The sequence below is a fragment of the Apium graveolens genome, chromosome 5 (assembly GCF_009905375.1).
Source record: "Apium graveolens cultivar Ventura chromosome 5, ASM990537v1, whole genome shotgun sequence".
Classification (NCBI taxonomy): Eukaryota; Viridiplantae; Streptophyta; class Magnoliopsida; order Apiales; family Apiaceae; genus Apium; species Apium graveolens.
The window spans coordinates 16,206,506-16,277,423 of NC_133651.1; the positions used below are offsets into that span (position 1 = coordinate 16,206,506).

At 32.9% G+C, this 70,918-nt stretch overlaps 8 protein-coding genes across 12 annotated transcripts; 6 read left to right on the plus strand and 2 right to left on the minus strand.

Moving 5' to 3' along the window:
* The first annotated feature begins 8,984 nt into the window (after positions 1–8,984).
* LOC141723518 (U-box domain-containing protein 5) lies at positions 8,985–14,113 on the plus strand. Its single transcript, XM_074525343.1, has 6 exons — positions 8,985–9,288; positions 9,884–9,978; positions 10,215–10,400; positions 10,733–10,840; positions 11,218–12,374; positions 13,108–14,113. Exons 2-6 carry the CDS (start codon positions 9,913–9,915, stop codon positions 13,862–13,864), a joined length of 2,274 nt encoding a protein of 757 aa, XP_074381444.1. The 5' UTR covers positions 8,985–9,288; positions 9,884–9,912; the 3' UTR covers positions 13,865–14,113.
* Positions 14,114–17,741: 3,628 nt separating this feature from the next.
* LOC141723519 (anaphase-promoting complex subunit 10) lies at positions 17,742–22,151 on the plus strand. 2 transcript variants are annotated; one of them, XM_074525344.1, is made up of 6 exons: positions 17,742–18,092; positions 18,507–18,567; positions 18,670–18,762; positions 18,958–19,028; positions 21,633–21,737; positions 21,804–22,151. In XM_074525344.1, exons 1-6 carry the CDS (start codon positions 17,914–17,916, stop codon positions 21,970–21,972), a joined length of 678 nt encoding a protein of 225 aa, XP_074381445.1. In that variant the 5' UTR covers positions 17,742–17,913; the 3' UTR covers positions 21,973–22,151. The 2 variants fall into 2 exon arrangements, with proteins under 2 accessions (XP_074381445.1, XP_074381446.1); XM_074525345.1 differs by having other exon boundaries at positions 17,745–18,092; positions 21,821–22,151.
* A 2,744-nt stretch (positions 22,152–24,895) lies between these two features.
* LOC141723520 (tubby-like F-box protein 5) lies at positions 24,896–28,213 on the plus strand. Its single transcript, XM_074525347.1, has 5 exons — positions 24,896–25,063; positions 25,330–25,769; positions 25,922–26,009; positions 27,054–27,183; positions 27,261–28,213. The coding sequence occupies exons 2-5, from the start codon at positions 25,422–25,424 to the stop codon at positions 27,916–27,918; spliced, it is 1,224 nt and encodes a 407-aa protein (XP_074381448.1). The 5' UTR covers positions 24,896–25,063; positions 25,330–25,421; the 3' UTR covers positions 27,919–28,213.
* Positions 28,214–28,926: 713 nt separating this feature from the next.
* Positions 28,927–31,031, minus strand: LOC141661446 (syntaxin-112-like). Its single transcript, XM_074468457.1, has 3 exons — positions 30,803–31,031; positions 30,298–30,356; positions 28,927–30,154 (listed from the first exon to the last, which is right to left on the minus strand). Exon 3 carries the CDS (start codon positions 30,065–30,067, stop codon positions 29,222–29,224), a length of 846 nt encoding a protein of 281 aa, XP_074324558.1. The 5' UTR covers positions 30,068–30,154; positions 30,298–30,356; positions 30,803–31,031; the 3' UTR covers positions 28,927–29,221.
* Positions 31,032–31,766: 735 nt separating this feature from the next.
* LOC141723522 (uncharacterized) lies at positions 31,767–35,414 on the minus strand. 4 transcript variants are annotated; one of them, XM_074525349.1, is made up of 5 exons: positions 34,736–35,414; positions 34,301–34,418; positions 33,001–33,209; positions 32,309–32,873; positions 31,767–32,128 (listed from the first exon to the last, which is right to left on the minus strand). In XM_074525349.1, exons 1-4 carry the CDS (start codon positions 35,311–35,313, stop codon positions 32,609–32,611), a joined length of 1,170 nt encoding a protein of 389 aa, XP_074381450.1. In that variant the 5' UTR covers positions 35,314–35,414; the 3' UTR covers positions 31,767–32,128; positions 32,309–32,608. The 4 variants fall into 4 exon arrangements, with proteins under 4 accessions (XP_074381450.1, XP_074381451.1, XP_074381453.1 ...); XM_074525350.1 differs by having other exon boundaries at positions 34,301–34,403; positions 34,736–35,412; XM_074525352.1 differs by having other exon boundaries at positions 34,301–34,403; positions 34,732–34,872.
* A 1,763-nt stretch (positions 35,415–37,177) lies between these two features.
* Positions 37,178–42,158, plus strand: LOC141661466 (uncharacterized). Its single transcript, XM_074468482.1, has 11 exons — positions 37,178–38,727; positions 38,959–39,069; positions 39,165–39,197; positions 39,457–39,634; positions 39,715–39,896; positions 40,528–40,664; positions 40,747–40,842; positions 41,341–41,410; positions 41,500–41,574; positions 41,646–41,691; positions 41,849–42,158. The coding sequence occupies exons 1-11, from the start codon at positions 37,192–37,194 to the stop codon at positions 41,899–41,901; spliced, it is 2,517 nt and encodes an 838-aa protein (XP_074324583.1). The 5' UTR covers positions 37,178–37,191; the 3' UTR covers positions 41,902–42,158.
* A 7,080-nt stretch (positions 42,159–49,238) lies between these two features.
* LOC141723524 (gamma carbonic anhydrase 1, mitochondrial-like) lies at positions 49,239–53,040 on the plus strand. Its single transcript, XM_074525354.1, has 5 exons — positions 49,239–49,530; positions 50,968–51,111; positions 51,355–51,480; positions 51,584–51,735; positions 52,438–53,040. The coding sequence occupies exons 1-5, from the start codon at positions 49,416–49,418 to the stop codon at positions 52,723–52,725; spliced, it is 825 nt and encodes a 274-aa protein (XP_074381455.1). The 5' UTR covers positions 49,239–49,415; the 3' UTR covers positions 52,726–53,040.
* A 1,064-nt stretch (positions 53,041–54,104) lies between these two features.
* On the plus strand, positions 54,105–57,309 carry LOC141723523 (uncharacterized). The gene is made up of 8 exons (XM_074525353.1): positions 54,105–54,418; positions 54,847–55,107; positions 55,203–55,274; positions 55,369–55,407; positions 55,833–55,940; positions 56,064–56,161; positions 56,444–56,555; positions 56,759–57,309. The coding sequence occupies exons 1-8, from the start codon at positions 54,275–54,277 to the stop codon at positions 57,005–57,007; spliced, it is 1,083 nt and encodes a 360-aa protein (XP_074381454.1). The 5' UTR covers positions 54,105–54,274; the 3' UTR covers positions 57,008–57,309.
* Positions 57,310–70,918: the final 13,609 nt, after the last annotated feature.

Below are 70,918 nucleotides of genomic sequence, written 5' to 3' on the forward strand. Positions count from 1 at the left end.
ACAAGTTAGATTACCGATAGTTATTGTTAATACAAGTTTATAACTGGCCCGCAAGGGCTGGCTCAGCTGGTTAAAGAGAGGAAAACTATCTTCTTGGTCACAGGTTCAAATCCCACGGGAGGAGAATTTATGATTATGCCTCCTGAGTCAGAGCCTGTCGCTTAAATGCGGTTTACCTTGGTTCACGTGGTTTGCAGACTATTGCGTGAGCCCGTAGGTTTACCCAGTGCGCACCCGAAGGGTAGCGGCTGCGGGTTACCTACGATAAAAAAAAATAAAAAAAAATACAAGTTTATAACTGCACGATTTTTAAAATATATTTGTCTTATTTTTTTAATTTAATTTTATAAGTTCTAAACGTACATATAGATTGTTATTTTTAATATTATTTTTATTTTTGATGTTTCGCTGCAATATTGTTATAATAAATATGCATATAATTTAACTTTGAACTAAGGTCCAAACTTAAATTACGAGTTATGATGCCCTAAACTTTAAATCGGTATGCCTTTTAAGATATAAAAATATTAAAGTATGATATTGTTAAGATATTTATAAAATTCAAATAGGAACTTGATAAATCCTAAAATATTAAAAATTATAAAAGTAGGGTCCATGTTTAGATTTTAATTTTTTTAAATAAATATTTAAATGTTTTTAAAAAATGAAAAAATAACGTGATAATTGACAAAGGAATATCACGCCTAAGGGATTCATCAAACAACATAAACCGCATAATTCGCTCGCATTGTTTCACGTTGTTTAAATTTTTTGTGGTATGGCCGTGATTTGTCAAACCACGGTGCGGTGCAGTTTGCGATTTGGGATTTTGTTCTCGTAGTTCACACCGCACCGCATACTATTAAAAAATAAATATGTAAATAAACTTATATATATATAATATTTACTTTATAATATTAATATATGGGTAAGTTCTGGGCCAACCAAAATGGCTAGCAGCTCGTCATCAAGCATTTACGCGACAAAATGGATGGCTTCATGCTAATTTTTATTATTTTTTGTCAATAACTAAGATAATTTGAAATTGTATTTAGTGTATGACAAAAAAAAACCGTGTTTAATGGTTCAGACTTACAAAAGTTATATTTTAAAGTATTACTTTCAACTTGAAACTTATTTATAAATTCATCTATTGATATTTTGAAATATGTAAATCACTTGCACTAAATTTATTATATTTTTCAAATTGATTAAACCCCTTAAACTGCATCGCACTACATTACATTTTCATTCTGTAATTTGCGCCATTTAAGATTTACACGGTGCGATTGTGTTTTAGAAATTTGGTTAAACCGTAACCGCGACTTACTTTACAATAGTTTAATCGCATCACACCGCCCCGCAAACACCTCTAATCATGCTTGATAATTTACATGTGAAGTATCATCGAGTCTGGAAGTGAGGTGTCTAGTGAGTATTTAGAGGCGCATATTTTAATGGGTATTTTAGGCCAAAGGATCTCTAAAAAGGGTATTTTTGTAATTTTCTTTTCTTTCTTCTTTCTTTTTTCCCAAATATATTTTGAATTGTAAATTTGTCTCATATTTAATATTTAAATTTGTCAAAGTGTCCATATTTTAATAAAAAAATTCAATGCAAAATAAGTGGTCAAAGTGACAGTATCTGGAAGGGTAATATACCTAACAAAACGGATAGGTCAGGTTATTATTTATGTTTTCTATTATTATAATATATACAAATTGTGCATGAGTCATTTTAAATATATTTTTTTCATATTAAAATTTCAAAATAGTTAAATATATTATAATATATTTCAAATAATAAGCAGTTTAGGATGCTTTAACTTAAATAATAATTCATGAGTAATTGGAATATATTGAAGTTAGCGGGTTTAAAAATCCGGGTACTGAAAAAGTATCTTACCGATTGCGATTGACTAGTCAATCACTAAATTTTTAATATTTTAATTTAAAAATATTAATATAGTATTGATAGGTACATAAATATTTTTTAAAAAAACTGACTGACTTGTTTGGTAAATTCTAAATTAGCAATTTACGTCTATTCTCAATTATTAGAACTGGTATTAAATTATTATTATATAGCATATAATACGTTGTTTAAAAAAAACAGACACATACACGTCATCATTGATATTTGAGATACATAGTGAATATTAAAAACAATAAATCGGATATTTGATGTACATGTTATTACTCATTAGAATTTAATATTAGTGGACCAATTCGAAAAAAATCCAAAATGTGACAGCTATATCAAAAGCATACGATAGGCTGCGCTGGGCTGAAGATGCTAAAGTAGTACTCACTCTCTCGTTCAATTCTCTACATCACTTTTGACACGCTTTTCAATGTTCGTTTAAAATATAATTCTATTAATTTTTTAAAAAAAAAAAATTGTATAAAAATTTTATATTTAAACTTTTATTAAAAAAAAACATTACAAAACTATATTTTATATAAGTTTCGAAATACATGCAAAAAGCAAACATAGTTAAACCACGGAGGGAGTATCTCTCTAGTCGGCAGTCGCATGGCATCCATAACCAAAGTGGGCTCCACATGTTGTTTGTTGGGCCAGTCTCGCCTGTCTTGCTCTTAGTAATTGTTTTTTTGAGTTGGCATTAATGAATTTTGTGTTTTTTTTCCATTAACATTACTTACACTATTTTTATAAATGAAATGTACAAATAATTGAACAGATAATTAAAGGATTTTGGAACCTATACAAAAGCTAAAGTCATTTAATTTAATAAATTTAAATTTTGAAGAAATAACGTGCTGGAATAATTGGTTGGTCTAATACTCTAATTTAACATGTGAGATGTTTGTGTAACAATTAACTCAAAATTATACAAACTAATGGTAAATTGTTTAAATTAGCTTTATTCATATACCATCCACATATATAAAGGTTTTTCTTATAATAATTAAAAACCTTTTATGTGCAAGATTTAAAAATCGTTTGGAGCAGTTGAAAATAAAAATCACAGTTGCAATCGGGATAAAGATTGATTACTGTATATAAAAAATAAGAGGAAGATTATAATTTATCCCCACATTCAATGTAGTTCAAGTGCTGATAAAGAATTAAGGTTCAAAATTTTGGTTAAACCAAATTTATTAATCATGTTAGAAATATCACATTAAACAATAAATCAAACTCAAATAAGGTAGTGGCGGATCCAAAACCGAATTTTTACGAGACACTATTTATTTAAATAATTATATTACGCGTAAGTGGTCCAAATTATATATATATATCATTTTTACTAGATTTATCAATTTTTTTAATATTAAAATACTAAAAGTTAGTATTTTAATAATTTAATTTTCAATTTATGATTATATAATTATAAATAAAATTAGATATGACTCAAATTATGAAAAAATCACTAATATTATAGGGCACTTAAACTTTTTTTAATGGAAACGCTGTATAATATATATATATATATATATATTAATAAAAAACAGTTTATTTTTTAATAAATTCACCCAAAAAACGAGGCCTAGTGTAAAGGTCTGATGCCAATAGGTGAGCTAACCAAGAACCAATCAAAACAATTTTCCAATAAGAAAAATAGAATATACACGCACTCAAACCCAACGATAAAGGTCTTTTGACGAGTTTCTATATTTGATTGTCCACTTAATCCTTCACTAAATTATGTCTTTGCCTCTTTGTTGCATTCGAAGTCAATGCCATATACACTACTACGCGGTTTCTCTATATTACCCGGAACGTTACTAAGCTCAAATGTATATAATACTAATTTTTATTTTTAAATTTGATGTCACGTCAAAAATTATTGCATTGCCACCAATATCTTATTCTAGAATAAGAATAACATTTTAATAATGAATTAACAATGATGTAATTTATTAAAACTAATAATAAGATAAAGACACTCTTAGCTTATACTCCTTTTATCCTACTGAATTCTTTACATATATTTTATTCATATTAGACACGCATTTTAAGGGTATTATATAATATTATTTTATAATTTACTTTTGGAATATTCATTTTCTGTATTAAAGTTTAAACATTATATTTTTATTTAAAAAAAATATTTAAAATTATTTTTGAAACCATACTTTACGAGAGGCTTAAAAGTTACTCCCTCCGTCCCCCTCAATTCTTTACATTGGGGAACGGGGACTCGGCACGCATTTAATACTCTTATTAAATGTAGTTGCATATTTTTTTTAAAAAGAAAAAAAAATCTTTTAAATAAAAATATAATGTTTAAATTTTTATTCAAAAAAAGAATTTTTTTTAAAAAATTACCGAATATATTTATAGTTGCCTTAAAATACGTGTCAAGCATGTGAAAACTATTAAAAAATGAGAGGGACGGAGTGAGTATGAAATTATATACAAATCAATTATTTATTTATTGAAATTAATATATTTTGATTTTAACCCTGTACCAAATTACCAATATACTTCACATGTTCTCTTCTACACACATTTCAAGATGTATTATTGTGTTATAAAAAATATTTGTTTTAATTTTTTTTATTATTAAAAATCAAATTATAAAACTTGATAAAAAAAAATTAAAATATTTATTAATTACGACTGCTAACAAGAAAACGAGGGAGTACAATAATTCGATGTTAGTTTTGGGGGATAGGATTACGGGATGACCGGATCCCCTGATATTAGTTTATATTATATGGTGTTGGTTGAGCTTTGGGATTATAACATCTGACTACTTATCTTTTCTGGTATTGGTGTCTTGTGATTTGGTGCGTTGCTTCCTATTTTGACTCCAAAATTATGACCAAAATTTTTGGTACTTATCTATTTTAATCGTGAATGAAAATTTATATTAGAAAGATACGGAGATTATTTTTGCAATTACACCACTTAATCAATTTATCTATAATTCAATCATTAAAATTAAAATAAATTATACGGTCCTTAATTATGTATTTAAATGCAGATAGCTTTGGGAATAAGTAATGCTCTGATTTCATGTAAAAACCAATATTAATGTTAGGATAATATGTAATGATGTATATAAAAAATCAATAATGTTATATTTATTATATATATAATAGAGCAAATAGGGGGTTGGTTGAGACAATTTATTCAATTAAAATTATTGAGTTATCCCTCATAAATATATATATATATGTAAATATCAAATTTAATATCAAATATTAATTATTATTAATTTTATATTTATTATTGCTTCATTATTGACTTAATAGCTTAAATTATTAATGACTTCACAATACATACTTATGCGAGATTAACTATAGTATAACTCATTGTCACACATTTAACATTTAAATATATTATACACTCACACATATACATATATTTACAAAGAATAAAACCTTTTTCATATCTGAAGTACGGTCGTTATACAAGAATCAAAAACATAATTTTAAAGTAGTGTTCAAACAATATTTGTTTTTTATAATTTGATGAATTGATATACCCTTTTGTTTCGAAACAAACAGCTAGAGTTTTGAAAATTTCAATTAGCTAAAACATGATAATCGTGAGTAATACAAACCCAACCTAAGAAGTTAACACAATTAACACAAATAAACATAAATTTCTATTAATCGATCAACGTGATCTTAGCCGTTATCATGGATACTGCAAACCGAACATAAGAAATAAGGTAACTAACACGCAACTAGAACATGCCCGTGCATTGCACGGGTTATAGAGTTAGTTAATTGCAGTTGTGCATTGTGTGTTGGTCTCTAAAACTCGTATCTTTCATGTGTTGGTATCTAAAACTCACATCTTTCAAATGAATGTATTTTAATTATTATTTTTTTAAACCAACACCAAATATGTGGTAGAAATAAATGAAATTGAAATGTTTGGCCGGTAAAGTTAGTGCACAACCTTTTAATATATATATATATATATATATATATAGTAAAGTTCTATGGAATCCACCTTTTAATTGGAGTCCTCGGAGTCATCTATGTTCTGCAAATAAAATATCTTCTAAAACGTGTTATCTTGCAAAACATGTTTCACAAATATCATTACTTCAATAAAATCATGCAAATATCATATATTTGCAAGTATAATTTGTATGTTCTGCAACATGAACATTTATATTCTCCAAACTAAGCATGTTTTGTAGAATAATATGTTTTGCAACGTTCGACTTGTAAAATCTATGCAATCTGCAAGATTTTCAATAAAATTATGATATTTGTAGAATATCATTCCAAAAATAATACATTTTGCAACAATTTAAGCTATATTTTACTTGCAGAACATATATGGACTCCAAGGACTCCAATGAATAGGGAACTCCATCGAACCTAACCCATATATATATATGTAAACACTTTTACTTTGGTGGATGTGGGTCTTATTTTAGGGTTAGATCTAACAAATCTAAAGACAAAATTAATGGTATAGAGCCCGCGCGAGCTGTCTCAGTTGATTAAAGAGGGGATAACTATCCTCTTAGTCACATGTTCAAATCCCACGGGAGGAGAATTTATGATTATGGTTCACGTGATTTGCAAACTATTGCGTGAGCCCGTAGAGTTTACTCAGTGCGCACCCCAAGGGTAGCGGCCGTTGGTTAACTACAATAAAAAAATAAAAAAATAAATAATGATATACAAAATATAAGTGTAACTATTCTTATAATCAACATTATATTTTTGTGCTAAAATAGTACCATATCTCCAATATATTTTTTCAAATTTACACATAACTAATTCATATATTTGAACATATATTTAACTAACTTTTAAATAGCCCACATTTTCAAAAAATATGTATCAAAAATACATATTTTTTTGACTTTAGCTGTCCAAGATATTTATAAACAAAAACATGTGTACAAAATATCCACAGACCAACATCTAGGGCATGCGTATACGTTTTTAAAAATATAAAGGACACATATGTTATGCATCCACGTTCTTGATAAGCCAAAACCATATTTTGATGTTTAACCCAATTGTATATCAGGTGGGCTTTCGGTGTCCATGCGTAGTAGAACACCCAAAATCCAATTAATCCACAATTTATAATAATTATCCATAAATTCATATAATTTTTCTGTGAATTTAAATGACTATCATACTTAGAATGATACATTTTCATTTAGAAGTGATTCCTTGAATATAAAATCCCTTTACAGGAATATGCGTGTAGAACATGTGTATCTATTAAAAATTAAATGTTGATACGCATGTACAATATGTATGTCATTTATTTTTTTTATTTTAAATGAATACACATGTTTCAGAGGCGTATTCGGTAGGTATTTTAGACGTAACATCATACTTATAGATATTTCGAAAAATTAACTTTCAAAAGTTGGTATTTTGGTACAACACCTATTTTCAATCTCCTTATTTATCTATTTATATCTCCCTTTTTACTTTTTGACAAGATAAGAAATAAGTAAAATGACATATTTTGTTTTAATATATAGCACAAAATATTATATTGTGTAATTTTAACACATTTTTTTAACCCTCCACAATTTTAATTTTTGATATTATATTAGCATGAAATTTAGCACATCTTTGAACATACTTTAACAATTTTTACAAAATATTTCTAATTTATCAATAATTAATCTTATATATGATTGGTATGATGGGGTTAGTCAGGATAATTTTTTTTGGCATTATCGTGTATAGTGAAAGTTTTGCCTACATATACAGGGATTTTAAAAATCTGTACTCGGTTCAAATTGTTGTAGGTACGGAGAAATTGATATTTGGAGTACTCGAATAAAAATTCGGTTAACGTAATATATTAGCTTTTTAATTTTAATAATTTAACTTCAAACATTTTATTATGATATACGACATAATTATTGACGTTTACAATTATCTCGAAAAAGTACCCGATGTAAAAGTAGAAAATATTAAGCCACTTACTTTAAATTCTAAAATGTATTTAACTTTTATTTTTTTACAAATGACATAAAACATTAATTTTTTAATTTTGGCTAGGATTATACTATCATTTCAATAATAAAAAAAATTAAAAGTTGTATGTTTTATTCTGAAGAATAGGTACTTATTTTCGGGTTTTTTTAAACCGCTATCCATCTTTTCCCAAATTTTTTATTCTAACTAATTTTTTCCCAAGGTAATTTGAATTTTGCTCAAATTTGACATAATCAAGTAAAAAATAAAGTTATGACAATAAAACTCAGTCGAAAATAAGGCTGAGCCTGTGTAATTTTTCGAGTACTCAGCCGAGTAATCCTAATCTTAAAAAGCTATAAAAACCTATTTTTTAAGTATCGCCAGATTTTTATTGGCAATAGAGTACATCGATTATAAACCAAACCAAATTAAATATATTCAATATAATCCGCTTTAAGCGGAGTCTTAGCAGGTAAGATGTATGCACTACTTTCCACTATTGTTATTTTCGTGAAGACCCCTGACTTAATATAAGACAAGATAAATGTGTATATTTGCGATACATGAGTTTGTGATATACTTTACACGAGACTTACCTATGAATAATCCACTCCGGTGTCTCTAAAAATATGAACTTCTACACTTCTCAAATAAAATCATTTATTAATATAGGTGTGCATGAAACTTTCGCTCGAATCCGATTTAAGTCACATGATCCAGCTCAACTACTATAATGCGCCATCTCCGATCAGCCTTATTTAACGTCATATCACCGAAAAATTTAAAACTGTCATATCTATATTCAGTTCATCATGCCACGTGTTACGCGGTCTAGGTCATATATGTTTTCTGTTTTGAAATTTCTAATTTATTAGAAATATGGAAATAATTAAATTTAAATCGTATATACTATATTATATAAGATTATTGCGTACGTATACACACACTAGCAGGAGTGGTTAGCATCCTCTCTCTCACACGCGCGCGCACACAAAAGTTGAGGACCCCAAACACACTAATCAACTTTCGTTAGCTTTTTTGTATTTGTCTCCCCCCTGACAAAAGATATATATAAAGCAAAACCATCATTTTCAGTATACTTAGCTTCAAGTTTACCTTTCAATCTTCTTGTTCATCCTCTAGTTCATTCTTCTTTTTGCATCTCTAAAGTCCAAGACTTGGGTTGCGCCTACCCGCTTTCCTTCTGCTTCTAAAAAAATAAAAATCTTTAAGTTCTTTTTATTAGTAAACGTGCCTGAAGAAAATTTCAAAGCTTGGACAATTCTAATGGTGGTTGATGATTGTTTAGTTGTGCTGTTTTATCTTTGACAAGTGGGTTCTGCTCAGTTTTCAATATTGTTCCAAAGGTTTTATTTTTTTTGTTCTGTTCAAGGTATTTGATTTTTAAACATCTCTTTGTTTTGCTAAGTATATTTTTTAAACATCTTCTTGATATTTGAACTACATGTTTGTTGATATTATGCATTAGTTTGGTGATTTGGTTGTAAATATATCTGTTTTTAACCTTAATTATGTTATGTGTGTGATCATATGTCACCTCATAGTATGTCAGTCTTGTCAGAATTAGTTTTGATATTTTAAAGAGTTGTGAATTCTTGACTATAAATTAAATGAGATTTTTATAGTAATTTGAGATTTTTTTGGGTAAATATGAGGGGTTTGCTTGACAGATTATAATTAAATGCTCACTTACAAAACTTAAATGATGTATACACATGTTGATTGCTGAACAGAGAACACCTGTTCTTGGTACTTTCTGTTTTGTTTAGATAAGTATTTTTTAAGCATAGACTGTGGCATGAACTTAGATTTTTTTTACTGAAGATCTGTTGTATGGCCAAAAAATTGTGTTTTTACTTGAAAGCGGCATTTACTATTAGCTGAAATTAGCCAAGATTTTGCTGTTGATAAATTGGTACAAGAAGAATATATTAATTGAAGTGTTCAATCATTTTCTTCAATTGCAGAGTTGGGACTTAAGACTACTTCATTTCGGATGGTGAGGGATGGAGCTTACTTTGCTGACTCGGCGCCTGATCCTCCTTCTACTCGTTCTGTAAAGGTAACATCCGCTCTAAAATCAAAAGCTAATTAAATTTTTATACCATAGAATCATAGATGGTCTAAGCTTGTAACCTACATATAAATGGTTGAAAAAAGTACTGTAATTTAGCCTTAAAAAAGTATTTCAAGTTGCCTTGCCGCAACTATCATTTTTATCATTATTGTTTCCACATTTCGCATGTTTTATAGGGTGAATGTAGCAGATAATTAAAAGAACTCTTATGTAAATTGTAGGTCCATTCTCGAATGTGCACTGAGCTGATGAAATTGGTTGCTAGTGGCACAAATTTACTTCCACACATAGAAGCAGCCCGACCTGGAGGTACATCAGGAATACAGGCACTTTGCTTGTTAAATAATGCAATCGAGAAATCAAAGTTAATAATTGAAGACTGCTGCCACTCCAGTAAACTCTATTTGGTACGCATCTTATGTTGATCCACTAACTTGACAGTGAAATACTTAGAGTTATACAGTCTATACTGTTATATTAACAGTTTGACTGTATAAAGCTGCAAACATTTGTTCTATAATTTTTTATTTTAATTTTCTGACTGTAAACAAAGCTAGAAGGTGAGGATGCTTCACTGAATTAAGAAGTTTGATGTATTATGTCAGACTATTATTGACAGATACTGGTTACTCTTATCTTAATATTTTTGTTTGTTGGGGTATATCTTCTAGCTTCAGATTTTACCCTCATACAAGTTGTACTGTCATCAACTTTAATGCTGCTTATCATGATTTTTCAGGCCATTACAGGGGATGTTATACTATCTAGATGTGAAAAAGCAAGGAAGTCATTTTTTCAAAGCTTGAGTCAAATACAATACGTGGTTCCGACCATGCTGGCCTCAGAGGTTAGCCAAAACAATTAGAATTCCAGATCACCTTTTCTGTTGTCAAAAGGGACTTGTTGATACTTATTATGTGATACAATAAAGTGAATTCTATGCATTGTTGAGGTCTGTCCAGTTCGAAACTAGACTAAGAAAATTACTGTTGAAATGGTCAGATTGTTAATATACAGATTTGGAAACCATGTAACGAAAAAACAATGTTACTATTTCACTCTTTTTTTTCTTAAGTGGGAAAAAATTACGTGTAGGTTTAAACTTAAAAAAATTCCTTTAAAGGACATTTATTATAATTCCTTATTCTTGGCGTGTAGTACTTTTTTATACCGTACAAGTCAACGGAGGTTAAGTGATAGTTGCTGACTATTTTTCATCTGCAGATTTCGCGAATAATTTCTGATCTTAGTGGCACAATGCTTGTTTTGGACCCTTCAGAAGAAGAGGCGGGGAAAGTAATGAAAAATTTACTCCAGCAATACTCATCTGCAACATATTCAATAGAAGAATCTGCAATTCAGTCTGTTAAAATGGCTGCTTCAAGGCTTCATATTACATCACCAAAGTCTATCTTAATAGAGAAAAGATCCATTAAGAGGTTGCTTGATAAAGTTGGTGATAGTGCTCCTGCAAAGAAGAAAATCTTATTATTCCTTCTGAATTATTTGAAGAAATATGAAAAATCTATTGCAAGGGGAAACTTGGATAATGCTTATGTAGAGCATGAAAATTCAAATGTGTTTGCTAGCTCTCATGAACAGTATAATGAGATGGAATCTCGCAGAACCTATACTCCTTCTGAGGCTCAAATGGATATGTTTAGTAGAGCGATACCACCCGAAGAGTTTAGGTGTCCGTTATCATCTAGAATGATGTATGATCCTGTTGTCATCGATTCCGGGGAAACTTTTGAAAGGATGTTTATACAAAAGTGGTTTAATGAAGGCCACGATACATGCCCAAAGACTAAAAAGAAGCTGGCCCATCTTTCTGCAACACCAAATGTCATGATGAAAAATATGATCTCAAGGTGGTGTACTGCATATGGAGTGACCATTCTTGACCCTTTTATGCAGTCCGAAGCAATTCTCTTGCAGGAAAATTCTCTAAATTCAATTGCTAGCCTGAGCAATTCCATGTGTAATCTTAGTCTTCCGACTGACTTTAGTAGTGTTTCAATTGGATATTCAGATACCAGTCTGAATTCAGAATCTCCATTCGATAATATGCCAGATAGAGGCGACTATGTATATCTGGAGAGAAGTGGTGATTTTAAAACATCGTCAAGAAATGCCAATAATCATACCAGAGACAGTGATCATTTACAAAAACTTGATTTACTTCCTTGGGAATCCCAATGCAAGATGGTTGATGCCTATAAGATTCATCTCAATAATGACATTGAAACCATCCAATTTGCATCAGAGGAGAATTTTGTAGAGCCACTTATCAAATTTTTAGAGAAGGCACTTGATCTTAAAGACGTGAAATCTCAGAGAGCTGGATGTTTATTGTTGTTGGCTTTTGTAACTAAATCCAGGTAAACATCTATTTTTTAATATTTTGTGTTGCTTTCTCATATCTTAGACACAGTCTGTTGCCTACGACATAGGTGTTGGATGCTCATGTGGTACTATTGCTACATGATTACAACTTGACAGTTTCCTGTTTTCATGTTCCTTCTGAGTTTCTTTGGTTTTGAAAATGTTTTGGCCTGAATAGCTTGAATTGTGCATGGTTAGACCATATTTAAAAATATAAAGCTTGAACCGGCTCAGTAGCAAAATAGATATAGTACCCTTCTATGCAATGTGCTGTCTTCTTCTGCTGGGCTTTCAATATACATTTTAAGACTTTTACAATTTTTCCACACATATTCGGAGGGAGGGAGTTCTAAAAATCCAGTGGATGAGCTCAGTCAAGTTTAACATTGATTACTTCGTACCTTCTTGGAACTATAAACTTTAGATATAGTAATGCAGTGAAATTTGTAAAATGCATCTATACTCATTTTTTCACACCATTGCGTTATGTAATAGTTTGATACCGTATTGGTACCAGATATTCTTTTGAAATGTTGGTATAGTTTTGATTTCACTTTGCTCCATACACTATTTTTCATTACTTTGTGTTCAGGATAAAGTAGCTATATACTTCCCTTTGGTGTTTGTCCTGTTACTCATGTTCATCAATCTTAAATTCCTAATTGAATTGTGTGTAAACTGTTCTAGTATTTCAGTTGAATTTAATTTGACATGAATTTTTTTTCACAGGGGTGAAGGTCAGTACTTAAATGAAGGAGTGTATGTTCTGTTAGCTTCATTTTTCTATTCAGAAGTAGCTACAGAAGTTGTCTGCATAATTGAGGTTCTGTCTCACTACCAATACTGCAGAACTAAAATTGCAACATCTGGTGTTATTTCTTCAATCATTCAGGTCCTTGAAGTCCCGATTAGAGAATTGCATGAACCAGCCATTAGGATACTGTACAACTTGTCCTTGGACAATGAAATTCAAGCCTACATTGTGGCAACAGATTTTGTTTGTAAACTGGTTCCTTATTTCGAAGACAGCTCCCTTGCAAGGTATTGTATAACTATTCTGAAGAGTTTGTGCAACCATGAGTCTGTTAGGGGATCGGTGGCTGAAACTGAAGGATGTATAGCTTCCATTGCTAGAATGCTTGAGACGGATAGTAGTGAAAACCAAGAACATGCAGTCTGTATTCTCCTATCACTATGCTCTCAACGTGATAGATATTGTCAGTTGGTCATGGATGAGGGTGTTATTCCTTCTTTGGTCAGCATATCCATCAATGGAAACGAAAAAGGAAAGGCAAGTGCAATGGAACTCCTCCGTCTATTCCGAGATGTGACAGATAATGATGATAGGCAAGAAAGTCCAGAATCTGATCAGAATATATCGAGTGACTCTAGTGGCGATATTGAACAGCACAAAACATCTTCCAAGCCTGGTGGATTTTTCAAGAAGATGACAATCTTCTCCAAGTCGGCCCCAAAAAAGAGATGACAGAATTAGATATCTTTTCTTTGAGGCCTTTAAATAGGCTTCCTAGATATTGTCAACGTGGACATAACATTGAGTGATAGAAATTAGAATATGCGAGGCAAGGCTTTATACCTCGGATCTGGCTGGAGCCTGAAAAGCATAATAGTTGTGTTGTGAGTGTATATTTGTGGTGATATTAACTTCTGCTATTATGCAGTTATTGTAGTTGTGTATGCATGTTCATATTAACTTGTTTGCTTGTTTCTTTTATTTGGGAGTGGATATCTCCGGACTTGGTATTGAACATAAATTTGTAGCTCTACACCATTGTGTGGATTTGTATAGTTAACAGAGATGTAGAAGTTCTGGTCTGTATAAGCAGTTGTAACTTGTAAGAACCTTAATTACTAGTTTTGCTAACCTTGTATAAATGTTGTATGGTTAGGGTGTAACCATTTTTTCCTCAATTCAACTATTTTAGTAATCAATTTGATCTGTTTTGGACTGTGCATTGCTGGTGATGTATGTACCATGTACATCTGATTTCATGTTTTATTTAGGAACAATTTTAGAATTAGGATCCCTTTTAAACTCCCAGCTTCTACAAACACTGTAACATTCAAAGATTTATACTAAAAACAATTAACAATCAGTACAGAGCTCTATAAACATCTTTCTTTAACAAAAAAAAAACTAAATTATAATAACTCAGCTATTTCAGGTCACTAAACGGGAAAGATCAATCAAGCTACCGATTTAGGATTAATTGAAAATCGGGGATTAGTGGAAGGCAGGAGTAAAAATCCCATGTATTATAATATTAAAATATATTTAATATATTACTAAGAATATATTAGTTATTTATTAACAAATATATATTTATTATATAATAATTTCTATAATGATTCATATCTAAATTAATATAGTATTTTGATTTTCATAAATAATTATATATAATCCAATAATGAAAAATTCATAAGGATTAATCAGATTTCAAAAATCGAATCGGTCGGACACTTTGTAGAAAATTAATTGGTTGAATGGTAGATTTATAGGTAATTTTTAGAATACTGATTAATACTTTTAATTTATACAGTTTATAATTCAAAATATATAAAATACAATAAAAAGTATCATAAGTGATTATTTTGAAACAAATAAAATAAATACCGTAACTTGGTACTTCTCTACTATTTAAGACTTCAATTATTGTTAACGGATTCTTAAATTTATATTATGTGCTGCCAAGTTACAAATACTATTATCATCAACGAATGATTCATCTAATGAGTTACTCTTATGTCAAACCTTACTATTTCCTTCGTCAAAGACATATATGACTTCTTTTCTTTTCTTCCTAAAAAACTTGGGGTCACAATTCATGATCATCATTTTAGGAGAAGTTTTATTTGTTAATTTTAATAAGATAGTGTCGACATTTATTACTTATATTTCGAGAATATATATTTCGAGAATACATTTTGGATCTCTTATTAGCTTTTCATGTATGTATATTTTCGTCTAACATCATTTGCATTCCTTAATTATTAAAAGGTAATATTACAAGCCGCGATAATTTTCCGATAATAAATTTAGAGATAATTTATATCATTCAAAAACAAAATAATCCCTAATTTTGAAAATATCAACTTACATCCCTTAACTTAAACTTTAACATTTATTATGTAGCCCCATCGAAATTTTATTAAATTGAATAAGGGAAAAATCAGAATTTCATCATGTTAATATAAATTTTATATTTCCCAAATAAAATTTAAAATTAAAGTTTTAATATAGCGGCTATAAAACAATTAATTTCAAATTTTCAAATCATACTACAAATTTATGTTTCAATTATATATATATAATATTAGTTCAAAATTTTATAATTCTATTAAAAATAAATTTAAGTATATAATCAAAATTAATTTTATAAAATTAATTTTAATAGAATAATAAATATTGCCATTATATAAAAGGAAAATAAAAATTAAAATTCAGCAAGATTTGAAAATTCAAAATTTACAATTTTATAGCTTGTAAACTTAAAAATATTATTTTTAATATTTAGGAACTACAAATTTGACTTTAACTATTTTTTGGTTGAAATTCTGTTTTTACTCTTGTCGAAAATAAAGGAGTGTATAATAAAAGTTAAATTTAAAATTAAGGGATGCAACTTAATTTTCTCAAAATTTGGCTTTATTTTATTTTTTAAATAATACTTAAGGGTGCAATATATAATTACCTGGTAAATTTATACTAATCCATTTCACTTTTGGGTTTGCAATTCAATTTTAGGGTATTTTTTAAAAATAATTGCTAAATGCAGTGACATGTTGCTCTGTAAAGTAACTGGAAATTACACTGATATCCATATAACCATATATGGTCAGATGCAACTCATGCACCTAGTTTTGTGCACATTCCTGTCCATTTATTGCTCGGCACGAAAAACAGTGAATGCGCTTTTATAGACTCTTAATTGATTTTTAATTGTATAATTACATGTTTTATGTTAAATTTATTTTAGTTTTTTTTATTAATTCTTTTACTTGTTTTTTCTTTTGTTTGAGCTCTTTATTCATGTTAATTTATTTAATTATTTTCAATACAATAATGAAATTTTATTTTGTATAAAAATTAAATTATTTAATCATTTCATCATTAATATGGATTACCACTTTAATATGCAAGGTAACTAGTGATAATAAAGATTAAATCTCGAATTTATTTCTGAAATCACGTCAAGTTTCGATTCTAAATTCAAAATATTTAAAGGTGATTTTTTTAAAAAATAATAATAATAGGAGTATAAAAAAATATTTAAAGGTGATTTTTTTACAAAAAATAAGAAAAACAGTCTTTAATTTTACTTAACAAAGTAAACGGATTAAACAAATTACAAACTTATATACAATAAAAACACAAATTTAATTATTTAATTACAATTAGTTGATTTTGGTTAAACTGTATTTTTACATATAATTTCAGAAAATAGTAAAATAATAATCGTTTACAGAAATATAAGTAATTTTGATAATTTCCTTACAATAATTAATTTAAAAATAAAAACATTTCCGCTTTTTAGAACTAAATTAAAACTAGAACACTCCCCGGTCCTCACAAATGGGTCTGGATCCGAAAAACCGAACCGAAATTCATGAAACCGAGATCCGATCCGAGATCCGAATCATACAATCCGATAATTATCCGAAAACCGAATTAAACCAATTCGAAAAATACCTGAACCGAAAATTTAACCGAAAATGATCCGAAATACAAGATCCGATTATAACTTGGAACCGATTAAAACCAAATAATATATTACCCGAACCGAATATAACCCGAAATAAGCAAAATTTATACTTTAAACAATTATATGTTTATGATAACATACTTATTTAATCATATTCTTTTATAAAAGTACATTATATTACATTAAAAATACTAAATTAAGTAAAAAAAATATATTTTTGAATCTTAAAAAATTGAAAAAATAAAAAGTTATGATTTGAAAATATCCGAACCGAATTTGATTCGAACAAAATTTTGTGTGATCTTAATCCGAATTTTATCCGATTTTAATCTGAATTAGACCTGAACCGAATCAAATCCGATCCGATCCGAATGGTCTTCAAATATATCATAATCCGAAAGTAGATCCGATCCGAAATTGATATGATCGAACCGGTTATCCGAATTGTGAGGTCTGGTCCTCGCTGAGTCATGGCAGCGTCAGGTTGTACAACTGTACACTTCCATCCCACGTAATCAGCCAATCGCGACTATTCAAACCTGCATTTAATATATGAAGAGGGTAATACAGTAATTTCAACCTTCTGCGTGAAGTAAAAATTTACTGCAGTCAGCAGCACCCTTCTCTAATTTTTTTTTCAAAAGAAACACGGCAGTAACGAATGAGCCAAATGCGATACCTCGTCAATTTACTACACATCATCATTTATCACTGAAAATCGATTATTGACGCGGCAAAAACATTGGATTCAATTAAAAACTCGAGAACACATTATCCATTACTACTTTAGGTTTAGCAGGATTGATTAAAAATGGCGACGGAATCATCAGAAGCAGACGAAGAATCGAAACTAGTAGGTGGAAATCAACAGCTAGTAGTGGATGATAGTTTAAGAGAGATGGCTAAGCAAGCTGCTTGGAGTGTTAGCTCTTGTAAGCCTGGCAATGGTGTTCTCTCTCTCCGTGACGACAATCTCGATTCCTTCTGGCAGTATGTCTATTCTCAATTCTCAATTGCCATATTCCCTTTCTATACAATATATATGTTTACGAAAGCGTGAGAACCGGTGATTTCTCTAGTTGAAACTCGCGATTTACATACGAATTAATATTCGTGTTCCGGATCCAAATTATCGCATTAGTAATTTTAATTACGAGTTTTGGCTAATTTAGTTACATTTTAATTACAAGTTTCGCTAAAATTATTAGAATTCATGAACCGGTGATTTGTGTAGTTGAAACTCGTGATTGTTTCTGAATACAAGTTATAGCTTATAATTGAGTAAATTATTAGTGATTTGTATCTGAATTACGAGTTTCCGCTATACAGATCACCGGTTCTCAGTTATTTAATTACTGTTTGGTTACTTATATGTGCTGTTTGTTTTACTGTTTCCATTTTCAGATCAGATGGTGCTCAGCCTCATTTAGTTAATATTCAGTTTCAGAAGAAAGTTAAGCTCCAGGTTTGTTAACACTAATATATCTTTTTCTGTTTAATTGTTTATGTTTATATTCTTCATTAAAAAAATTTATATGAATTTCAGAGTTTGTTTTTTGCTTTTCAGTTAGTTGTACTGTATGTTGATTACAAGCTTGATGAGAGCTATACTCCGAGTAAGATCGCTATCCGTGCTGGTGATGGCTTTCATAACTTGAAGGTTCACTTCCTTTTCGGTTCTTAATTAATAATTAGTCATGGATTGATTTCAATTATTTTTCCGCTTTATGACTTTTTGCATTTGTATTAGAAAATTAATGTGATTTAAGCCTTTAAAGTTGCTACAACAATTCTATTTTATTGAACATAACACATTATATTTTATGATTTTAATTTCATTTATTATTTATTTCAGGAGATAAAAACTGTGGAACTTGTTAAGCCAACAGGTTGGGTGTACATTTCCTTGTCTGGAAATGATCCAAGGTCTGTGTTGTCCCTTGCTCTGTATCTGCACTGTGCATTAAAATGTATTAAGTTTGATATCTTCTTTGTTATGTATATCATTTTTGCCACTACTCAGTAATCCGTTGTCTCTATCCCATATAAATATATCGCGACTATAATAGTAAGGTAGAAAATATATGCGCTTTGCATCATAACTAGGCATACCAAGAAAACCAATGAAGTTGTACAGTTTCATTTAAAAATCACATCTGAAATACCAGAGCATAAAAAGTCTTCAGTTGGTTTTGAAACTATTACATTTCTCTTCAACATAACAATGATATAATCTATCCGATTTAAGGCCCTTTTTGTCATTAATTGTAGTATCAATAAATTTTTTTCTGTGAGGATCCTGGGGGTTGAGTTAGGAAGGCACAAAGCAACTGTACACCTTCTATCTAATAGATGTGTTCCTGTTGTTAAAATATAATTAGTTTAAAAATTATTTTTGATACGTATTGCATCGTTACCAACTTACCATCAATAATTAGTCAATGCTACAATGTGTGTATGCCAAGTATTGAGCAGTTTTATATTGTTGGAACACTAATTGAATTTAGTAAAATTATATATTTTGATACGTAGGTGGTAACTAATTTTGGGTAAGACTGGCACTAGTAAACAATAAAGATTTTTGGTGAACAACAGAATGCACGGTTCTAGATCAGGACTTAAAATGTTTTTTCATTTTAGTAGCTTTGGAGTTTCTTGGAGTTCTCAAGTTTAAAAGGTGATTCCAACGTTATAATCCATACTTCTGGTAAATATGATTTTCTGTGCACATCTGATTCCGATCTCTTCTATTTCATCACCATTTAATTTTTGATCAGTCATCTCTTTGTTCCTTGCGGTCCCCATTAAGTCTTTGCAGTCCAGGAAATAAATTTATCATTTTTGGGCACATATATTAAGAATAAGAACAGAAGCCAAAATTGATTAAACCCTTAATTTCTTCACCCTTAAGTTCCCCCCAGGTCTTGCAGCTCATGCTTACACCTCATGACTGAACCAGTTTATCTCTTGCTCCTTATAAGTCTTGATGGATTTGATGTTGGGTGAGAACAAGCCTTAGTTATATTAATCTTGAGGATCGAATTTGCTTTAGTACATATGTTTTGTTTTTAAATCTTAAACTGTAAGTATATAGGTGATAACCAAATTTTGGTGCTACTTCGTGTTCCTCTGAAAAGAGATTTTAGCTTCTACTAATGAGTATAGATTGATAGCTAGAATCTTTAGAGTAGACTAGCACTAGTAAACAATAAAGATTGTTGGTGAACAGAATGCGCGGTTCTACCTCATGACTTGAAATGTTTTTTCATATCAGTACCTTTGGAGTTTCTTGGAGTTCTCAAGTTTAAAAGGTGAATCCAGCATTCGTTTACGCCATGCTTCTGATAAATATGGCTTCCTGTACACATCTGATTCTGATCTCTTCTCAATTTCATCACCAGCTAATTCTTGATCAATCATCTCTTTGTCCATTGCGGTCCTCATTAAGTCTTTACAGTCCGGGAAATAAATTCATCATTTTTGGGCACATATTAAGAATAAGAATGGAAACCAACCTCCATCAAGCCCTTAATTTCTTCACCCTTATGTTTTCCCCAGGTCTTGCAGCTCATGGTTTTCTGTAACCTCATGACCGAACCAGTATTTCTCTTGCTCCTTAAAAGTCTTGATGGATTTAATGGATGAGAACAAGTATTAGTTATATTAATCTCGAGGGTCGAGTTTGCTTTAGTACTTATGCAGTTATCTTCTCCCTTTCTTTTAACTCTGAACTAATACTCTACAACAAGCAAGTAACTTCTAGTATATAATCGATTTTAATTACTTACATGTAGATAATTGGTACACAGTTTTTAATGTTGTGGCAATTTTTTTATTAAATCTTTTGCCAGGTCATGTCTTTTTCTCACAACATTGTACATTAAATTTTAAAAAGCACTTTCATTTTTGCTGAACAAGAAAAGTGTTTTCCAATTTCCCATAGTGGTCTATTTAAATTTATATCATGTGCAAGAAAACGGAAATTTGAAATATTTGTACCTGCTGAGGAGCGAGCAGAGATTGATCTGGTAATGCATAGTTTTGTTCAGTAATGGACTTGCAGCTTCTGATGATTGACAATGATGAAATGAATCATTCTGAAGAATGTATTCGGGACTGAAATCTGACCCAGTAGGTGGTGAAAAATCAATCAATGAAACCAAAGACTATCAATAGCTCCTAGGAAACTGGTAGTATATATGGGACAGTTGAATGCCATTGAGCTCAAAAATATGAAGAGAATTCAGGTTACTGTAGTTGCAAGTATAGTGTTTATGTAGAGGTTGGTAGGTAAAGAGAGAATGAGGGTATTTCAGGAAGCATACAGATTACAGAATTAAACTAAGTTGCTTTATAGGCTGCTCAATATATAATGATCACTTTTTTTTTGAACTGATATATGATTAAATTTTATTACTATATAATATAACTTGCAGTTCCTTTTCAGTTTGTGAATTCCTGTGATTGCATGTATCAGGAAAGTGGTCACCCACAGTTAACATGTAATTTGTATATGGTTTTCTTTGTTAGGGAAGCATTTGTGAACACTTTCATGCTGCAAATTGCAGTTTTGTCAAATCATCTTAATGGGAGAGACACACATGTGCGCCAGATAAAAGTTTATGGACCTCGACCGTATGTCTTCAAGTCCTTTCATTAACATGTCCTCATTAGTAGTATACTATTTACATGAAACTTCAGTTTATGCTATGTTTCAGGAATCCTATTCCACATCAACCATTTCAATTCACGTCCAGGGAGTTCATCACATACTCAACTGTACGCTAAAGAAATCCTTGAATTGTGTAAGGAGACGAGTTATACTAGAACTTGTTTTGAATGCATCAAACTGGATACGCATGTCTGTTAGTCTTCTTGTTCTGGTTCATTATCTGTTTGAATTGTACCTGTCATGTAAATTTATTTATGATTGGAATGAGTTATGAATACTGTCTTTTGTCTCTCTCAGCTGATAAAAGTTTGTACTATGGGCCTTATGGCATATATTCATGATCAGATCAAATGGGCTTTTGGTAACGTTTGAGAATTTATTATGTGCATAATATAGTACTAAGCAGTATGATTTTAGATATTATCATTTGTAAATTTTGGGAACAATTTGTGGTTTTGCAGAAACGCCTCTACTCATACGTGTAGAAGTAAAGTACATATATGATATAACCCTCCACAGGTCTTGCTCTATTAGTCGGCAAAGTCTGGTTCAGGAATTACTATGGGCAATCTCACTCCGATTGCAGTATGTTTATAATCTGGCATTGTTTTAAAATTTTACTGTCATCTTACAAAATGATATTTAACATGATGCCGCTTTTTGTATATGGATAGCCAGACTTTTGGTTGGACTGGAATGAGATTGAACCATACTCCTTACTAGATTAGAGATTCTCATTTAGATACAGATTACTTGAGTGAGCTCAACCAACTGGATCCAATACATGGGGGGTTTGGTTTAGTTTGGTGCCATGGCTTGTCAATATGAAGAGCCTAATAGCTGTCAAACAGACATCATGTTTTATTTTTCTGGTAGTGAATGGCCAACCTTATCCCTGTTCAATAAGTTTTACAATAATTCTCGCACAAACATTGGGGGAACCAATATTATCCAATATCCAGGCATATGGGTTTTGTGTTTTATATTCTAATAATGCCCATTCGGAATTTTTCGTGGTAAGATTATATTCTGTTGTCTTATATGATTTTTATTCTTTATAAAACTGATTATTTTAATGCGTAAACCATATTGTAATAGTAATGCTGTTATAATCAAGCTCGACACTATTGTGATTTGTAAGGATACTAAAGGAGCTTGGACAATGCATTTCACTTGGTAATAAACGTTCAGATGTGTTGGCCGTTTCCTTCTGTCTTAAAAATTCAGATAGTTATGTTACTGATGCCCAATCAGCTACATATCCGATTTCTATTGTTTATTGGAAACACAAATTAATATTTTATTATTAAAAAATAAAATTAAAAGAGAAATATGTACAGAATAGAGTTGTTTTATACCCCTCTCGGCGAAGGAATGTCTAGCCTGATCTCTACAAATCAATATCCAAAATTACGAAGTTAAATTGATAAAAAAAAATACATTATGCCAACATAGACAACATTCTGTAATTATATTTCTACACTTTTTTTTTTTGCTAATTTATTTCTACACTTTTTTTTTTGCTAAATTTATTTCTACACTTTCTAATGTGATAAGATAACATTTGAGCTGAAAATTTGTTATACGGCACAATAAAAACGACACGATACAAATGGATATGTATTCGGTTTTTTGGTACACGAACGCGAAAGTACACGACACGGTGAAACACGAATATTAATCGGATAAAGATATATGTTTACTTTTGGTTAAACGACATGACACGAAAGTACACCAAATAAATAAATTTATTAATAAATATTTAAATATATATAAGATATTTAAATATTCATTAATAAATTTATTGTAATATCATATGTATATATACATATAATTCGTATATATTTAAAAAATATATTAAAAAATATACCATTATATGTAAATATATATATATAATTTATATATGAAAAATTATATCCAAAAATATAATATTTTTATATATTTATCATTTATTTATTTATTTATTTATTTTTATTCACAAAATGTACATGAAACGGATATGTGTTTAATTTTCAATATATGATGCTAAACGTGTCGCCTTCAATATACGAAACACAAAATTACAGAACAATGAAAATTTACGAAGGACATGATCACAGATATATTCCAAAAAAGTAAAAAATGTTTTAACGATTTTTATTCAGCACACCATGCTCCGGTTTGAGAACAAACAACAGAATCACTAGGATCAAGGGTGCCAGTGCATATTGAAGAAGAAATGTTTAGACCAGGATTCGATTTCGACTTGGACATGCATAAACAAAATGCAATAGAAACCAACTGGTCTCTCTTTTTCATTTTATAAAAATGATGGTATCTCGTACATTTTCCCAATATTTTTCCAAATATTGATGTGTTAGTAGTATATACCTATTAAAATTTTCATTAATGATAAGAGATCTCGCGTTTATATATATACATTTATAAATTAAATTTGATCACTTATTATGCAAGAGAAATTATTTTGGAACTTTTTTAAATACATAATATTAATAGTTATTTTATCATTTTAAAAACGAGTCCCAATCAGAAAAAATATTAAAAATAACATTTTTTTGGTGCAAATGGCTGAAAATACCCATTCTGGAAGTGGATGACTGAAAATACCGTTTTGGATATGCATTTGCCATTTGGGTATCCTGTTTTGTAAGAGATACGCATTTGTCAAATGGGTATCCAATTTATTATTTTTTATTTTTTTGTAAGATACGCATTTGGCAAATGCGTATCCCAATGGTAATACCCAAACTACAAATGCGTATCTTTAGTAATTTTCTTGGATACCCAATTCTCAAATGCGTATTACACTTACCCAATTACAAAATACGTTACCAAAACGGTATTTTCAACCATGAGTTTTAAAAATGGGTATTTTCAGTCATTACATCCAAAAAATGGGTATTTTTAAATATCACCCTCCCAATCACTAACCCTGTCATCACAATAAATTTAATATTAAAAATTGATATGAATTTAGTAGGCCAGCATATAAATATTTTTATCCGTAAAAATTTTCCGCGAATAGCAAAATAACAAAATAAAATAAAAAAGGGCATAAAATCTAGCAACTACAAGGGTGAGTACATTAAACTATAAAAGACGTAGATAAAAAGGGGGTTGCAAATAGATAGAAGAGTTGGCATCACATCACATTCACATCCCCAACTACATTACATACATTTATTTACACACACATTCACATTTTAGCCCCCTCTGAGCTTTCCGTTTCCTCCGGCGCCACCGTGGCCTTCATCATGCGACGCCGTTTACTGTTCCGTCAGATCTAAAGGTGCGTTCTTTTTTGTCATTCTCATTTCTCAATTTTCATTTCATTTGTATTTTTTTTATATATTAATTAATGCAATTTAATCTTGTGCTTTTATTTGTTTTTTATGTTATTGCAATTTTGCTGTTAACATTGTGCTATTGCTAGATATATTGTGGCTCAACTATTGTAGAAGTGTTTATTAGAATTAATTAATTGTTGATTTGATTTTAGATCTTACTTTAAAGTTTTTTAAATTGAGCTGAATTGAGAGTTAATTATTGTGTCAGATCTGAGAAGCTTGATTTGAGGAAAAAGGAGGTGTTTTCGAGATTGTTATCGGTTAATATTGAATGAAATCGGGTAGTTTTAGTAATTTAAGATGTCGTTTAAAAGCATTGTACGAGAGTTGAGGGAGATGAGAGATGGGATTGGTAGTGTGTCTAGGAGAGGAGTGGAGGGGAAGCATTGGCGGAGTCGTACTCGATCACATATTGCTCCTGATGTGGCTGTTTGTGAACCGGTTGAGCAAGGGAAGTGGGCCAATTTGCCACCTGAGTTGTTGTTGGATATAGTTAGGAGGGTTGAGGAGAGTGAGACGTCGTGGCCTGCAAGATCTGTTGTTGTTTACTGTGGTTCGGTGTGTAAGTCGTGGAGGGATATTACTAAGGAGATAGTTAAGACTCCGGAAGTATGTGGAAGGCTAACTTTCCCGATTTCTTTGAAACAGGTGTGTATTATTGGCCTTCGATTTTGTCGTTATATTGTTTTTGTTCTTTGGAATTTAATGATCTCGTTTTTTCTTATATGTAGCCTACGATTTTGTCGTTATATTGTTTTTCTTCTTTGGAATTTAATGATCTCACTTTTTCTTCTATGTAGCCTGGCCCACGTGATTCTCCAATACAATGCTTCATTAGAAGGGATCGAGCAACTTCGACTTATCTACTATACTTTGGTTTGACACCATGTACGTCATCCCCCCCCCCCCCCCGTCTGCTTATTTACTTTAAAGTATTTTTATGGTCAACCAGGGACTAATGCGTATGGCCAACTTGTTATCTTGTTTTAAACTGAACTGTGTCTTCCTGCTCATCTATGCTTGCTTATGGGGCTATTTATACTCGATGATTTATAGTGCATTTTCAGATGAAAATAGGGGGGGGGGGTATATGTTTAGTAGGTTGAAGCTGACGTTTTGTAAAGGCTGGAATTTTTATATATTATACTAGTAAGCTGGCTCATTTAGCAAAAATCTAAACATTGTCGCCTAGTAGACTGATCATTCTCTCTGTCTTACAGTAATATTTTAGTATTCCATATAAACAACAATTGATTTTTTACTAAATATTAATTAGAGTGAAGAGGCACCATAGTCTAGGAATCTGAGTATCCATCCTAACAATCACTACATTTTTTCTCATATGATGTTTACTATATTTGCACTTTGAATTATGATATTAATATACCTTCCTTATCAGTAGTATAAATGTTCTATCCTGGTTAATCAAACTATCTCTATTCATCAACATACATTGATGGTGCATCTTATGCAGCCAATCGGTAAATTACTTTACTTGAGCACAATTAGATACTTGGATTGCTAAAATCTTTGTACTGTTTTGTTTGTTTTTTCAACTTGCATGTAGTTTCTACTTTGTACTTTTATCTGTCATTTATAAAAACGGTAATAATAAATGAATCTATGTTTGTATTTTAGATAATTTCCATCTTAAATTCCCTCTTGAATATGAATGTAGCTCATCTTTAGTGATGTATATAAATATATTGTTTGACTAGGTTATAGAACAGATATCGTGTTTTACTTTCCTTTTTTTGCTACTAAATGACACATCATTGTTGACTTGGTGTCATTGCTCAAATCGAAACCATATGTTTCGAATTTATTACTGCAAAATTATGAAGTTTCCTTTTCTAAAGGAATTTTATTGCAAGGCATATAGAACAGTAATATATTAAGGTAGGCGTAGTATTGATAATCATAAGATTTCAGCGGAAAACAAGCGTGCTAAATTGCTGCTGGCAGCCAAAAAGATCCGAAGAGCAACAAGCACAGATTTTGTGATTTCTCTGCTTGCAGACGATTTTTCTAAATCCAGCAATACATATCTTGGCAAACTGAGGTAAGTTTTAATAAATAAGATATTGGGACAATTAATTATCTTCCGTGTCTTATTATGTTTCGATTAAATGATGTCAGGTCTAATTTTCTGGGCACAAAGTTCGTAATTTATGACAGCCAGCCTCCAAATGACGTGGTAGTTCAATCTAACAGTAGTCAAAGGTTTCATACAAAGCAAGTATCTCCAAAACAGCCTCCATTTAAGTACAGTATAGCCACAATTACTTATGAGCTCAATGTCCTTCGCACAAGAGGGCCTAGGCGAATGCAGTGCATCATGCATACAATTCCTATCTCCTCAGTTCAGGAGGGAGGCACTGCTCCGACACCAACATCATTCCTGAGCTCAGATGAAAAGAGATCATGTGTTGCCAAAGGAAAAGAGGCTGTTAAAGGTTGCAACGCCTCAATCCTTTCCAGTTCTCTTGCAACAATGCAGTCCTGTGAAGAGCCAATGGTTCTTAAAAACAAGGCTCCTAGATGGCATGAACAGTTACAATGCTGGTGCCTTAATTTTAAAGGTCGTGTAACAGTAGCATCAGTAAAGAATTTTCAGCTTGTTGCAGCTGTTGATCCTTCACATAATGTGTCGGTTGCGGAGCAAGAAAAGGTAATTTTACAGTTTGGAAAAATTGGAAAAGACATATTCACCATGGATTATCGTTACCCACTCTCTGCCTTTCAAGCCTTTGCACTCTGCTTAAGCAGCTTTGACACCAAACCAGCATGTGAATGACCAGCCTCAATATGGTGGGAGTCTGTTGCTCATCCTGTGTCTGTTGAATCTCTCAAGCTTGTCTATTGAAATGTTGTGGCCATGTGTTCAGGATTGAGAAACTCTCACTTAACTTGTTTATCTTCCAGCACCTTTGCTTAGAAACTTTTGTTTACAAAATTGCCATGTATCATGCCAAAGTCGGGAAGTGTGGCTTGATGTTATGATTTTTCCCTGTCAGTTTGTGTCGGATATGTACAATAACCTTGTAGTAATATATGATCATCTAATTGAGTTGTAGCTAATATTATTTTCATTCTCCTATCCTATTAAACATGTTGCTGTCCAATTTTACCATTGTTTTTTGCAATGACACTATGACAACAAAAATATCACTCCAAACTTTTCTCCTGCAGGTCTATAAAAATAGATTCTCCTGAGTTTTGAAATAAATTCTACCCGTTTTCAGGGATGTATGTTCTTCCACTGCCACCGACAATTGCATACCGGTGGCTGTGAACTTGAACAGCATTATTGATAGATATCAAGCAGGCCAAACTATTCTTCATCCACCCAAGGATCTTCCACGATGCTAACTAGCATCTGTAAGGACCTAATATGGCTCGTGTCAAAATTGACAATCTATTCTTAGGCTGAATCTAAGTGTAATGATATGGTCTGATATTGTACGAAAGGAATCGTTCAGGGATGGTGACATTGGACAAGATTTAACATAAGAATTGGTTTTGAATGTGTCAATGAAACTTAAATTGCAATGGTCTGTTCATCAGATTCTAACTTACTCAAGTGTTTCAATTCTTCCATGCGGTTCTAACTTGTAATGCACATGTCTTGGTTAAAATTGAACAGACAGTATCTTCAATCCACATTATTGGAGACTATAAAAAGTGACTATGAAATATGAATATAGACTACTGAGAGTTTGTGGTTTGGAGTGGCACCTAAAATAAATGGTCTTCCAACTCCATTTCAAACGGACACCAAGTCAGTATTCATGTCATTCAAGTAATGGTTTTTACTAATATAAAATGAATGATTACACTGAGATAGCCCTGAAAAGTTCCTAAAATCAACAAATTTTGAAATGATAATCTCAAGCCAAGTAACATACTCTAAAACAAACCAACCTTTAAAAGGAAAAAAGACCAAAGACTCTGGTACATGAAGTTCAATCAGAAATGAATGTAATGTCCCAAACCCCAGAACAAAAGTTAAAACCTAAGATCACAGATATAAGTGAATCATATGAGTTCATCTTGACTCTCCATTCTTTCACTTCTAATCCTAGTCTCTGATCTAGCTTTTAAGAAGATACAGCGAAAATGATGCAAACCAGCAGTATGATCGCCACCAAAATCCACACACAATAAACCCATTTGTTATTCTTCTTCTTCATCTGTTTAGCATAGAACAGACTATTAGTTCCACCCCCGATATAGCTTCCACCAATGGCCACATTATGCTCAATATCATCGATCTTTTCACCTTGAGCTTCAACCAAAACAGCCATATCAAGGAACACCTGATGGAGCCTATTCAAACTCCTCTGAATATCCAATGCAGCTTCGTGCCTCTCTTTATTCTCCATATACACTTCTGTTTTCCCCGCAAACATCTGAACATTCCCACTCCCTGAAACCATCTTTTCAATAACTTCCTCAGACGGAGCCTCTCCAGTAGTATTATAGTACTTTCTCTTCAGATATTCTTTATAATCCAACATAATTTTCTCCCTCAGTGCTTGAAAATCATTCATTATCTCCCTCAACTTGATTCGCAGCCCATTTGTGACCACACACCTAGTCCTATCAACTGCACTGCCTTCTTTAAAGGCCACTGACATTTTACGTTTTGCAGCATTGGATTTATCAAGTGATTCAAGCCTGAGCTTTACTATTTTGGCTACCTGAAGAACCGACATAATATCAGAGTCCATACGATCCCTAATTCCGCGAAGAAGCTTAGCGCTATGAGCTGATTTCGCCTCTTGATTCAGGTTTTGAAGATCAAGAAGCAGATTACTAATCTCTGTCATTGCTTTCTTGATTGCCTCAACTTCTTGAAAAAATGCAGATAAATTGTCTTCTTCTCTAGGACTAAGTTGACCTCTTTCCAAATCTTTCGGAGATTGAAGATCATCATCATCCATCCGGGCTTGTTTCTTTAATTCCACTTAACTTAAAAACGATTTTGACATTAAATCGTTCATTCTTGCAACAAAGATTGCAAAACCAAACTACAAAAAACAATCAAGAATATCATTCCATCAATTATACTAATTCTTGTAATTCAACTCGTGTGTGTGTGTATGTGTGTGCATGCACATATTATACATAATGAAACAAGGACAAGGGAGATCAAGAAACAGAACCAACTTACCCTTTATATGTATATGAAGGATAATCAAGAATCTGGTTGAAAATTCACAACCCTGAAATCTGGAACAGAAAAAGAACAAGTATATAAATTAGCCCTATATTACAAAACCATGTTTGTGTGTGTGGGGGGGGGGTGAGAGAGAGAGAGGGAGGTAGAGAGAGACGGAGAGAGACGGAGAGAGAGGGGGAGAGAGGGAGAGAGGGAGAGAGGGAGAGAGAGAGGGGGGGAGAGAGAGAGAGGGGGGGGAGAGGGAGAGAGAGAGAGAGAGGGGGGGGAGAGGGAGCGAGAGAGAGAGAGGGGGGGAGAGAGAGAGAGGGGGGGGAGAGAGAGAGAGGGGGGGGAGAGGGGGAGAGAGAGAGAGAGAGAGAGAGAGAGAGAGAGAGAGAGAGAGAGAGAGAGAGAGAGATGGTAGTGCAAATTCAAGAAAAGGGCCAACAGTATGTTGATAAAATACATTAAAACAAATACAAAGAAGAGATAAAGATTAAGCAAGTTTGAATAATACCTTGAAACCAAAAAGTCAGTAGAAATTTTAGTACTCTCTTCTCTCTGAAGAAGAAGAAAGTTGAAAATCAAGAGAAGAGAGTCTGTGGAGAAAGAGAGAGAGAGACTCTTGATTGAAGAAATTTGATACAGGGAAGTAGAGGAGGGGTTATCAGATAATGTATGTATATATACCGTGATCATCTATGCGTGTATGTGTGTGTATATGTTTGAAGTTTCAGTTTGTTTCTTGGCAGTAGCCGTTGCTTTGCAACAAATTGCCGCTTAAGTCGGTTATAAGAGCCTTCCCCCCTTCAAAGTTATAATCATTAAACCATGATTTATGATCTAGAAACTGTTACATTTATAAAAATCAAATCTGGGAAAATTATTAATTTACAATGAAAAATAATAAATTAGGAATAGACGTTTAATTGGGGGTTTGAACGGAAATTGTATTAGTAAAATTTAATTTAATTTGATATTTTTGTCAAGTTAATGTGCATACTGTGTATATAAATTGTTTGAAAAAGTTTCAAATTCTGCTCATTCAATGAAATTCCGGGGATGTTAATTACTTGTAAATAGCTAGTAGGGTTTGATTTATTCTCAAGTTATAATTTGTTTTATCCAATTCAACAATTTTGTTATGTTAGGGTGTTTTCTCGAAAAATCATGTCGAAATGATTACCTATGTCTATGTGGGCTTTACTTGTGTGCACCTTATTCTTGCTATGATCATCAGATTAAGACACAAAGCTACTTCGATAACATGATCATTCTAATCCCTCATGCTGTGATCTACGTATACAACCTTGATCGCACAAGTAATTTTTTTCCGTGAAAGCAACATTCAGTTGCTTCAAAATGATTATCACGCCTAACTGTTTGTGTAAAATGAACATTATCCAGGAACCTCTACAAACTATACACATCAATTCATCTTATTTCATCCTGTCAATAATAGAAAAAAGAAGTATCGAATATGGAAGGAAGATTGAACACGAAGGTTTGCCGATTGGTACCCTCCTCTTTCATTGAATTATAGAAGCTAGTAATCCAAACAAGACATGCACATTTCTAATGACTGTTCAATATTCTACACAACAGCTTAAGATGACATCGGTAGGTATTTAAAGTTTCTACCAAGATCTCCACAAATTTGTGTAAAAATTAACCTTCTGGACAAACAAAGTTTGGTTCTATAACTGCGCTTCAGGTCCCTATTCAAACATATTTACAATTCTAGCTGCTTTATCTTGGCCTTCTCATAATCAAGTCTCTCAAGCAACCTGGAATATAGTTTGTTTCCGCCGAATTTATAAGAACTTAGATTAGCAACTTCAACCTGTAAAGAAACAATATCATTAGTTTATCTCATTTGACAAATTAACAATACAAATGGTCTAACTATCAAATTTGTTCTTTTGAACAAAATTAAGTATTTAAGTTTTTATACAAAATAAAAAAATTTAAAGAATGACAAACACAGAAAAAAATTAGTAAAAAATTAATTTAAGATTCTAACCTGTTTATAAGCAGCAGTCCGCCATATATAACATACTAATTTGTAAAAAATGACCCGCCTGTGTTGGCCCAACTAACTAATATTCGCCAAGAAAAACATTCATAATAATAGTTATGAGCTTTTAATAAGAATGAAGGGTGAACAAAGAAATTTTAAGGTTCCAGATGGTGCAATCAGAAATTCAGAATGCAGACAGCCACAGAGGGTGCCTGAGTGTTGGATGGCGGTTTCCGTAGGTGATAAGAAACCTGAACATATACGTATAAATATATATTGAAGAAGGCTTGAATATGTAAAGTTCTACATTTGTTTAACGGTGTCCAAACACTCATCCAAAAAACTCTGCAGCTGAGAGGAATACAGAGTAGGGCAAGTCCTGTAATGGTCTACATGAGGGGTGGACTTAAAGTTGAAAGAGTGCACTGTTCTCCCCATTTTCTTCTGCTCCTCTATAAACAACTCTACAGACTGATATGGTATGACTTTGTCATCTGAACTATATAAGTAAAGTTGAGGACAAGGAGGCTGGTTTTTTGAGAGGACAGATATAATCTTCGTCAACCTCCTGAACAATATAAGAACTATGTTACTTACTATTAACTTCACAGTCAATTAGTATATCGTATATTGGAATTAAGATTGCACAAACTTAAAGTTGGAATATTTGAATACCAAATAAGGGAAAGTCTTACTGATTTAAATCAGGAGTGTTCAGAAGAAAAGAGAATAGCTTCTCCAGTAGTAATAGGAGCACAACTTCAACTAAAAGAGGTTCTTTTGGTCCCAACTTTGCCGCATTCGTTTTACTTTCTACTGCATTGTTTTCTCCAGCTTCAACTGACGGATATGCTGCAGAACTACGTTTTTTCAGTAATGCAGCAGCAAATCCAGCTGCCCAGACCTACCAAAATTCAAGTCAAAGTGATCAATATACCATACTTCAGCTCACCATTGGTCAAAATATTATGTTTTTGAAAGTATATGACTAAAGGTCAAACTGAACTTCATAATCAGCAAAAAGAAAATCAATAAATTACTATCAATACAAACTTCCAATCAGTAACTGCCCTGTTGTAATTTAAACCTGATAATAGAAATGTTACAACATATACAATATAACTATATAAAGTACTGCTCTACTGAGGAAGGGATGTTCATACTGCCTAGTACTTGGTACCCATAACAAGGTATGGGACTATGAATTGCTAATAGTTGCATGTGCAGAGCTTGCTTGAAATCCCACATCCCCACGCAAAACCAAACTTATCGTGGTGATAAAAGCTGCCTACCCTTGTGAGCTTGCAGTCTCAAATTTTGACGTGCACAGTGGCAACTTTGTATATATTAACATAATAAATCATTAATACATTATTAGTACAAATTATATTACAGATATAAATAAAAAAAAAATATAAGGTAGTTTGGGTTCAAAGTTATTAAGCATAATGTGCAGTTAACATAATGAAGCAAGATAATGTGCAGTTAAATTTTGAACTTCGATTAAAGAATAATCACTAAAATAATGACCTCACCTCGCTAAAATAATATTTTTTTCCGACAAAATGAGATCGGTGTATTTTTTTTTTTTGCTAAATGAGATCGGTGTATTTTACTCCTGATAAAATAATAAACTCGATAAAGTAATTTTTTTTCTTGGCCCAAATCTATTACTTTAAAGAGGTTAAACTCGATAAAGTAAATTAGATAATTTTGCCAAGTTCTGAATGTATGACAAAGAAATAAAAATATGACAGTTTTTATCACGAACAAGAAATTACTTTCTTTGAACCATTTTTTTCCCAGAAACAGGTGAAAAGCATGTTAATTAAGACAACTTTAAAACTACAAGGGAAACCATTAGAGCACAAGACTTGAGCTGACTAAACACTTATGAACTACAGCCCAAAATTTAAACTAAAACTAGGCATCATATGGAGCAAACTATAGCCGATAGATAAGACATAAATAATAAATCAAAACAAAGTCACTGACCTTAGGATCTATATTAGGATCACCTCCCGAATCAAAAACACACCCTTTTATCTTGTCCAGTATATCAGGTCTACCTTGAAGATGTTCAAGAATTGCACCGTATCTGTTATAAGATAACCTATCCATCAATGGAGCCAGACCAAAAATACAATCATTGCTAGAACTCAAACTCTACAAAACAAGTATTCCTCACACGATACTCAAATTCCATAAAAACACACTAGTAATTAGGCCTGAATTTGATCAGTAGCATCCAACATATACTAATGAACAGTGTAATTGATCATGTCATAAAATAATTGCTACTGAACTAACAATCAATACTAACACATTGTATCATAACGTAATTGCTACTGAACTAACAAATCAAGATAAACAAATTGTAACACAGCATAACACACAGTATAAAAATTTACTAAAGTGAATCAAACCTACGCAAGCCAACCGGTATTGCTAAAAGTGTGAAACAACAAGAACCGTTCCCTCCCATCCTTTTCTTTCTCCGATACCCAATCCGACATCTCGACAACTAAACCCGAAATCCTCTGCAAGAAAGTCCTCCCAAGATCAACAGAAAGCATATCTCTAACAGGAGCAACAAAACTAACAGCTTGAATCCCTCTTGATTCATACAATTCAGCATACCTCCTCATATGCTTTCGATTCGAACCGAGCCAACCCAACAACACAACAGTAAAAATTGGATCTTTACAATGACCACCATTAGTATTATCCACAAGGCCTCTATTAAAGTTGAAGTTTTGGTGGGGTTGGTTGGTTTGGAAAGGGGAAGTGATTCGGGCAAATGGGTCGGGTTGAGAAATGTGGGTTGAGGGGTTTGAGAGTGAGAGGGAGTGAAGAAAGGTGAAAGCTTTAGAAAGATTTGAGTTTGGGAAAGAGGGGTTAAAGAGAGTGGGATTGTGAAGGTGGGAATGGAATTGTGGGGATTTCAGGGAATGGAATAGGGGGAGAATGGGATTGGAGGGGTTCAAGATTCTCATTGAGGGTTTCATTTTTGGGGGAATTATGAAGGAGATGTTTTGGAAGATGGTTTGATTTGGTTATGTGAATTGTTTGGTTTTGTACTTTTTTTGAAGGATTAACATAACTCGTGCCTAGTTTTTTTTTTGAAAATAAGCTAATGCAAACAATAATTTCATATTTGTACTTCTGGGACCTTGAATTAACAGTAATATATTTTATATTACTTAATAAATAAAAATGACAAGAAAATGATTTACGAACAATATTGCCCTTGAAGTATCTGATTGCGGACATAATAACCTTTGAGGTTGAGGGCAGTATTGGAAGAAATTTTGACAAAAGGGTTAAAGTGAACAAATCTCATACTTGGAGGGTTAAAATATACAATATTTTTCTTTAGGGTTTTATGTGTACAATGTGTCATACTTTAAGGGTTAAGTTATAATTAAGCCTTATGTAAAAGATACAAAGGTTTATGCTATTGACTGGTTAGGATTTAGTTGGAGCGTGAAGGCGCTTGTGGACTATGGACAATGTTGTGGAGCTCTTGAAAGAGATGATGAAAGAATTAAGTTCTGTAGGTGAAAATAGGTAAACTCCTGATAAAGTGCTAATAATCATCACTCACTTTCTTTTCAACTATAGAGTAGCAGTTTAACTTTCCATTGTACTTGTGTTGAGGAGCATTATCATTCTCTAACTAGGCATTAAGGTAGTCTGTGTCATAAATTTGTTCCTTTTGATTCTTAAACATACTAAATTTTTTATTCTGGGAGGATCTACTTCATTATTAAACCAGAAGCATTTCCGGAATTTAGCAAAAAAAATAAAAATTGCTGGAACAAGTCTAGGAGTTGCATTTCTGAACTATCATTTGCTGAACTATGAGCATAGTTCAGCAATGCAACTCCCAGAACTTGTTCCAGAAGCAGAAGCAACTCCGAGAACTTAAGCAGAAGCAACCCCGACAACTTAAGCAGAAGCATTGTTGTTATGGCTTAGTACTATATAAAAGGTTTCTATTTCACCTTCTGCCGATTGCTGAGTTAACCATTAGCTGCAATTCTCCATTTCTAATTATGGTCGATCTTACGAATCTAAATAATCTCGCACCATATTACTTGGACATTACAAAGAAACAAACCAGGTAAAGGTGCTTAGGGCTAAAAGTACAAGAACTATACTGATCAAACTTTGAAAACAAAACATTATCAACTCTTCCAAAGTCTTTTAACTTTGTTAATATAATGATTAATACTGGCTACCATCACTTATTAACAACGATAGAATTTATAGCTGGAATTATTAAAATCTATGCAGTGGGGGTTTCATTGGGCAATTTTTTTTCAGCGCGAAGTTGAGGAAATATTAAACAAATGATCACACACGTCCACTCTTTCAAATGCCTTTGTCTGATTACCGCCAAGACAAAATCCCATGCATGTGTATAAGTCTACTATACATATGAAGAAGGGACAAAGAAAGGAGTTTCCAATGAATAATACCTTGGAAATAACTTGATAAATAGTTGGTGTATGAATGACAGCATTACTATTGTTACTGTAATTTGGCTGTTGAAGATTCTACATCTTTGCTAGCAATGAGCTCATCGTCTTCTCCGATGCTTCTGCTTCGGATTGATCGCCTCCTCGTGTTTAAGATGTATATATGTGCCTCTTTTTCTCATTCTTGTTCTTTCTCAATTGCATACCTACAATCTTATTTATGCCTTTTGCAGGCCCCACTTCATAGATTTACACATCTTGGCGTCACCTAATAAGGCTAATATTGTTGGCGAAAGATTTGTTTTATTCTTCGACTGATATTAGCGTGTTCAAATATACCTGTGCTTGATAGTTCTTTACTATCTGCATTGTAATTTTTTTCAGTTGGACTCTTAACAAGAAATGGAGAACCCGAAAAGATTGAGCAGAACAAATTCAAAAGCAGCGCGGAGTGGGTATGAACCGTCTGACACGGAGACTGAATGGCAGGAGGACACCCCTGGGGATGATCATGACAAGATAAATGGGGATGAAGATTTTCAAGTTTCAAATACAGGTGCTGATCAAGCAAGGAATTTCAGTTCGCTAAGACTTGGAAGACTCACTGCAAAGTTTGAACAAGAAGTTTCTTCTCCTGTTTCTTCGAAAGCAAGTCAGGTTCTAAGAAGGCATAGTAAATCTCCATACAAGCCACAAAGAGATGAGGGTAATGCACTCCCTCTTCCTCCAGCTCGTAGAACTATTAGTCCCTTATCGTCTAGACCTACTTCTGAACTTCGTAAGAATGTTAGTCCATTTGCAAGAACTGAAGTTCGTAGCAATAATGTCAGTCCATTTGCAAGAACTGAAGTTCGTAGCAATAATGTTAGTCCCTTTGCTAGAACTGAAGTTCGTAAAAATGCAAGTCCTTTTGCAAAAACTGAAAATCGTAATAATGTTAGTCCCTTTGCAAAAACTGAAATCCGTAACAATGTTAGTCCTTTCGCGAAAACTGAGCATAGGAGGCATGTTTCTCCTTATAAATCTGTCAGAGAGAATCATGGTTTTAGGACTGATTCAATGGGTAGTTTAGATAGAAAGCAAATCCCTAGAGATGTGAATGATCACACAGGCAGGGGAACTGGTAAGGTGAACAACTATAGCCATAGATCAGCTTCTGCTCCGAGACCAAGAGACGAAGATCAGCATATCAAACACAATTATGCAGAGCAGAAGAAACAAGGCCGAACACCCTCCCCATTAGCAAGAAATCCCTCTCCATTAGCAAGAAATTCCTCACTAAAAGATAGGGAAGCAAGCAATAAAAATACTCCATCAGTTGGTGAAATTAATGAAATCCTGGCAAATGCAAAGATATCAAGAGGCCTGGTTAATGGTCCAGTTATGGATAGCACAGACTCCATTTCACCAGGTGATATATTCTTTTCTCATGAATATGGAGCTGTGACAATGCAAAAGATCATCTTCCCCAAGAATGGCGGCTTTGAAGGCAGCCTCAGCCCAAAACCACAGAGGCCAATGGAAAATTTGCATAGTCCTCGTCAACGTAACAAAACAAATGGAACGTCTAATGTTAATTTTCAAAGGAATCCATCTAGCAATGGTTTAACACGAAAGAGTTCGTCAGTTACTAGTTCTGCTGTAAGCAGGCAGAGTAGTAATTTGAGTGATGCTAGCGAAAGGACGAATGGTACTGCAATGAAATTTGCAGTTAACAGAAAAAAGAAACAGACAGACACATGGTTTCCTTGCATTTCAGGATCTTGCCGGACCTCAAAGAAACCACCACAAGGAGAGAGAGCCTTTGATGAAGCCTCATTTATTGAAAAGGCTTTTGTTGTTGAAAGCCTAAGACAGTTCTGGGCTGATAAACATCAGCCTGCGTCTTTGAACGGATTCGCCTGCCGCAAGCATGAAGCTCAGCTACTCAAGAAACTTGTAAGTTCACTTAGCATTCCCTACTTGTCTTGGACCATATCAATTTGAGATTAAGGATTGCCAAGTACTTTTTCCTCCTGGACACTTCTAATCTGCCAGTTGATAGGCGGAGCTTTGCAAATTTATGCTATCTATAATCTATACATATTGTATCATTTCTCAAGACTTTTACCAAGTGAGGGTTGTTTGCAAATGACAGGGTTATATGTCTTCTTGTATTATCTTTTTTAGGTAGACCAGGACATCTCTCCCCATATTCTCCTCAAGGGTCCTCCTGGCTCGGGAAAGAAAGCACTGACAATGGCTTATCTGCGCGAGATCTATGGTGATCCTGCTAGTAATGTATATATACACTCCCATACCAACACCAACCATGTTCTTTTATTCACCCCCGGGATAGTATTACTGAACTTTACGCCTCTTCTTTGTTTTGGCAGATAACGCACGAGAGAAGATATTTCCAGGTTCAGGTATGCAGGAACAGCATTCTATGTATTTCTGCATCAATTTATCACGACAAGTAACTGCTAATTTAACTGGTTCTATTCCAACTCTAATCACTGTTAGTGACTTGAATCAATTATTTGATTTTAAACTTCTATGATGAAGATCTGTGAAGAACTTTGTTACTTCAAATTTACATATCAAGTTTTATATGCTGATCACTCCATGTCCAATTTATTTCTATTCCTAATATTTATCATCTTGAGCTTCCTATTCTATTGACAGGAAACAAGGTCAATGCAAGTTTCTGTTCCTGTAACCTTCAGTGCCCATCATGTGGAGCTCAATGTGCACAAGGAACCTAATGCTAAATATGCATTAATGGCCTTAATTAAACAAATTAGTAACAACCACTCTGTCACCCCTGAAATTAGCAATGTTAATTTGAAGGCAGATTATACAGGTACATTTTTAACATTCTCTTTCCTTTTATACGTGGCTACCAATTTTCCAACTTACATAGCTTTGTGTTAATGATGACAGTAATGGTTCTTTATGATGTTGACAAAGCTGAGGAGAACATTCAACACTTGATTAAATGGATAATGGATTGTTACACTGATGTTTGTAAACTGGTTCTCTGCTGTGAAGATGATTTAGACTTACTTGAATCTGTGAAAACCCGCTGCAAAATAATCAAGGTTGATGCTCCAGTAACTCATGAAGTAAGTTAACATTTAAATGTCATCTTTATCATTTCCCTTTGTAAAATATACTGCTACAATAGTCAGGAGACTTAGTTATTGACTTTGTACGCGAATAGTTTCCTTAATTATCACGATTCCAGTCTGAGACTGGTAGTACTTCAATTTGGAAAGTGAGGATTGCATTACAAATGTGAAGTTCAATGATGAACAAGAGAACAAGAGAGTACTTTAATGTTAGGTAACTGTCAGAGTTTCACCATTCTAAATTATAGGGATCCTAAGCGTGACTATTGGATGTGTGCTACACCAAAGCAACACAGATGTCATAGCTCTAACAAAGGCTCCATCTTCCTAGTGGTGAAAGAATTGGTTGAATACAGAACTAATAGAAGTTTAGAGTATAGACATCTCAGAATCTTAAAATAACCAACATTTGAAATTATCTCATATATTCTTTCATAATTGAGAACAGAAAGAAATATCAAGGTAAATGTACTTTGTTGTGGTTTATGGACAATCAGCAGACCTCTTTACAAGTAACATTGATCACGACTGTCTATTGCTCTTGTGAAAGGCTTCTGGAGGCTAAATGCTAGTTTATCTAACACTACATGAAACTCATCTAATGCATCACCTTAAATTTTGGCAGATCATGGAAGTTCTTCTTCAGATAGCAGTAAAGGAAAACTTTGAGATATCAATGAGCTTTGCTGCTAAGATTTCTACAAAAGCTAAACAGAACTTGAGGAGAGCAATTATGGCCCTCGAAGCATGCAAGGCACATAAGTAAGACTTAGGAACGTAAATGTTCTTTGTTTGTTCGATTATAAAAGTAGTTCTCACTTGACATGCCTTAAATTGCATGCAGCTATCCTTTCGCTGAAGATCAGCCAATTCCCATGGGCTGGGAGGAGGTAGTAGTGGACCTTGCCGCAGAAATCTTGGCTGATCCAACTCCTAATAGGTACACCTCTATTGATCTTAAGTTTCCGCCTCCAGTAACATGTAAAAAAATGTAGGCTATATACTGTGCCCAGTGGTGCTCCCAACATAATTGCAAAATGGTTAAAGCTACTCTTTCTTGTTCATTTTTTTTCCTTTAAGGGTTTGGTAATAATGTTAAACATGCTTGTCTGACTATCAAAATTAGGACTAACTTCAATGTTTTATTGTTGTACAGAACCACTAGCATGTAATGATCATCTTGAATATTAACTATGTTCAGAGTGTTTATAGCAAGATTCAATAGTTCCAGTTTGAAGTGGATCTTTCTGTGTATAACTTACCATTGTATAGTGTCACTGAAAAGTTGCAGGAGCCAAAGATACAAAATTTGATATAAGATTAAACCATACATATTATCGAGATCAAGTCATTTTCATCAATTTTTTTGAAGTCTTCATTCCTTCAATTGCTTTAGTAACTGGAATTATCAAGATTAAACATTTTAACTATTGGCCAGACTATTAAATGTACGGGGAAAGTTGCAGAGACTACTGGTGGATTTTGTTCATCCAAAACTAATTTTACAGGTAACAACAATATATAAATTATCAGCTAAATAACATGTAGGCCTATCATGTTGTCGTTTGTTATGTTTAATTATTTTCTGAACATGCAGAAACTTATTGAAGAGTTCCTCAAGGTAGTTGGAGCTAATTTGAAAAGAGAACTTTATTACTGGCATGGTTATTATGTAAGTAATCATCCCTGTCTTTATTTTGATGTCTCGATGACAAACGAGAGATTGATTGGTTCCATCTACAGGACAAGAGACTACCAATGGGAACAACTGCAGTGCTAAAATTAGAAGGTAACTTAAGTTAACAATTTTCGATGATTTATTAGCACTAGAGTATCCATCAGCTAAACCAAGAATCTAAAGATTTGTTTTGTTAAGCAATTAAGTTCTTTCCCGAACATTACACGTTTACACTGACATCTGATGTCTGATTGACTTGATGGTGCAGAATTTGTAGCGAAGTTCATGAGCATACACAGGAAGAGTTCTTCTAATAATTAGCACTCACAGTTGACATTCGGATTGAAGAACATCTGTTTTGAGGCTGGTGCTTGTTCATATAACCTTGTGCTTCCTAAGATTGTATTCCAATGTTAATACTTATGTATTGGTATAATTTACATGCTGGAAAGTGGAAAGGTACATTTCCAGTCTGTGGTTTGCTGTTGCCGCTTAAATTTTGGAAGAGAAAATTAAACAATGCTTGAGGGAGCTACCCTGAATGTTTGTGATTAATTGTATCTATGCTAATAATGTATAATGATTTTGTACAACAATTGATTGCATTACCTTTCACTGAGAATAACAGAAAAGTAGAAGAGCAATGAATTGCCAAAGTCTTGAAGCATGCTGTGTGTGGCAAATGTTCTGTTGGGTATAATTTTAACTACACACCAATAATGGGCAGTTATATATATATAATAATAAGAACATGACAAATAACCAACTAACGAAATAAAACACGAAGGCAATAACAAACTATAAAGACTGTAATTGACAAAAAAAGTAAAAAAAACTTATCTCTTATCGCTTTCCAAATTCTACTAAGAAGAAGAACACAACAGCTGAGTCGCCAAACCCTTCAAGAGGACTTGACTGTTCTTGAAGAGATTATTGCCCCCACTTAAGCTGTGATGGAATGCAGCAATATCACTTCCAGGATAAAACGACAACACATCAATCTGGCCACAAAACCAACAATGATCAACGGCGACTCGCACCTCAGTTTGCCCAAAAAACCTTTGCAACTCATATATGTTTGCGAGGTAGGCACCGAAACTTGTGTCATTTTAATCTCAAGTATATCTCTCAATATATAGGCATCTCAAGTTGCTCTTCTTCTATTTTACTCGATGTGGTACACCAAGTAACAAAACAGAAAAAGTAAACAAAATGGGTTTTTCTTATTATTTATATTATATCCTGATTAATTAATATTAATATTACAAAATATTTTCAGAGTATGATTAAAATAATCCTTACTCAATATATTTTATATTAATAATTAAATAATCAATATAAATAATTAAACTTGTAATAGAAAAGAAAAATATAAAAGTTCCCACTAGCACTAGGCCACACAAGCATTCCACTTATGCTAGTAATTGTAAACAACACTAACACAAGATGCTATATAAACTCAATATCTTTCTTTTACAATATCAATATGGGACAAAATCCCCATAACCTATTTCAAACAAGCAACTTTGTCTCAATATATCCATAGATTCCACTAAAAAAATATCTTAGATTCAAATATGAAAGTTTAAGTCCTCATATCAAGGAACAACCTCCAAGTGTTAGTTTCCGGAAATCATATCAAGAACATATATAAAATATACCTCAAACTTTCCATTTTCTAACATGTTCTGCTGATCAGAAATTGTCCAATGGATGCGGTTGTTTATGGGAACAAATGGCGCAAACCACATAAACCGCTTGCACGGCAGGAAATACGATTTTTAATTCGTGGTTTGATTTTAATAAACAACATAACGAGGTGCAGAGCGCGGTTCAAACCTCATCGCATCGTAAATTTATATATTATATATTATATAAAATTATATAAACACATAATATAATAATTTGATTTTTAGATTAAAAATACTTTAATTACTGTCAATTTTATATCACAAATTTTTACTAGAATGTTAGAAATCAACTTAAAGCACATGATTCAACTTCGATAAAACTAGAGTTACAAATTTATATGAACTAGCGTAAAATCCCGTGCGATACACGGACCTGTATATATATTAAAATATTATCTTGAATGAATTTACTTCTATATATAAATATTCTAATGTAGTCACGTACAATTCACTGATGGATGGATATTATTTGTGTGGAGAAATTGATGAAGCCTTAGAGGTGCTCAAAATTATGAGGGGAAACCATGAACAAAGGCCCCTCAAAATTATGAGGGGAAACCATGAACAAAGGCCCACACCGTCACTATTTGAGTTAATAATACCCAAATTGTCACTTTCGGGGAGAAAGATCCAAAATGTCACCTCATAACGTCATATAATGTTTTGTTTTTTTAATACATGCAAAACGGAACATGGCCTTCCGTTTTGCCTCCTTTTTTTTATAATGTAGCAACGTGACTTTAAGTCACGTTTTGTACTTTCTGTTTTATTTTCTTATTTTAAGCTTGTTTTGGTGTATTATTTAGGGGTCCGAAAATATTATTTAATGTTACGTTTTTCAATATTTATTTTTATTTAATATTTTTAGAATTTATAAATGATACCATAATTTAACAATTTTTACCATTTAGGGGTTCACCAATCCCCTTTTGGGTTTTAGAAATATTTTAAAAAAAATAATAAATATTACACCGATTTAGGGTTTAAGGCCTAAACCCTAATTTAATCTAGGGTTTAGGGCCTATGAACCAGAAATATTAATTTTAAATTAAATAATTATAAAATTTAAGGATGTAACTTAATTTAATAATTTTTAACATTTTAGGGTTTAAAAATCCCCTTTTGGGTTTTAGAAAATTATTTAAAATATTTTTTTATTAATTTATGATTTAATAAATTACAAGATATAATGTTTTGTCTATTTTTTTAAATAAATGTAAAAACGTTACTTTATATGACATTTTGCTACATTTGTACCAAAACGCTGTTTTATCTAACGTTTTGCCCATATAAAAAAAAATCAAAGTGCTAAACCGGTACACGAAATTCCGTTTTGCCCATATAAAAAAAATCAAAGTGCTAAAATGATACACGAAGTTTCGTTTTGAGTATCTTGCATAAACGTTACATTATGTACCATTTTGATGTGACATTTAGGACTATTATTTTCACAAGTGATATTTGAGACCATTTTTAACCTCATGACATTTAGGGCCACCACCCAAAAACCACGAGGGGAAAGGGTATATTGCCCAATTCTCGTACCCACAATATTTTGATAAATGGTTATTGTAAAAAGATGGAAGTGGACAAAGCAATTAGCCACCTTAAACGAATGTATTAAAATATAAAAGTATTCTGCCCAACTAAAACAAATTATTATGATATAAATTGTATATGTCCCGACTCGGACTGTTCATTTTAAAGCCGAACCAAAACGGAAGTTTCTGAAAAGATATATCCTATGAAAATTATTGGGTTATGTTTGGTCTTATTTCATCTCTATCTTAATCTTGAGTTATAAAAATCATATTTTAACAAATTTACATCTTTCGAGAAACTCAGAAAATTATCTTTTATTTAACGATGACTTTTTAAAAACTATTAACCAACTAAAGTTATTCCAAAACTAAAGTGAGAAAACATGTACGAATTTTATAATAAGTATTCAATTATATTTAAAATATATACTTATTTTTTTAGATCATGAAAATATAGAATTCTGTTTTAAATTGAACAATTATGATCTATTGATTTAAAGATCTACCGGTCTTTTGGAAGACTTGGAAAAAAATCAAACTGAAACTCAAACAAACAAAAAGAAGAAAATTGCTAATTTTTTGACCAATAACATTATATTAAAAATTTGTTTATTTACCATATTTATATATTACATATTTTACTAGTTTAAAACCCGTTCTTTTTTTGATATTATATAATTTTTTATAAAATTAGTATGAATTAAAATCTAAAAAAAAATCATTTAAAATTTGTACATAAATTATTTCGTGATAAAAATTTTAATATACGTATATGTTCACGATTTTAGGTATTTGAAACATACAATGTTACCATAATAGAGTGCTATAGTTTGATCGATGGTTCTGATTAATAGTATTAGAAATTATATTTAGTCATATATTAATTTTGTTATATCTCATAATAGTTTACACTATTGTGTTCTAATTAGAGATCAATTTCGATTAATTATTTTTAGTTTAATTTTAATATTTTTTAAATCTCAGATTAATATGATAATTTTATTCTAGTCTGGACTAATAATAGTATGATTTTCTTTTAGCTGGTCGAATAATATTTTGATTTTAATTTTCTTTAGTTTGTATCAAATGTTTCATACATTTTTATAGCCCGATGAATGTAAATACTATTTTGGTGGTATGTTTCGGTCTTCTTCTCCATTACTTAGTTGGAGAAAGTTTTAGCCCTGTTTAATAATAAATATTTTTTAGCCAAATCAATAATATTTATTATTTCGTCATTAACCAGAAGCACATTATATCAATAAATTGAACTTCATATTTAGTTTGATTTTATAGTAATTTATTTTAGCACGGATCAAATAGTATAATTTATCTCAAGACTATTATACCGATCAACAAATTATCTTTGTATGTTATAGTAATGATTGTATTGCAATTTGATTAAATATAAAATAAATTAGTAGAATGAGTCGACTTTAATGTCAATTGGAATACATAGACTAATACAGATTAGAATTAGTATTCAAATTCATAGAAATATCGATTATAATTATATAGAGTTCAATATGGATTAGAAGTTATATTTGTTGAGGAAGTTGACTTCAAATTAATTAGAATGGAGTGGGCTCAGTTGGTTAAAGAAGGGATAACTATCCTCTTGGTGATAAGTTCGAATCCCACGAGAGAAGAATTTATGATTGCCAGAGCATGTCGCTTAGATGCGATTTATCTTGGTTCACGTGTTTTGCAGGCTATTGCGTGAGCCGTGGGGTTTACCCAATGCGTACTCGAAGGCTAGCGGCTGCGGGTTACCTATGAATTACGATAAAAAAAATCAATTAGAATGAGAATTGACCGACCAACTAAACGAGCAACCAAACTTTTAATATTTTGTCTATTATAATATAATATATATATATATCAATAAATACAATTATATTTTAATTAAAATGATTACGAGTATACAATTTTTTTTCTCGCACTTTGATTATTCAGGTTTCGTTTGATTTATATCGACCATGTCATGATTCTATAATTCTGATTCTGTTGAATTTACGGCCCACAAACCTCAGAAAATAATGTTTAATTAAAACATGGTTTAAAAAATGTTATTCAGCTAAAATTATCCAGAAACCGAAGCGAAAAGACAATTACAAATTTTGCATTACGTATTCAACGACATTTAGAATACTTACTTGTTTTTTTGTTCAAATCATGAAAATATAAATATCTTATTTTGTTTTAGATCAAACAGTTAAATTTCCCTAGCAGCTTTTTTAAAACAGATTCCGTATAGTTATAGTTTATAACTTGAGTTCTAGAAATCAGATTTTAGTAATTCTACATCCACGCAAAGCTCATGAATTAATCTTTAATTTAGTTATAGTTTAAAAAGTACTACCGAATTAAAATTATCCAAAAATTAATAGAAAAAATATTTACGAATTTTATATTTTGTATTATATTCTATTTTGGTATCTACCTTTTTTGGTTGAAATGATGAAAATATAAAATATCTTTTTCTTATCCAATGATTATTATCTATATATTTCAAGATATAGCGGTCTTTATTACTTTAGTCGTTAAGTAGCAAAATTTTGAATAAGATATCTTTTACTCTTATTATATATAAGAATATAATGAATTGATTTTCCTAAATATAAATCAGATCCGATCATAATCCCCAAATACATTTATAGCTTTTACAATTTTTTGCGTATCTAACTTTAAGTAATTAAAATAACATTATTAAATTTACAGAATGGAGAATTAGAATAATTTGAGGATTTTTTTTCATAAAATACCCTTGTTTATCTTTTTTTTTTCAAAATACAGTAGTTTTAAAAGTTAATTAAAAATACATTTTTTAAGTTTTATTTTGAAAAATATGTTCTGCAATTTTATAACTCAAAACGTAACTTTATTTTTATTTTTCTGAATGTTGATTTTAAGGTTTATTCGGTTACATTCCTTTTTTGAGTTAGTTTTGGTTGCATATGTTATAAACGAAATCAATTTCAATCCGTCATCTAAGAATTCTGAATCAGTAAAAATAAATTATATTTGTTTGTGATGATATTATGTCAAACTGTTGATATATACGTAAACAGATAAATTAAATCAATCAATTTTTTTTTTATGATTCATCAATCAACCAAAAATCAAAACGAGGTCCAGACCAAACCTATTATAATCAATTGATTGTAACTTTAAATGTGACCAAAACACCTAATTGCAACATGTGTTAAATTTTATACCTTATTTAATAAATATATACTTTTTTGATAAATAAAGGAGAGTTATATCAAATCCTATATGATGAAAGATGATGATGGTGAAGGATGGTAAAGCATGATGGAGGATGAAGAATGATAGAAAAGGCGGGGATCAATATTGAATTTTTTATAGAGAAAGTGTAATAACCGCAAACAAAAAATGAGATACCATATTTTAATATTTTTCATAAACTTTCTGCTATTAATCATATATTTTTCAATGTGAGTTTAAAGATATAGATGTAGAGTTCAAGAAAAAATTTATAAGGTAGCCATTGATTTCTTTATTTCTGTTATTAAACATCTAAATATTCAATTTCATAATTTAAAAAATAAAACAAAAAATAGTAAATAATGTTAAAATTCGGTTTTTACATCCTTTTCTCATAATTTCACAAAATATATTCATATACTAACCTCATAATCTTTATTCCCTTTTAATATTATTTTATTAATTATGGGTCATTTGTGATTCGATGCCTAACATGAGTAAAACACTATTTAATATTAATATTTGAGAGTTTGCTTTTTGAAATAATTTTTATCTTGAAAAGCTCATTTTAGTATCTTTTCAAACTTACTTTTTGGGATAAAAACAATTTCAAATAGCTAAATCTGTAACACTTATATTAAAACAAAATTTATATTATGTGCACCATATGATAAACTCAGAAACTTATAATTTTAATCTATTTTGATTGGATCTTTTTCTATAATATTGGTGAATTCCACCAATTAAATTGAACTAAAATTATAAATTTTCGCGTTTATTATGCCTTCAGGTGCATGTAATAAAAATTTCGTTTTAATATTAGTGTTTGAAAATTAATTTTTTGAAATATTTTTTCATCCCAAAAAGTTAATTTTAAAATTTTTACTGAAATAAGCTTTTGGGATAAAAATGAGGGGATTTGTACGATATATCCAAATTAATAGGTTACATGTATCCCATTTTATTTAATAATTATATAATAAAATTAAAAATAGAACATATTTATAAATAAAGTTATAAATAGGACATATTTATAAATGAATATTTAAAATGAGACATATTAATAAAAAACCCTAAAAACTATTTTCAAAACTAACTCTCAAATATTAATAATTATATTTCATCAACCTTTAGTTAAATTCAAAAAATTATTTTTATGTCACGAACTAAATTCCCAACACACCTAAAGTATAATTTTAGGCAGAGGGTGAAGAGAGTAAGCGGACGGGACTAGGGTTACTTAATATCCAAAATATCAATCTATTCATCCCAAGTAACTCAGCTCGGTGTCATTAACTCACCAACAACTCGGTCTTAAACTCACTGAAATCCATCTCGCTCTCAATCTGGTCCTCCTCACAGGCTCCAGGAGGAGATGGGGACATTGGGCAAAGCAATCTACACCGTTGGATTCTGGATCCGTGAAACCGGTCAAGCTATTGATCGTCTTGGCTGCCGTCTTCAGGGCAAATATTTCTTCCAAGAACAACGTATGTACCTTTTTTTAATTCCATTTCTATTTTAATTTTTTCTTTTTAGGGCTTTTATTTTAATTACTCCTATTTTCTTGTGTAAATGTAGTTTAGTGATACCAATTGTCATGATTTTTCTTAATTGTTTAGGCTTTTATCTTTAGTTAATGGTATGTTAAGATGCTTGTTTTTCGAGAACGAAAAATTGTTTCCTTTGGAGGTTAGACGAGAAACGAGGGGGGTTTCGGGTTCTAGGAGTGTGATTTCGATTGAGAGCTGAAATTTAGGTATTTGTTATGACCTTGGTGTCATACAGGTTTAGGTACTGTTTTTAATAAAGGATGCTGATTGCTGATTTTAGCTTTCTAAACTGATGTTCTGTGGCCGTGTTTAAGGATGTTAGTTGTCTAAGAAGATTGGAAATGAATGAGGCCGTGTATTTGTGTTGTTTACTTTTTGTAAAGAAGGAATTTAACTCTCAGTAATACAGATCGCACCCTTCGAAATGAAACCTCTTTGTGTTTCTCTCTGACATTATCAGCAAAATTTAACATTGTCATTCTTTTGTGGAACTACTACCACATCCACAGTTCCGTCCTTTCTCTGCCAAACCCACTTCTGTTATTTCATTTTTAAGAAAATAAGAATCTACCCTATCATCCCTCTTCTCAACATTACATATATAAATTAGTCTCTACTTTAGGCAGAACCACACTGTCTCACTTTTCCATGGATTACCTCGCCTTCCCTTTAAACCAACAGTCATCAGATCAATTAAATCTGTTCTTAAGAGGAAGTAAAAAGTATGTTTCCTTGACGTCCCCCCTCTTCTCTCTTTCAACATGAAACAATATTTGCAATTGAGAAAAGCTAATATATGGATGAAATCTGAAAATTCACAAATGCAGAAATGCAGTCCTTGTTTTTCCCAATTTTGGAGTCGAGTGGCAAGGGAGAAGGAAAAATGAGAAACTCTACATTGTTAACAGATGGGAGTTTGCCTTTACATATTGGGAATTTAGTCGCACTCTTTCTTTTGGCAGTGTTTGTATTTTTTTTTTAAATAATTGATTGATAAGCCTTAGCCCTATACATGTCCGGACAAAAGAGAGATGATATATGAACGATGACTGAGCAGAAATATAGCTGAAAGTTACCACCTGCAAGTTAAATCATTAGATATGTATGTGCTTCTTAGTTACATTGCTTTCTTAAAGGTTACAAATGTCTCAGTTCCATTGACGAAATAGTACTTCTAGACATGCGGTTTTTAGCAACATTACCGTTTTCAATTCTCTCATGACTCATGAGAAACTTGGTGTGGTGAAGTCATCCCTTCGTTTGGGGAGAGGGATTCTTTTTACCTATTTTTTTTTGTTAATTCATGTCTTGAACTGTCACAAGTCTGTGTTCTCAACTTTTAACTCTCCTGTGATGTTTGTGCAAAATATGTAGTTTCTCGTCACCGGACGCTTATGAATGTATATGACAAAGCTCCCAAGGTGGATAAGGATGCTTTTGTGGCTCCTAGTGCTTCAATCATTGGGAATGTTAATGTGGGACAATCTTCCTCTATTTGGTATGGATGTGTTTTAAGAGGTAAGCAAGAGTGCAAGTCAGATCTTCATTTTAGTGCTTATGTATTGCATACTTGTTTGCTCAGTCCTCAGTAGAACATGTATATGTTGCTTAGAATAAATTATGTTTTTAAAGTTTTTACATTTAGCTTCTCTTATCATGTTTAATGTAGCATGCCTTCACCGATCCTTACCTTTGTAATACATCAGCCTGTATGTGTCTTATATTGCCTGTACTCGTCTAAACGTAACAGCTTCTACACAGGTGATGTCAACAGCATAAGTATTGGGTCTGGAACAAACATACAAGACAACTCTCTTGTTCATGTAGCCAAATCTAATCTTGCTGGAAAGGTTTTACCAACTATAATTGGTGACAATGTAACTGTGGGTGAGTGGCACTTAACTATATGGAAATGATATCAACCTGGTGCACTTTGGGTTTTGTTTGAAAATTTTGGTCCAGTAACTATAGTTACTTTCAAGTTGTACAGGTCATAGTGCTGTTTTACATGGATGTACCGTTGAAGATGAGGCATTTGTTGGCATGGGTGCAACATTGCTTGATGGTGTTCATGTTGAGAAAAATGCAATGGTTGCTGCAGGATCCCTTGTAAGGCAAAATACGAGGATTCCATGCGGAGAGGTTTGTAAACACTTAAGCTTTTTGGCAGCTCATTGCTCAGCAATTATGTGACTTGAAGTAAATTCAACTTGTCATATATCTTAGCATCCATCAGGCAAACCATATTTTTTGGCTGCTTTTACAATTACATGCAGAACAGATGACTAATAGCACACTTAGAACAAGTCAGCAATTTATGTAGCATGTACCATGTCCTCTAAATACCTTTTTGTATTAGAAATATTTATGTTTTCTTCAAAAAATGCTTTGTAGATTAGGAGGCTTGAATACTGTTGGACTTGTTATTAAGTATCAACTATCTCGTACATAATTATAATACGCATTGGTGATATGTTTGTTCACTATAACTTGATTATAATTTTTTCATTTAACCCTCTTAATATAGTTGCACTATCCAAGTTCTATATATCTAATGATTCTCTGTGCTCCTGCTGTTAAAAACTTGAGTGAATTTTGTATCTCTTCAGTCAGGCTATCAATGCGCCAAATTTTAGTACCGCCACATTACTCAAGCTCAAGCACAATCAGAATTCATTTTGTTGTCTGTCATTATTAGTTAGATGTCTTTTGATGCCCATCCATTCCAAGTTACTAGTAATTATGTATATCAGTTCATCACGTCAGACACATTAGTTTGTTGCACAAATAATACGGCATTGGGTTAAATAGTGGTTATATTATGCTACTTTTCTTTAATTTCAGGTATGGGGAGGCAATCCTGCAAAGTTCTTGAGGAAGCTCACCAAGGAAGAAATAGCCTTCATTCCTGAGTCTGCTACAAACTATGCCAATTTGGCTCAGGTTCATGCAAGCGAAAATGCAAAGAGTCTTGATGAAATTGAGTTTGAAAAGGTTCTAAGAAAGAAGTTTGCACACAAGGACGAGGAATATGATTCTATGTTAGGTGTAGTTCGTGAAACACCCGCAGAACTTATCTTGCCTGATAATGTCCTACCAGAAAAGGCATCCTTAGCACCAAAAGCATCTTAATGTGTGTGAGATTCTCTCAGTTAGGTACTTCACAATGTTCAATAGCAATGGATGTTTACTTTATGTTGGGGTAATATAGCACTTCATAACCCTTCTTCTACAATAATATGTGAAGCTAGACAAGTGTTTAAAATCGGATTTTGTCAGGCATTTTTCTCTTACGACTTTGCTCATCCCCTTTCATTTATGAAAGGCTTTCATTCATCTTGAGAAAGAAACATGTATTTGAATTTTGTGTTGGTCAACTTTGAATTGAACTGTTTGGTGCATCATTTGTGTTTGACCAGAAATAAGCACAAGGGAGTTTTTCTGCCAGGTTTCGGCTTTCTTTATATGATTATTTTTCTGGCCGTCTCTGTTACAAACTTCTGTATTGACAAGTAGATGATAAAATAATTGCATTATATTATATATGCGAAATGGCTGTGATTTCGCAACCTTATTGTATTAAGCCATTGGAAAAACATGATTAAAAGGGTTAATACACATCACGCCCAATCAACTTCTTCCTATTTTAATTCTGAAATATATATTTCACTTTACTGCTACTGATTGGTGGGAACATGAAATGGTTCCTTTCGGCTGGTCGAAAGGGCGTGATATCATGGAAGTAGGAACTTTTTGTTTTTTTGTATTGCTCTTCTCACTCATATAATTGAATAGATACATGAAACACAGTAAAATAATTTTCCAGACCTTAATTATTGTATATATTATACTCCAGAGCACCAAATTCTATCTGGCCTGCTGAGTCTACAGTCAAGTGCATCACCTTTGTTTTGCTGTCTACTAGCAACTAGAACTGGTAACTTTGTCGTCTCTTGACAGCTTTTCTAAGAATCTTAGATTTACAATATCTAGATGAACATTATATAGCTCAATCATCGCCAATCTGGTCCCAAATTTTGCTCATTTCCTAGCTAATTATCTGCTGTTGCTTAGTAGTACCAACACAGTCCAGACATGCTTACACAAGTAGTATCACTTTTCTCGCAAGACAATTTAAAAAGTTTAAATACTTGAAGAAGTGACAATATAAACACTCGTGAACCTTCAAACTACAATTATGCATATTCCCGAGGAACACATATTTCTGGTGTTAAAATGAACTTGGTTTGATTCTCGAGGAACACAGATAATACGTATGCCCCGTGTTAAAATGAACTTAGTTTTGATCATTGCATCCCACCCTGAATTTTGAAATAAATCGAAATCGTATATAATTTTTTTTGATAGAAAACCAATTTTTTTTTCTTACACTGAATTTTCAGAGTAGAGTGGCAGTGGACACTGATTGATTCTGAACCTATAGCCAGCACTGAAAATAAAAAAGAGCGCACCATTATTAAGTGAGTGAAAATATATTAAAAGCAAATGAAATAAGATAGAATCTTAGGTGGGGACTTGAGTGCGGCCACTGCAGTGGGGTGCTTCTTGCCACTGCCATAATAAATACTTAAAGGAAGCAATGCATTTCTTGGAGGAGCCTAACTTTAGCATTCAGATATACTGATAGTGTGACACAAGTGAACCTGTAATAGTCTCCAAAATGGGTGCAGAAACAGCAGCAACAATTGTTGAGGCACCAGCTCCAGAGATAGTTGGCCTTCAACCTTCTGCTCTTGTTGATCACATGGCCAGGGTAGACTGGTCTGTTCTTCAAATTCCTGGCGAGACTGGCGGTTCTCTTCCGGTACACATATTTTTCGCATATTCATTTCCGTTTGATATTCAATATGTGACTTTATATGTTTCACTATTACTTCGGTTAGTTTCTGTTGCCCCTTGGCCTAGTGAATATCATATGTTAATTTTTATCCATGTCAACAATTTGATGTGAATTTTTATCACCCTGGCCTAGTGAATATCTCTTTTCTTTTCATTAGAAGATGTAGATGGTTCGATATTCAGTGAATTTGTATGAGTTGTGAGTACGAGTATCAGAGTAAGGATCATCCTCCCCTGTCAAAACCATGTTTGCCTTTAAATGAAATTATTTTTATGTGAAGACGATCTTCCTTCATTTTGAATAATGTCTTCAGTTTGATTGTGGTGATCCCTGTCACTTATTTAATCCTGCATTTGGTTTTTTATTGCTGATTGAAGTATTGTTGTTAACAGGTTGCTATCGAAGAGCTAGAGTACATATTGAGTCAGGTGAAAACACACCTTCCATCTATAAAAGGTCAATCCCCTTTGAAGACAATCGCAGGAGGTAGCGTTGCCAATACAATTCGAGGTCTTGCTTCTGGATTTGGGGTTAAATGTGGTATCATTGGTGCATGTGGGGATGACGAGCAAGGGAAACTGTTCATGGATAATATGAATTTCAACAATGTGAATCTCTCCAACTTCGATATTAAAAAGGGTGCCACTGCACAAGTAAGCAATCCAAAACGTGTTTTATAATGCCTGTTTGTACCTCTTCTTATTCTAGAAACTTAATTCTTATTAGATTTCGTGGCATTATTGTATAGTGTGTCTGCTTGGTAGATGCAACTGGTAACCGTACAATGCGACCCTGTCTGTCAAGTGCAGTTAGACTACAGGTGCTCATAGCTCTTCTAATGCATCGATTAAACCTAAAACAATTCAGTTTAAATGTGATCTTAAAAGTCTTCCATCTCTTTGGCTTGCTTTCAGGCAGATGACTTGAGAGGAGATCACTTCAGAGGTTCCAAGGTTATCATCGTTTGCATCCAAAGTTTAAACCTAAGAATTAGCTGGCTTGTTATCGTTCTTTTGCCGCACTTGCCCTTTTAAGTGTATCTTTCAGTTTTCTCACAATGCTAGCTTTACACAATCAATAGTATATGATGAAGGTATTAAAAGAATTATAAGTATTTTGTCCGATCCACACGTTGCATTTGTATTTGTTAACACGGTGTTATCCATAACTTGCTGGTCAAATGTATTGTGTCATTCAAATAATTTACGAAATAGCATATTTTGCTCGAACAACTTGTGCAGAGTTCTGAAATGATGAATAATGTGTCAATCCTGGTTTCCTAACTAATTGAATACTTTTGTTATATGTACATTTTCAAAATGCAAGTGTGATGTTTAGATACACTAATGTGAACAACACTGATGTGTTTTGATTTCAGTGGCTGGTTTTGAGATATGGGATTTTGAATTTGGAACTTATACATGCTGCCGTTAGGATTGCCAAGCAAGAACAGCTTTTTGTCTCCTTGGATTTGGCCAGTTTCGAGGTATAAATATACTGCCCACTTAATTCCTTGCTCTCGAATCCACAGATTTTATATTCATAAACAGAATCATAATTAATTACAATGTTATGCCTATGGATCTGTTAAACAAACTTTCATTGGTAGATGGTGCGGAACTTCAGGGAACCCCTTTTGGAGTTACTGGAGTCCGGTAATGTTGACCTCTGTTTTGCTAATGAGGACGAAGCAAAAGAGGTGGTAAGGTGAGCCTGTTGGTAGTAGTTTACAATCTATACGTTCTATTATCACTAGTAGCACGAGTACTGGTCCTAAGAACCTAAGTAACGTATAAAGATTCTGTCCTTCAAAGAACAAGTTAGTTGTACGTTGGCTAAAAAAGAAAATCCTTGCAGTACTATGTTTTAGACTATCTTGTTGTATATGTGTTACTTCTTAGTGAACTCCATGTACCTTTACGCATAATATTACTGGAATAGTTTCAGTCATATTGCGGCTACTAGTGAGTATTTGTGATGGTCTTACAGGGGCGAAGGACATACTGATCCTGAAGCTGCTCTAGATTATCTGGGAAAGCGATGCAAATGGGCTGTAGTAACACTAGGTTCTAAAGGTTGCATAGCAAAGAATGGAAAAGAGGTAGGTAAATGGGAACAACCTTACTTTGGAGTTTGGATATCTTACCAACACACGAAAGAATTTCAGAAATTAATCACTTGAGTTCGTAACTGAAAAGAATCAAATATAAATTGAATAATAACTTCCATTGGGAACAAACTAAAATCAGTAGGCTTAAGTTCTGTTCTGCCAGAAGTATTGAAGCGCATGCAATTATGTCTCAGGTAGTTAGAGTTCCTGCTTTAGGAGAGACACAAGTATCCGATGCTACAGGAGCAGGTGATCTCTTTGCAAGTGGATTCTTATATGGATTATTGAAAGGATTATCCCTCGAGGACTGCTGCAAAGTGGGGTCTTGCAGTGGCGGATCTGTGATCCGTTCACTTGGAGGTGACGTGTCACCAGAGAACAAGCACTGGATGTATAAGCAGATGGTAATCAAAGGCCTCTCGGTTCCTGAACTTGGCCTCTAACCAATTTCCTTCAACACAGCATCAGCATCACAGTAACATTGCATTCTCAGTCATGCTTGCTTGTTCTATCTTTAATTTTACCAGGACAGCCATGTAGCTTATCTTTCCTAAGAAAAAAAAGAGATGGCCATGCCATGGAGTTGAAACAAACTCATTAATTGTATTATGCTAGCACTAATTTATTTTAACTTGGCTATCTATTGGCATTCTTGTCTGCCTACAAATGTACTCTTGCCTTTGAAAGGATGGATTTAGCAGATGTTAACTGAATGATCAGCTAAAAGAAAATATTTGAGTTTAGACGCATTGTCTATATACAAGCGGCTAATATGTGCTTTGGAGGGGTGCATGTGTATTACAAAACCGATGCTTTGGAGGGGGTGTACGTGAATTGACCAAACCGACAAAAGTTATACTTGTATATGTGAATTTGACCAAATCGACAAAAGTTATAATTAACCGAATAACTAAATACTTATATAATTTCTCTATTGGACGGTGTTTTTTCAATAATGTTTACCGTTTAATCTACTGGGCCACGACAAACTAGTAATCACCAGTCAACAAAGTGTTGATGAAGTGGTTGAGCTCTTCTACCCCCTTACGGGAGGTAAGGAGTTCGACCCTGTCATGCTGTGTGTTATCGATTAGCAAAAAAAAAACTAGTAATCACCAAGATTAGCTTAGGAGTCACTCTTTAAAGATTAATCATACACCAAGAGCTGCATCAGTGTTGAGCTATCCTTCAGCACTCTTTAAATACTGAAAATGAAATGTAAAAAGCATGAGTATGATTAAGTGAAGAGTCTTGTAGAAGATGGGAGTTACACATATGTAAAGTAGACAACATAATGGACCCATATATAAGAGCTCTTATTTTCTTGCTCCTGTGTAATATATACGTTGATGTACTCCATTGCTAAAGCCATAATTGCACCTCCCCTTGTCCTTTTTTTGCTGCAAAGTCACAAAAACACCGGCCTAGCAAGCCAATTTGGAATCACATTATTGGTGTTTGTACTATACTTGTTTGAAGTAAATATACGTTAAACAAGTCAAACGCTCTATATATTGGATCAGGAGCATTCAACAACATCTTCTCTCTTTATTTATGGAGTAAGAAAAGCAATAACATTTTATTTGTAATAAACTTGAAACTATTCTTGTTCCACTTTATTTAAGCGTAGATGATGATTATAGTCCGTTGTAGATGTATGATTACATGGAATTTTTCTTATAATTACCTAAATTATACCTTAGTATTATAACTATATTCGTATGAATTTGACCTCTGTGGCATTGAGTACATCTTACTTCAAACATAATTGTTGCTTTGGAAGGAGAAAAAACATAGCTCTTCCTGATTGTTCAACGGTTCAAGCTGTGCTTTTATAAAGGAAGCAACTGTATTAAGGAAGACTGATGTTATCATCTGGCTTAGCTATGTATGAAACATTAGCTTCAGGTCATTTATACCAGTAACACTTTACATCATTATCATTCGTACCCTCTATATATGCACAATTGCAGACCAGAAAACATACAATGTAAGTTTAAAATTATATACACTTGAGAAACTTTGTAACACATATAAATATAGCTTAATCATAATTATATCCCATGTTTTTGTACATTCTTGTAAGTATGCACTAGGTAAAACGCATCTTACTTTCAAATACCATTTTTTTGAATGTTACTAGAGAAATGACTTTTTTAATCACGAATTAAAGTTAAATTGTCCAAAATATTACTATCCCTTAAAATAACCTTACTTTGACAAAATGAAATGACCGTTATTATCGCAAATAAACGCAACTATTACACATGTTTATAATATATTTTTTTCAAAAATATTATTTTTGCCTAGCCTAGCACTATTGGGATTTTTGCCTAGCCTAGCACTATTGGGCCTCATGAGGTGGTTGTCGGACTCTGTTTCCTTCCAAGAAATGTATCCAATATTTTCAATTATTGTCATGAGAAAACACAAGTACAACATGTGTTCCATAGTTTTTTTTTTCTTTTGTAGTATAAATGGATGACCAAGTTGCGTTTTTAAGGAACACGAGTTTTAATTGTGTTGTTTTGATAGATATGGTTATTTTCATGTTTTGTGATATTTTTGACCACCCATATATAATATAATAGCAAACAATCAGAGAGCCTTCAAAATATTTTAAACTATTTTTCTTGAATTCTCATTTTTCTTATTTTTTAAATAAAATATTTTTCTAGCATTTAATTGCATAATTATGGTCATTAATTACACCTATCAAATAATATATTATAATTACTCTATTTTATTTATATAAAAGTTATATAAACCTTTTTTAGCATTATTGTATCATATTCTATTATCTTTTCAAGATTAACGGGTGAGACGATCTTAAATTTCGTAGTTGTGGACGAACCATCATAAATTACGAAGATAGTTAAATTTTTCGGTTTACATCGATAATTTATATGCAAGTAATATAATCTGATTTTACTTATGTACGTGAAAACATGACATTTGATTAACCCTGTTATATACAACCAACCCCACACATTTCTCGACTACACATTTCTCAATTGGTTAAAATATTTTTTTTATAAATTATTCATTTCATTATATATTAAATGAAAAAATTAATGAAAAATAATTAAAATACCTCCTTTTGGAGGTCTTTTTGTGACGCTCTCAAACTCGGAGTGAGGACCCACGATATTTTTATAATATTCAAACTCTGCAATAATCACAATATAATAAACCCCGAAATGTTAAAAGGACTGATATAAGATAAAATATGAGACAAGATTACAACTAACAACCGCAAAGATAAATATCATTACAACACTTTTTTTAAAATTTGAGATTTACAATTCCGACTTGGAATTGCCAGATAACCCAACTGTATCTGCACATAAGAGATTACATCACCGAAATCTACGAACGATTCCTCACGCCAAGCTTCTACCCGATCTGGCGCTTGAAACCTAACAGTATGGCAGGGACCGTTATAGACACTTTTACGAGCGATGCGCCTAAGTCTGGCCATCCTCTTGGTTAACCGCCAAGGTTAGATCAACACAAAATAATATGAGCAAAATGGCTCAGCAAGTAACTATAAGAACAATTCTACATAATAAAAACCTGGAAATAACTCAACTGTAAGATTAAATCTCTGGTTTAGGGTTTAAGGGTTCAAGATCAAGGTTCTGGAATGATCAAATAGTTTGGTTGAATACATCTTTATAGGTAGGTTTCTGTAAAAAAATCTGGAAAGTTTCAAGACCATCCTTGAAAATTAACTCATAATGCTTTATAGGAATAGTGCTTAAGGCACAAATAGAATCTTAAATCTCATTTATAAATTCCATAATGTTCGATTGGATTATCCATCTTTTAAACATAATACAGGTGATCAGCCCGTACTGACCTCCATTCTGGTTATAAGGTACCTAAGGCACTATATTGGCCTTTAATATTGGACTAACCCTGCTAGTCTCTTATATAGTTGTACTAACCCCGGTAGCCTCCTACTCAATTAACCAATCTTTAAGAATTCAATGAAAACCTTTATATTGGAAATGTCAATGTGTTTATAAAACTTATTTTCATTTTAAAAGAATTACCAACCTTTGAAATCATTTTGACTCTATTAAGTTGAAAATTATTCTTAGTTTTGTTTCAGCAATTCAAGTGCGGTTAATGAAGACATAAAAAAGGAACGTAAGCTAAAGAGCGATTAAGGGCGAGCATATGTATTAACAATATATATAAAACGAAGCTATTTGAAAGCAGGGGTGTCAACAAGGAAAGGTATTATCAATGTGGATATTTCAGTAAGCGTAGATATTAACAGTGAGAATGAAACATCAAAAAGATATAGGGTTTAAAAATATCCAAAAGGAAACATGCTAATCAAGGGTATATCAAATATTTGGGTAACAATATCAATATAATCAACTTTCTTTTTCATTTTCATATCATAATTAACTTCTTTTATCATTTCATATCGTTCATCATTTACAAGAAATGACACAATTACTTGTCTGAAATGCTTTCCTTTTTCACAGAAATTGAGTTACTGCCACCTAGAACTTCCTTCCCTTTCCTAATTCCAACGTCTCCGCTTTCCGAATCTACAATATAACAATAAACCCTAATCATGGATCTTATAAACATTTGACATTTCTCCGAACGTCTAACTTTCCTACCCGTCTCGCTTTACACTATTCATTCATATAACTTTACTTACATTGATCACATAATAATACATTTACACTTATCTTTTATAACTAGCACATTCGATCCATCACTCATACATGTATTCACATAGCACGTAATCAAGTACGAATACCACACAACTTCCATTTATAAGATATATTACCATCTTTCTTGCTTAGACACACACATATTTATACACTATAATCTTTCACTCGTAACTAACATACCAAAGTGTGTAAGACAATCACTATAATGTACACAATTATCTTTTAATAATTTTTCCGAAAATTGGGCATGATCAATTCGTATTTAGGTTAACTACTTAATCAAAACTAATCAACAACGTCATCAAATACCAATTCTCTGAAACATACGCTAACATCTTCCACATGTACCATATTCGACCAACAGACAAGTTATCTAATCGCATAAACCATTATTATCATAATTGGACCATTACTAACAACCATAAAGAAATATAACCAAATTTCAATTTTATAAAATCTGAAAGATTATTCAATATAGAAAGTAAATTAGTTTTAATCATATACCCCCATAATAAATTATAACATCGAATAATAACTATAAAACAATACAAAAATCCAAGAAACTCAATCCCATATGTTAGGTCACACACACTGTAGAGGGGGTGAATACAGTGTAAAGTACAATCAAATCGAACTTTAATATCTCAAGTAACAGAAAACAAACTTTATTGAAAGAATAAACTCTGTTACAGTATGGAACTGTTACCTCTCAGTGATGAATAATTATCACGAGAGCTGCTAGGGTTACAATGAATAATCTTCTCGAATATGATAACACTTATAGTGTAAACCCTATGTCTGTGTTTATATACTACACAGTTACAAGATATTCGCTAATTGATATGGAATATAATTCTGCTTCCTAAAATATATCAATCAGATATCTTTTCTTCCAAGTATTCTATTCTTCATAGAACTCCTTCTTCATGCGTATCTCTTCTTATGTTTATTTCGATCTTCTTTCCTTTAATCAGCTATTGTCCTTATCTGAACATTCTTCAGCACTTAAGTTATGATATCCATCTTCTGATGATTATCTCCTGATAATATAAGTACTGATATCCTTAAGTGCTGACTTCCAGTAAGTACTGATTTATCCTGTTTAAGTAAGATCTGAAAACTAAACATAAATCATATTAGCCATGACATTATCAAATATATCTAACAATCTCCCCCAACTTGTAAATTAGCATAATGTACAAGTTTAACAGATATTTGATGATATCAAAAACATTAAGTACAAATGCATGAGAATTAGACTAGATAACTACAACTTACTGTCCTTAAAGCTTTACCAATATTTAACTTCTGATAACAGCTTCAGTCTGTACAAATATCAGAATTTAAGCAGTTGTAGATCCTGACTTGGCTTCATCTTCTGATCTCTCTGATGTCAGGAGTTGTTCTGAGATAGTTCTTCAACAAACATCTCTCAACATATCTAAGTTCATCAATCATCCTCCTTTTAGCATCTTTAAGCTCTGCATTATCTTCACCAATTTGAAAGATTGCAGCCCTGAGATCATTAATCTTTGCTTTTCTTATATCCTGATCCAGTCTGATCAAATATGCCTTATCAGACTCAAGATTGAATTCTACAGCCCTGTAACCCAGAAAGGTAGTTATAATCTTAGCAGTGTTGGGCTTCATATCAACTATATCACCCTTGTGATCTCTGTACTTTGGAACATATGTGCTGTCAGACTTAACAGAATAAAGCATTTTCTCTCTCTGAATCTGATCCTTCAAATAGTTTGCAGCACTTCCTGTCAATCTGTCATCCACTTGAAGTAAGAATAGTACATGCTCCAATTCTTCAAAATACTTCAATGGAATGGCATTTTGCCTTATATGATAAACCCTACCATCTATCATGAAGTACAACAAGATGTGTTCTTTCAAGTAGGTATGGTAAACCATTTGTACAGATTCCAGTTGATTCAATCTCTCAGGAGTTGCTCCAATACATGGTTCACTCAAGGAAGTTGGATCATTGGTAGTGTTCTGTATTCTTCTTTCATCAGCACTTCCCAATCCAGTTTTATCTCTTGCTTCCTTTCCAGTAACTACTCTTGCTTCAAAACTACTTGCAACAGTCTTCAAAGGCTGAGTCTGTTTTCCTTTAGTGAATCCTGGTAGGAGTGTCTTTGATCTATCTTCTGATATCAAGTTAACTTGAGCTGTGTCAGAGGTTACTTGCTTCTTTGAAATATCAGAACTTACTGTCTCTTGACTCTAAACAACTTGAGCCATGTCAGAGGTTGTTTTAAGAACTTTTCTTGAAGTCAGAGCAAGATCATCCTTTTCATCAGTTATTTCTTCATTCTCAGGAGGCACATAAACCTTGATAGGTTCACCAACCTTTTCTTTGCCCTTGGATCTTGGATCTATCTGCGGTTGTGATTTAGCCAATGTTGCTTCAGTATTTGTCCTTTCTTTTATCACAATGCCTTTGAGTTTTGGAAGTGTCTTTTTACCAGAAGCTTCAGATTTAGATGTGACTTTTTCTGATTTAAGTCTGGCTTCTTCTTCCATTAGACTCTCCAAGTCCATTCCTGGATTTTCCTGAAGAAATAACTGTCTTGACATTTCTTCATCAAGATCTAAAAGTTCATCAGAACTTATCCTTTTACCAGTAGCAGAATTAATTCTTTTCCCAGTATCAGAACTTGTCCTGTGACTTGTGATTTCAGCTTTTCTTGATGAGAAACCTCTACCTTGACTATGACCTCTACCCATTCCAGAGTTTCCTTGATCATCCTTTTCATCATCCTTCCCTTTCAGTGTCTTATCAGTCTTGCATTTGGACTTAATTACTTTCTCCCCCTTTTTGGCATCAGCAGGTAATAGAAGAGAGACAAGCAATTCCACTGAGGCTTGGATTTCATTAAGTTGTGATTGCTGAGAAGCTTGATTTGTCAGAATATCATCAATCTGAGCTTGTTGAGTCTCTTGAGTCTTCTCAATATAAGCAATCCTGTCAAAGGTAGGTTGGAAGAACTTTTTCTTGTCAATTTTCTGAACCTGTTCTTGCTTAATGAATTCTTCCTGAATCTTATGTAACTCTGCATGAGTAGTTGAATGAAGACCTTGTAGATGTTTAGTACTCAATGCAGTGACTCTAAGCTGTGTTTTGAAATCATCAGTAATTAACATCTCATCAGCTTTAGTCAAGTGCTCAGCAAGATGCTGTGCAGATGGAGCACATGTAACTGAGTTCCATTCCTTAGTCCACTCCTGTCCTGCAGGAGTTTCACTCCAAGGTACTGGTGCTTCTCTGGTAACAAACTTCTTAACTAACTCAGATTTAAGAACAGTTTGTTGAGGAGCATGTCTTGAAGGACCTGCTTCATCAGTATCTGCTTGTAGAGCAACATCACCAGTATCTCCAGCATTTGTAGCATCAGAACTTACAGAATCAACATCTTCTGACAAAAAAACAGTATGAGAAGCAATTGAGGCTTCAACATCATCTTTTAAGTGCTGATCTGGATCCAAGTTCTGATCAACAGCCATATCCTGATGCTCACCTATATTCTGATCATCATCATTTAGATGCAGAGAAGGTGTGGTAAATAATTCTGGAGTGTGAGCATCATCAGTAACAGGTGTTGTTGATGGATTAGTTGCTATTGGAGCTTCTAAGAGAATATGGTCAGGCACAACCAAGGTCTGGATATCAATAGAGCACTTGTGCCTGTATTAACAGAAGATACAGACTTTCGAACAGAAGACACAGATGGTGTGTTGGCCTTTTCAGGAACAGCTTCCTGAGATGGAGTTGATGGAGAAGAAGTGACTTTAGCAGATTCCTTTTCTTGTAAGATCAGAGATTCCTGATCTCCTTCCTTAGCTGCTGCTTCTTCATCATTTGAAACTGGCCTTTTTGCTCTCTGTTTCTTGTATCTCTTTGTAGATATGGATTCCTTGGGAGTTTCAGGAATAGTCATTCTTCTAAGCCTCTTGAGAAGCCTAGATCCCCCAATTCCAGAATCCTTCTGAGAAGTCACTTTCTCAGCTTCTTTGACAACAGGTTCTGATGTAGAAACCTGTTCCTCACTTTCTGACTCATCTCTCAAAGCAATCCTCCTTTTCTTTTGAGGTGTTTGAGGAACAGTCTTTATCCTCTTAGGCTTGGAAGATGAAGGCTTCACAGTAGGTGCTGAGGATGAGGGTTGAACTGTCTGTGAAGTGGAGAGATAGGATTTGATATATTGCCTGAGGGTTGGTTGAGTAGTATAAGTGGTATGTTCTGATGGTTGTTGTGGTGTTTGGGAGGTGGTGGTTGGTTGAACATCTGGATAAACAGATCTATAGGAATCATGATCAGCATTTACTAAGATCTGTTTTACAGACTGAGGAATCTGTAAAGGTCTAACCACTGGTTTCTTAGTGTCAGCATTTACCAGGTCATTAAAGTAACATTTTGCAACTTTGAAAGGTGGAGTTAAGGTACTGGTTAGTCGAGGTTCATCAGTACAAAAAGTATATATAAGTTGACAGAATCTAGCAAAGTAGACAACATTCCTATCCTCTGTCATCCTATCCCCAATAAAACCTATTATAGCCGTTGTAAAATCAAAATGAGTTTGGTTTATAATGGCATACCCGATGTGCTGACTCATTATGGGGATGACATCAAAATTCGAACACTTGTTCCCAAAAGCTTTAGTGATGCAGTCGAAGAAGAAACTCCATTCCCTTCTGATATGAGCCCGTTTTAACTGCCCAAGCTTTGCCAAACTCTGTTCATACCCCAAACTGGCCATTAACTCCTGAAGAGTCGATTCCTCTAGAATTGAAAAAGTACATCCTTCTGGGAGATGTAGAGCCTTGCATATTGTACCGGAAGTGACTGCATATGGAGAATCACCCACTTCGAAAACAATACTAGGAGTACCATTTTGACCACCATTATCAAAGTTTCCAGTCCTCCAAAGTGTCAGAACTTGTTGGCTTGAGAATACTGAAGGTTGGGTCAATGCATACCCGATTTCACTGTGTGCAAGAAGATCTTGCATAAAATGCAATTCAGACGGAGCTTCAGCATTATCAAGAATTGCAGCATAGTTGTTTGGAACAAATTTAGCTCCATCAATGATTAAATCCTTAGGTGCCATGAAATGAATCGAGATGTATAAGTGCCTGTTAGGTGTTTGATAGAATGTCTATATGAAAAACCAACATTAGAAGAAGAAAGAGAGTAAAAGCAAATAGGGAGAAAAAGTATGAAAGGAAATAAAAGATTAAAAAATCCTCTCTCCGTCTTACTTATACTTTTGAAAAAAAATGTAACCGTTGGACACCTGTCAGACATGCAGTAAATACGAATAGTTAATGGGCACGAGAAAATAGTAATCATTACTTACCCACTTGCAGTTTTTCAATGAAAAACCGTTCCACTTACCCAATTATTCCATTAATCAAAGTGAAATAGTTTTAATTCAAAATTGAAACTGTTCCCACTTATTTAATTATTTTTCACTGCAACATCAAGATTCGGAAAAAAAAATTCGAGTGAAAATGACCATAATAAATCAGATGAGCAAGTACTGATAAAATAAAATCAGAACTTAAGTTAAAACAGAATTTATATGGTCATCAGAATATGAATATGGATCAGGATTTATCAATGCATTACAAAATATCTCAGAGACAAGATCTTGAAACAAAAACAAATTTCATTAATATATCAAGAGAATACATTCATGAAATTTAAATTACATCAGAACTTGTACAAGATTTCTCTAAGCTGCTAAACCTAACGTCAACAGCCTTTGTCCTAGCTCAAGAAGCAGGGCAAGACTGATGATGAAGAAAAACAGGAAGAAGAAAATAAATCATTTCTTCTTCCTACTCTCGACAAACAGAATAGCGAGTCGTATGATTCGCTCTTGCTGGCGAAGAGCTTTCAGCCTTTCCTCCTCCAATCGCTCCATATGGTGATGGTAGTCCATGTAGAAGAACAGGAGGTGGGTGAGTACCTCCTGGGGAACGGAGTCCCATATCTCATCAGGAATGACAGTAACGTGCCATTCCTGCTGCCAATCGGCACAACTCAGCTCCATGTTGAATGTTTCGTAGTTCAAAAACATGTTGTAATTGACCATGGTGTTTTTGATATAAAGATTATGAAGGTGAGTGTGTGATAAAAGATTTGATGGGAAGGCTGATGTGAAGTGGTTGCTTATATAGGCAAGAGAATGTCTGGAGACGCAAAGAAATTTAATGCTGATAGGTAGAATTAATTCTACCTCGTCTCCCCAGACTTGGAAAAAGAGAAACATTCATTGGAAAGGGAAAACATGGTTTAATGCGCACAAGAAGCAAGTAAAAGTTAACTGTTCATGTACGAGTACCACTATCCCTAAATATAGTGACTGTTAATCTTCCACTTCAACATATTCTGATTTAAACTGAGACTGTTGTCAAATTTTATCCACAAATAAGTCAAGTAAAGAATCATACTTTAATATCAGAACTTAGACTTATATCAGAACTTAACAGTCATCAGAACATAATTTCTTAACTCGAAAAAGGAATGCCTATCTTAGTAAGTCCTCACACAAATTCTGATTTATATTCTTCAGAACTTTATCATCAGAACATGCAATCAGAACTTGTCCTCAGAATTGGTGCTATGTGACACAATGACTGTTCATCTAAAACAACATAGATCACCACAGTGATTTTCATCATTCATATGGAGTGGTTAGTGTGTGCATGAAGCTAAATATCAGACAAGGAGTAAAGTCTGATTCACTTCAGTACATCTTAGAAATAAGGCATAACTAAAACTTTGCTAAAGAGCAGTCATTATTCTGAAACCCACTGTTGAATGAGTTCATGCTTGAGTCTACCTCAACTATTTTGTGCTAATTTTGTGCATCTTTTTAAATTCCATTTTACAGTGGCTTCTCAGTGTAAGTGAGTCACGACTGCTTATCAGAATTTATGCTGTTATCAGATTATTTGTCCAGTAATCATAGAGTGTGAAAAGTCACCAAGAAATTTTTTGCTTTTCTAATGCATATTTACTTAATACCAGCAATGCACTTGGGTCGTCCCTTCCACATTTTTACTCTAGATCTCAAAGGAGTACCTGATTTTAATCCTTGATTCTTTTGCTTTTTCTTTTGATAAGTGAGGTTTATCAGCACTTAGTACATTCAACAGATTTACTAGCATCAGAACTTAACAGAGGAGAAGCAATATTCTAGTTTGTGACTTAGTAATAAGATAGACAAAGTAAACTCAACTAAGCTTAATTATCAGAATTTGCTTGTGTCAATAGATTTCCACAGAAATAATTACTTCTTACATGGGATCCCTTGTTTATTAAAGACTACTAGGTCAGCATCTAGCACATTTATCCTCATAGGATTGAATAGTTACTTAAACAGACATATCACTATCAGAGTTTAGAAACATATATCAGACAACAGTCAGTACTTAAACACATTTTTCAATTAAGCACAGAATACACAAAGAGATTAAATTCTGTAAATACTGATCATAAAGTCTGATGCATCAGAACAAAACTAAGCAGATTTAGAGAAAGAACCTGAAACCATTCCAAGTTCATTTACCAATCTTGTAAAAGTAGCTTCACACAATGGTTTTGTGAAGATATCTGCTAGTTGTTGATCTGTTGGAACAAAGTGCAATTCCACTGTACCTTCATCCACATGTTCCCTGATGAAGTGGTACCTGATGCTGATGTGCTTTGTCATAGAGTGTTGAACTGGATTACCTGTCATAGCAATAGCACTTTGATTATCACAATAAATAGGGATTTTGAATTAAGTTAACCCATAATCCAGTAACTGATTCTTCATCCAAAGAATATGTGCACAACAGCTTCCTGCAGCAATATATTCTGCTTCTGCAGTTGATGTGGAAATTGACTTTTGTTTCTTGCTAAACCAAGAAACCAATCTGCCTCCAAGAAATTGGCAGCTTCCACTTGTGCTTTTCTTGTCAATTTTGCAACCTGCAAAATCTGCATCTGAGTAACCTATTAGTTTAAAATCTGATTCTCTGGGATACCACAATCCCAGACCAGCTGTGCCCTTAAGATACTTGAAAATTCTTTTCACAGCTGTTAAGTGAGGTTCTCTTGGATCTGCTTGAAATCTTGCACAAAGACATGTAGCATACATGATATCAGGTCTACTAGCAGTTAAATAGAGTAGAGAGCCAATCATACCTCTGTAATCAGTAATATCTACTGATTTACCAGTATCCTTATCCAGTTTTGTTGCAGTGGCCATGGGAGTGGATGCACTTGAACAATCTTGCATTCCAAATTTTTTCAGCAAGTTTCCGGTGTACTTAGTTTGATAAATAAATGCGCCTTCTTCACTCTGCTTGACTTGAAGGCCCAGAAAATAGCTAAGTTCCCCCATCATACTCATCTAATACCTTGACTGCATCAGTTTGGCAAACTTCTTGCAAAGTCTGTCATTTGTAGACCCAAAAATGATATCATCAACATAAATCTGGACCAGAAGTAAGTCCTTTTCATGGTTGAGGTAGAATAGTGTTTTGTCTATAGTTCCTCTGTTAAATCCACTTTCCAGAAGGAACTGAGCTAAAGTCTCACACCATGCTCTAGGAGCTTGCTTAAGTCCATAAAGTGCTTTATCAAGCCTGTAGACATAATCTGGATGTTTGGAATCTACAAAGCCTGGAGGTTGTTCAACATATACTTCCTCCTCCAATTCTCCATTGAGAAAAGCACTTTTCATATCCATTTGAAAGACAGTAAACTTTTTGTGAGCAGCATAAGCCAAAAATATCCTTATGGCTTCTAACCTAGCAACTGGTGCAAATGTTTCATCATAATCAATTCCCTCATGTTGAGAATATCCTTTTGCAACCAGCCTTGCCTTATTCCTTGTAATTATGCCATCACTGTCAGTTTTGTTTCTGAATGCCCACTTTGTACCAACAACAGATCTATTCTATGGTCTTGGCACTAGGGTCCATACTTTGTTTCTTTCAAATTCATTTAACTCTTCCTGCATTGCTTGCACCCAATCAGCATCTTGAAGAGCTTCTTCCACTTTCTTTGGCTCAGTCTGAGAGAGAAAAGAATTGTAAAGACATTCGTTTGAAGTACCTGTTCTAGTTTTGACATCTGCATCAGGATTTCCAATTACCAAATCAGGTGTATGTGATTTAGTCCACTTCCTTGCAGATGGAAGGTTTTTTCTAGAACTGGATGCTCCCCCATGATCCATGCTGTCTTCATTTTCATTTTCTGATGCTCCCCCTGAAACTATGCTCTCTGAGTTGGATTCTTCAGAATTTAGATTTTCAGAACTATCAGAACTTGGCTTATCAGAACTTGACGGATCAGAACTTGAAGAGCCAGATGTATGTTCTGATGCTTCTTGAGATGTGGTATGTTCTTGAGTATGCTCTCCCTGCATATGTGCATCTTCCTTTGGCGTAGTCACCTCAGTTTCAAAAATATCAGAGTTTAATCCATCAGAGTTTATAGTATCAGGACTTAGACTGTCAGGATTTTCAGTATCAGAATTTGAGTCTTCATTTTTAAATCTCAGCTGATCATGGTCAATAAAATCTTCAAGACCAGTAATCTTCTTGTCATCAAAAGAGACATTGATAGATTCCATGACCGCTCTT

Excerpts from the sequence above, each read along its gene's own strand:
- LOC141723518 (XM_074525343.1), top strand. The coding sequence starts at position 9,913 with ATGGTGAGGGATGGAGCTTACTTTGCTGACTCGGCGCCTGATCCTCCT. Across the intron at positions 10,401-10,732 it reads ACTCCAGTAAACTCTATTTG|GCCATTACAGGGGATGTTAT; the intron begins GTACGCATCTTA and ends ATGATTTTTCAG. Across the intron at positions 12,375-13,107 it reads GCTTTTGTAACTAAATCCAG|GGGTGAAGGTCAGTACTTAA; the intron begins GTAAACATCTAT and ends TTTTTTTCACAG.
- LOC141723519 (XM_074525344.1), top strand. The coding sequence starts at position 17,914 with ATGGCGACGGAATCATCAGAAGCAGACGAAGAATCGAAACTAGTAGGT. Across the intron at positions 18,093-18,506 it reads AATCTCGATTCCTTCTGGCA|ATCAGATGGTGCTCAGCCTC; the intron begins GTATGTCTATTC and ends TTCCATTTTCAG. Across the intron at positions 18,763-18,957 it reads ATGGCTTTCATAACTTGAAG|GAGATAAAAACTGTGGAACT; the intron begins GTTCACTTCCTT and ends TATTTATTTCAG.
- LOC141723520 (XM_074525347.1), top strand. The coding sequence starts at position 25,422 with ATGTCGTTTAAAAGCATTGTACGAGAGTTGAGGGAGATGAGAGATGGG. Across the intron at positions 25,770-25,921 it reads TCCCGATTTCTTTGAAACAG|CCTGGCCCACGTGATTCTCC; the intron begins GTGTGTATTATT and ends TCTTCTATGTAG. Across the intron at positions 26,010-27,053 it reads ATACTTTGGTTTGACACCAT|CGGAAAACAAGCGTGCTAAA; the intron begins GTACGTCATCCC and ends ATAAGATTTCAG.
- LOC141661446 (XM_074468457.1), bottom strand. The coding sequence starts at position 30,067 with ATGGATGATGATGATCTTCAATCTCCGAAAGATTTGGAAAGAGGTCAA.
- LOC141723522 (XM_074525349.1), bottom strand. The coding sequence starts at position 35,313 with ATGAAACCCTCAATGAGAATCTTGAACCCCTCCAATCCCATTCTCCCC. Across the intron at positions 33,210-34,300 it reads ATCCTAATATAGATCCTAAG|GTCTGGGCAGCTGGATTTGC; the intron begins GTCAGTGACTTT and ends GAATTTTGGTAG. Across the intron at positions 32,874-33,000 it reads AACACTCCTGATTTAAATCA|GAGGTTGACGAAGATTATAT; the intron begins GTAAGACTTTCC and ends TATATTGTTCAG.
- LOC141661466 (XM_074468482.1), top strand. The coding sequence starts at position 37,192 with ATGGAGAACCCGAAAAGATTGAGCAGAACAAATTCAAAAGCAGCGCGG. Across the intron at positions 39,897-40,527 it reads ATGCTCCAGTAACTCATGAA|ATCATGGAAGTTCTTCTTCA; the intron begins GTAAGTTAACAT and ends AAATTTTGGCAG. Across the intron at positions 41,692-41,848 it reads TGCAGTGCTAAAATTAGAAG|AATTTGTAGCGAAGTTCATG; the intron begins GTAACTTAAGTT and ends TTGATGGTGCAG.
- LOC141723524 (XM_074525354.1), top strand. The coding sequence starts at position 49,416 with ATGGGGACATTGGGCAAAGCAATCTACACCGTTGGATTCTGGATCCGT. Across the intron at positions 51,112-51,354 it reads GTATGGATGTGTTTTAAGAG|GTGATGTCAACAGCATAAGT; the intron begins GTAAGCAAGAGT and ends GCTTCTACACAG. Across the intron at positions 51,481-51,583 it reads TGGTGACAATGTAACTGTGG|GTCATAGTGCTGTTTTACAT; the intron begins GTGAGTGGCACT and ends CAAGTTGTACAG.
- LOC141723523 (XM_074525353.1), top strand. The coding sequence starts at position 54,275 with ATGGGTGCAGAAACAGCAGCAACAATTGTTGAGGCACCAGCTCCAGAG. Across the intron at positions 55,108-55,202 it reads AAAAGGGTGCCACTGCACAA|TGTGTCTGCTTGGTAGATGC; the intron begins GTAAGCAATCCA and ends ATTATTGTATAG. Across the intron at positions 55,941-56,063 it reads TGGATTTGGCCAGTTTCGAG|ATGGTGCGGAACTTCAGGGA; the intron begins GTATAAATATAC and ends TTTCATTGGTAG.